The sequence below is a fragment of the Coffea arabica genome, chromosome 5e, assembly GCF_036785885.1.
Source record: "Coffea arabica cultivar ET-39 chromosome 5e, Coffea Arabica ET-39 HiFi, whole genome shotgun sequence".
NCBI lineage: Eukaryota > Viridiplantae > Streptophyta > Magnoliopsida > Gentianales > Rubiaceae > Coffea > Coffea arabica.
In genome coordinates, this window is record NC_092318.1 from 16,056,172 (window position 1) to 16,128,260 (window position 72,089).

General features: G+C 37.5%; 2 protein-coding genes across 4 annotated transcripts; both read left to right on the forward strand.

The window, feature by feature from the left end:
- The first annotated feature begins 4,272 nt into the window (after positions 1 to 4,272).
- Positions 4,273 to 19,108, forward strand: LOC140006481 (uncharacterized). 3 transcript variants are annotated; one of them, XR_011814120.1, is made up of 7 exons: positions 4,273 to 4,841; positions 13,352 to 13,663; positions 13,749 to 13,797; positions 13,872 to 14,166; positions 15,540 to 15,615; positions 18,538 to 18,905; positions 19,039 to 19,108. XR_011814120.1 is itself a non-coding variant. In XM_072048436.1 (7 exons), exons 1-7 carry the CDS (start codon positions 4,497 to 4,499, stop codon positions 19,050 to 19,052), a joined length of 1,305 nt encoding a protein of 434 aa, XP_071904537.1. In that variant the 5' UTR covers positions 4,273 to 4,496; the 3' UTR covers positions 19,053 to 19,108. The 3 variants fall into 3 exon arrangements, 2 of the variants coding, with proteins under 2 accessions (XP_071904537.1, XP_071904538.1); XM_072048436.1 differs by having other exon boundaries at positions 18,538 to 18,751; XM_072048437.1 differs by having other exon boundaries at positions 18,538 to 18,730.
- A 2,301-nt stretch (positions 19,109 to 21,409) lies between these two features.
- On the forward strand, positions 21,410 to 23,502 carry LOC113743868 (uncharacterized). The gene is made up of 7 exons (XM_027271954.2): positions 21,410 to 21,949; positions 22,067 to 22,242; positions 22,328 to 22,370; positions 22,436 to 22,923; positions 23,038 to 23,107; positions 23,203 to 23,328; positions 23,407 to 23,502. Exons 1-7 carry the CDS (start codon positions 21,410 to 21,412, stop codon positions 23,500 to 23,502), a joined length of 1,539 nt encoding a protein of 512 aa, XP_027127755.2.
- The last annotated feature ends 48,587 nt before the right edge of the window (positions 23,503 to 72,089 follow it).

Sequence of the window (72,089 nt, forward strand, 5' to 3'; positions counted from 1 at the left end):
TCAAGTATTTAGCTTGGATACTTGTGGTGTTCAAGGCAAGATGATCACATCATCTTGTTCTTTCAATCCAATAACCAATCCATTAGGTTTCTAAAGACAGATTCTCTTTAGATCTAGCAAGGTAGTTATTGTTCCATATCCTGATCAAGATAGATCCTTCCGCTGCCTGATCGATTCGGTTCTTCAAGACAGGTTCTTGTTGGGTCGAGTTCGTATCACGTGCTCCTAGCTAAGGTTGGCCAAATGGGCTTCCAAAAAGCCTTCTACTCGGTCCAAGGCTCAACATGAGCTTTATTGTTCTAAACTAACACTACTAACAAAATATGAAAAAACTCTAATAACTATGATTAATCACGATACTCCAAGGGGTGCCGTGACCTTCAAGCAAGGCCATCTTCATCGTTCAAGGCCTCCACCAAGGTGATTTGTCTTTCATCCTCACATGCAAGGCTTTCTATGGTTCGAGGCCTCCCAACTTAGGCTTGGACGGCTTGAACTAGAAGGTGGAGTGCTTCCTTCATTTTCTTGGCACGTGCTCGAGTGACTAGGCTGAGGGGAACCTTCACTTGTTCGACTTGCATGGTTTGCTCGATGTTCTCCTTCGCATCACATTTATTAAATGAGTATTATTGGGTAACCCATCAAATCCAATTAACCTATTTAGAATTGTCTTCTCTTAAACCTCCTCTCTTCCCCCACCCTTTTTTTTTTCAGATTCTTCATTTTCTCATGATGTTAACTACTTTTGTTTCTTTATTAGTATTATTTGTTGGTTTTATCTTATTATTTTAATTTCTCTTTTCTTGTTGACTTATTCATTTTTCAGCATTACCAATTTATGACAAGTTATAGCTTTTTTTCCTATCTTTTCAAAATGAAAATTTAAATTTACGCACGAAAAAAATACTAGGAGTTCAAAATTTTTTGATTAAGTTTTTATGTTAACTTTTATAGTACTTAGTTCAAATTTTTATATTCTTATTGTTCAATTATATAATAGTATGTAATTTTACGACATAGAATATAGATGGAAAAAAAATAATAATTAGGTTTATTGAACATTATAAGTAAATATTTAAAACTAATGATGGGTGTAAAGGGTGGTATAAATTGATAACTTGGTTTGCAAAAATGAATTTAAATGAGTTTACAAAAAATTAAAATAATGGGTTATAAATAGGTAATTGGGTTACCCAATTCCTTTTTTGACTTTTTTATTTATACCCATCTAATTAAATGGGTATAAATGGATTGACTCACTTATACCCATTACCTATTTTAACCAATTCAAATCCGTCCAAATTACCCATTCTGACTGTGATGACCCTACCTTCCCCTAGAGCGTACCCAAGGGTTTGACGGATCGTCTGCCCAACTCTCGCTAGGATTCACTCACTTACATTGTGGAAATAGTCTTTCATGCCTCTAGATTAACGTAGAAGGTTCTCAAATCAACCATAATTCAATTTCATTTACAAGCCAAAAATGAAACGTAGTTTTACATTGTCAAATATCCCAAATACATTCAATCCATAAAAGTACATGTACAAGAAACTTATACACACTAGTTCACGCTTACTTGCTCCAACATCCACTCCTATAAGAAAAACAAACTAATGGAATGAGGTAAAAATCCAGTGAGGCTCACAAACAAATATTCAAGTAGGCAAAACACGAAAACATTTACATTTAACACTTTGCACACTTGGTACGGTAATAAGTAGTCATTCAAGAATCAATTATTCATTCATTGAAAGGATACGTACTCACTTGGAGCTATTCATTCAAGTCATTTATTCATTCATTCGCCAACCATTTTTCTTATTCCTCCGACATTAGAAAACATATGCAAGTGAAAATTCCTTCAGTGTTCTTGTCATTCATTCATTGATTTCATTGCATTGAATTCACTAGCCAATTCTCTACCAGATTTCATGGTAATACTCGAGTATATCAAACATTATCCTAGGGTAACCAGCAGCCCGACCGAGTCCTCTTCTGACTCGAGTCGACTGGCAACGAAGGGCAAGGGTCCAATTCAAGGAACACTCGCCGATATTAGTAGAGTAAATGTCAAAAGTTCGTCCTCGAGTTATGCTCATGTTCACTAACAAACCCTAAGAATAACTAAAATAAAGATATTATGGTCCAACCATCCAAAGTTTAAGTGAACAAAGTTCGCATATTAGACTCAACTATGAACCACAAGCTTATACAAGATGGCATCTCAACACGTAAGATTCAAGGGCAAATTTGAAAGTGCAAATCAAGGAAAAGTCTAAATGTATTCTAAAAGTGAGGAGAGCAATTTAAAACTCCAAAATCTCACCAAAATAAGGTTTAAAATCCAGAAAATGTTTTCCAAAGTTTCCCAAATCCCACTCAATCATTTTGATAAAATTTCCAGCATTGGTAATATTTTTTGAAAAAGTATAACTTGAGTCCTGTGAGTCAAAAAATCATAAATCTTATATCGTTAGAAAATAGACCCAAAATTTTGCAACTCTCTAGAAGATACCTTCATAAAATTCAGCCCATAAATTAGTCAAATCTCAGTCTCAATTCACTGCTCAACTAAGTGCAAAAACAGGACAGTTTTGGATTTGTCAACCTCACTTTTGCTGGTATTTTTTAGAAAGTGAACCAAACCATGAATTTTACACGGTTAAAAAAGCTATGAGTCTAGTTTCAAACGCAATAAACGGAACTCAATTCCAACTTTTCTACACAAAATTATAGCAAATTTTCCAAATCTGTGCAGGGCTTTCTGCGAAAATTTTCTAGCAAGCAATGACTTTGGAAAACTAGTTTTATTCCCTACTTAAACCTTTTTGTTTTGATTCGAAACTAACACACATGCAAAGAAATAGACTGTAACAAGTGTTTTAAGTAAAATCATATGCAAGAGGAAAACAAAATTGCTCTAAATTTACACCTCAACCATCACTCATATCACAAGAAAAGAGAAACAAAATTTCAGCAGCATTTTCTATTATTTTTCCCTAATTTCCAGCCATTTTCAAGGCTTCATTCTCACCACAAGACAGCCTCAAATCAAGCATATACATACCAAGCCAGCAACTCACTAAATCAAGCATATACATAGCATATAACCATCACATACTCAAGTTGGAAAAATTAAACCCTTGGCTTGAAATTCACAACTAAAGTTGAAAAATCCTATTTTGAAACTAGAATTTCATACCAAAGCTAGAAATCTTCGTATCCAAACTTTCATATCCAAATCAAAACTAGAAACTCCCAATTCATGGCTGGAAAAATATAAATAAAAGTTGAAAAATTCCAACAACATCACAAATCCATGAAACCAGCCACAAAATTCCCATATTCAAGTCATATGCAAATAAATTGCAAGAATTGAAAGAGAAGCAAGTTCCTTAGTTTCATACCTTCAAACCTCCAACAAAAAATACAAAACAAGGGCTTTTTTCCTCAAGTTACTCCACTAAAGGCTCACCTCCAAACTTAACTCAAGATTTATCGGAGTGGATTAAGGTTGATCTTTGGATTCTTCACATATCTAGCTAGGAAATCAAGATAAAATTTGAAAGTTTTCTCCCTTCTCTCTCTCCCTTAAGTTTGGCCACAAAGAAGAGAAAAGTGAAGGTTTTGAGTTAATTTTGGAAGATAAACAAAGTTTTCTCTTGGTCCAAGTCTTGGTCAAGATTTCATGGATGCGCGACACTTGTCAAGGCATGGTTAATGCCTATCTCTTTGCCTCTTGATATGTCTATCTTGTGTTTTTCTAATAAACTCTTAACACTTTTAATTACATAATCTCTCTAGTACTACACTTGTTTCTTCCACCAAATAATGCACACATCTTACAAATCGGTCAAACTACCATAATACTCTACGAAACTTAACATGTACCAAAATATAAAAAGGGAAATGATAAAAATCTTAACCTATCATTTAAAATTATTGTCAAATTAAGACTAGCAAATAAATAAGTAAAATAAAATTAAAAAAAATATAAATTAATTTTCAAAAATAGAGAAAATTTAAAATAATTTTTCAGATCCTCACACGGACATCTCTAGTCATAGTCATAGGATTAGAAAAATTAACCAAAAAGAGGTAAAAATAAAAATAAATATTTCATAAACTGAGGAGTTGGCATGAAAGCAATCGGTTCTCTGTAGAGACCGGTACAAGTTCAATACATGTCAATTGATCGTCCGTCGGATGTGTGTTTTTAAAGTCTTGTGACAACTCGTCAAAATGCAGTAGCTTATGGAGGACCGTACAAGCAAATACTACCAGTCTACCACCATTTACGTCGGTTGTACACCTGCCTGAGACAATCAAAACCGAAAAATTGTTTTCAAACTTAAAATCCTCTCAGTCCAGTGTCGCCGGAAACTTCTGGAACTCTTTTTCCCGTCCCCGGAGATGCCTCCTCCGTGAACCCTTACCTTCTTCAGACTCACATTTTTAGCTTACTCTCTTGCTATAGTACTATTACTATTTCCATGGCGGATGTGATGCATGAGGGCCATAATACGACCGGGGATTATGACATAGAATACCGATCCAAAGACGATGACGCCTGGTACAGTGCGAGGGTGATCTTGGACAATGACGAGAAAAGTTTAGTGGTAAAATTGGAAGGGTTTTCAGAGGCTTCTGACCTGAAATTTAGAGCCGACGAATTTGAAAACCAGGCTGCAGTCGAGGAGTTCGTGAAGAGGTTCCGGTCGGTGTCGGAGCAGCTCCAGGACAGAGATTGCTACCAGCTTGTTAAAGGCAAGAAGGTTTGTGCGGCGCTTAGCTTTGGACTCGATGATCTCCGATATTACGACGCTGTTGTGGACGATGTAAGTGCACTATAGATTCTGATTGTGGCTGTGTTATAGAAAATTAGTGAAAATGGCCCCACTGAAATTCTTAATTAGTATAAAAGGTGACGAGATTTGGTGTTGTTTAAATTATAAAGAGCATCTCTTACTAGAATTTCCAAGCATTGTTTGGTGTATTTTTTAGTTTTTTAATACATTGTTTGGTGTATGTAGAATTCCCTGAACAACAATTGGTTACTAATAAAAGTTCGGCAAATTTTTTGTTTGGTATATGTAGAGTACTCTGAACAACAATTGGTAACTAATAAGGGTTTGGCAAATGTTTTTTAGCAAAAGTGAAACTAAATTGGGAAAGTGTCTAAACGGCGGGTGCAACAAAAGAGGGTATATTCATATGTTAAGTTAGGTGTAATTTAGGCGTGTAATCGTAAATCTTGCTATGTCGACTTGCACATCCAAAAGCACTTTTTACTAATTTTCTTTCAGGATTGACTTGTGGGAATTGTTATTGAAATTTCCATGGTTATTAATGGAACGCCTTTTTTATTTTAATTACAACTTCATATATAAATGGACTGACTGTAGAAGTGTTAATGTTTGTCTAATTTACACTGCTAAACAGTTAAGGGAGTCCCAATAACAGTTCCTAGTAATTTTATATCTTCACAGAGATATGTATAGTTTTATCGGTTTAGTGTCTAGTGGAGGAAGGCTCCTTTATGCTGTGTAAGGTATAATTACAAGTGCCTTAAGTTGTTATTGGTGCATTATTTGTAAACTTTTCTAGAATAATTGGCATCTTTAGGTAAGAATTAAAGTATATCCTTTTTTGGTTCCTTTTTAAAGATGTTTGAACAATTTGATAAGATTCTTCTTTTAAGATTAACCATTTTTTTTGGGCTTTTGAACTTTAGAGTAAAATGGATGTCATCGGGAGACGAAAAATGCTAAACTTAGTAGAAGGAAAAAGGAACAAAATTTCTGCTATGAGAATTGCTCTATGGGGAATGGTGACAGAATCAGGGCATCTTAAAGGTTTTGATGTTTTAGTTTTCCATAGATAATGCCATAAATTGATTGATGAACATTTGATTGGTAATGTTCCTGAAGAAAGGATAGAAGTCTTTTGAGTTCTTATCCAAGTTGGATTTTCCTCAGAAAGTTGGACATTTCAGGCCTTTACCTCTGTGCAACGTGGTTTACAAATTGCTGGTGGAGGTTGCTGTTCATAGAATTAAATCCTTGCCGATTCACTTAATTGGTCCTCAGCGAAGTAGTTTCATGCCTAAGATCATGCTAGTGATGGGGGCATGTTTATGACAATCGACTCAGAAAAGGCTTAAGTATGTAAAATTGGGGGTCTTGTAGACATTGTCCTGTTCTAATGCGTTTCCTACTCCCTACATACGCTAATGACAGCATGGAGGCTACTTATCTTGCCATCATTTGGAATGGTGCATTGACACCTTTCTTTAAAACTAGGACAGGAAGTTAGGCAGGGCAATCCTTGTTAACCGTGTCCATCTGTCTTTTACATTGAATGGTAGGGACTCAAAATTGTCCACATGCATCACTTACTTCATTTTTTTGTTTTGGGATGATCTTATTTTATTTTCTAGAGCTACAACTCAAGGTGCATAAAAGTTGAAGAAGGTTATTCATGAGCTTAGTCCGCATACTGGACAAAAAAGATTAGCCACAGCAAGTCAAAAATTTTTCTTTACCTAGAATAAGAATGATTCTAAAAGAGAAAATAACTAAAATCTTTGGTATTCTGGGCTTCCCTTGATTCTTGGGATAATTAGTGCCCAGGCTTGTAATTGTATAGGGGAGAAAGTACAAATCTGAGATGCAGGGCTGGAAACTTAAATATCTATGTACCATTGGCAGGTTTATTTTGTTACTTCTGTTCTTCCATTTATATTGGTGAACAACTTGGTTACTATGAAACAGTCCTGATAAAATTGACAGGCTTCAATGATAATATCTTTGTGGTAACAATACTAGTCAAACTATTCACCTTTCCAATTGGGATATAGTTACTTGAACCAAGCTTGAAGGAGCTCTTGGCATCAAAACCACGTGGCCATGCTGGTTGAGATTGGATGGGACCTTACTCAAGGGAAACAAGTTTTATGAGCTGATGTTTTTCTTTCAAATTGGTTAAGGGGCTTAAGTTTAGATGCTGAGTTGGAAACTGATTCTTATACTTGGAAATGCTTCATGTTCCAGAATGTCAGACATTCATGCAGTTGTTTTGTAGCTTGTGAATTGTGGGAACATACCTTTCTGTTTCATTGATCTGCAATGTCCTTTTGGCTGGGCTCGTTGATGATGATACTGTTTGAGTTCAATTGGACTGTTAAAGGCAATAAAGGACTGAATGTTACAGACATTAAGAATTTATCAGAGACATCATGTTATAAAGTGCTGTTATTGTTCAAGAAAATGGTGATTCTTTGAAAAAAATTGGGAAGTTGGAATGTCCTTATTGACTGATTGTAGTTATCTAGACTCGACAGAAAATGGCTTATTGAAAGATTCTTAATTGTGCTCTTAGAAAGGAAAGACATATGGCCAAGTCTGATTGTACTTATCTAGATTTGACTGAATGTGATTATTCGAGCATTATGCGGTCTAGATAAGCTTCTATACTTGATTGTGCCACTTTCTTCAGTTTCAACCATTGTTATATGTGCCTTTTATGCGTGTCTGAGTGAGTTGTTTTGGTATGTTGCTTTGTAAGCTTTTCCTTAGCAAGAGGCAAATGTAAGAACTGAAGTCCATGTTTTTGGTTGTTGAAGATATGTAATCTGATATTATGGAAAGATTTGATATTGTAAATATTAGGAAAGATTAGATTTGATTGATTATAGTATCATATGATTATAATATCATGTGATTATAGTATCATATATTAATTAGGTAATAGTATGATTATAGTATCATATGATTATGGTATCCACTTGTGTATATATATTTGTATATTGTGTAGTCCAAGAATGAGATGAAGAAGAGTATTTTTCTCTCCCTTTTGTCTTCGTTTACATGGTATCAGAGCTTCAAGCTCTGTTATTAGCATGTCTTTTGACGTGACCCTATTGAGTCACTTTTAGGTCGTGACTCTATTGAGTCACTTTTGGATTTTTCTTGTGTGAATCTCTGTTATCAGTTTGTCTTTTGACGTGACCCTATTGAGTCACTTTTAGGTCGTGACCCTATTGAGTCACTTTTGGGTTTTGTGTGAATCTCTGTTATCAGTTTGTCTTTTGACGTGACCCTATCGAGTCACTTTTAGGTCGTGACCCTATTGAGTCACTTTTAGGTCTTTCTTGTGTGAATTATAATGGCAGATATGAAAGGTAGTAGTAGAGAGATGAAACCAGCAATTTCTGATGTTATTCCTACAACATCAAAAAATTACTGAACACAAATTGAGTGAAAAAAAATTTTTGGATTGGATTGGAGTAAAACTATTCGGATATTTCTGCGCAGCATCGATAGAGATGATCATCTCACTGATGACCCACCCGTTGATGGGGAAGAGAAGACGGTTTGGCTAAGGGAAGATACAAAATTATTTTTGCACCAGTCATGTGAGAACTGGAGAACAGTTAGCTGATATCTTCACTAAGCCTCTAAATGGTCCGAGAATTTATTACATTTATGGCAAGATGGGCATGATTAACATCTATGCTCCATCTTGAGGGGGAGTGTTGAAGATATATAATCTGATATTATGGAAAGATTTGATATTGTAAATATTAGGAAAGATTAGATTTGATTGATTATAGTATCATATGATTATAGTATCATGTGATTATAGTATCATATATTAATTAGGTAATAGTATGATTATAGTATCATATGATTATGGTATCCACTTGTGTATATATATTTGTATATTGTGTAGTCCAAGAATGAGATGAAGAAGAGTATTTTTCTCTCCCTTTTTTCTTCGTTTACATTGGTCAATCTTGAAAAGCATTTGGTTAAAGAACTTGATAAGATGCTCCTTTTAAGACTAACATTTTCTTGGTTTTAAAGAAATAGAGTAAATTGGGTGTCCTTTGGAGATGAAAATGCTAAATTCTTTAGAAAGAAAATAGAATGAAATTTCAGTTTTGGGAATTGCTACTGGGGAATGGTAGCAGGATTGGGACATGTTAAAGGTTTTCATGCTTATAGTTTTATATTGATAGTCGCATAAATTGATCAATGAAATATAACTTGATTTGTAATATCCTTGAGGAGACTATGAGAGCAGGTTTTTGACTTCTAATCCCCAAGTTGGATTCTCATGAGAAAGTCAGAAAATTTATGACATACCTCTTTTCAACGCGGTCTACAAATTGCTCGTGAAAGTTATCATAAACAGAATTAAGTCTTTGCTGAGCTGTATTGGTCCACTGCAAATTAGTTTTGTCTCTACGAGGCATGCTGAAGATGCAATATGTTTAGGAAAATTGATGCATAAAATGACTTAAATATTTAAGTTTAATTGGGCTTCTCTTAGACAATACCATATTGTATTCGGGCTCTCTACAGCATTGGTAAACACTGTAATGGCATTGTGGAGTGTTCTGCTCTTGCTATCTTTTGGAAAGTTGCGATAATCGCTTTCTTTAAACCTTAGACAGGGAGGGCAGTACTTTTTGTCCCTAAAATTGTGTTGTTTACATATAATAATCATCTGGTACAATGAAAGGATTGGCACCTTGTAAGTCTTCTCAAAATGGTGCACGTCTCACATTTGTTTTGCAGATGATATCATTTTGTTTTCTAATTTTACAAGCATTAACTTCACTGTGTCTGTTTTGCCCCCCTTCCCCCTCCCCTCCAGTGCGAAATCTAAGCCTCTCAGAATTGTGGCTAGCAGAATTATGTGCTAGTGTAAAACAAAATGTAACCAATGACTTTGGAAAGTATCTTAGGGTTCCCATAATACATGGAAAGTTAATGCCCAGACTAATAATTGCATAGCGGAGTGAGTGCAAATGTAGAATGCAGGGCTGGAAACTAAGGCTAAAAGGTTGACTTTTGTCAATTTTGTTACTTCTGCCCTTCCATTTATATTCTGTAAATTTTCCTTGAAAAGTGTGATAGTTTTGATGGGCTTCAATTAGATTAATAACACTAATCACATCATCCACCTTGTCAATTGGGACATGGTTACGAGAACCAAGGTCAAAGAGGATCTTGGCATCAAAACCTTGAGGGAGATAAACTCTGCCATTATGGCTGAAAATGGATTGAACTTTAGTCAAGGGAAATAAGCTATTTGGGCTGATTTTTTTTAATGCTTGAGCAAAATTATTGATTAATTATACTTGGAAAGGCTTTGCTTGTAGTTTTCAGAATGTCAATCATGGTTACGGTTGGATTGTGTAGCTTTTGAATGGGAAAATAACACTGTTCTGATTTGATCCTTGGACCTGAAATGTCCTTTGGCCAATGTTATTGATTGTAATACTAAGTTCTCTTGGACTGGTAAAACACATTCTTAAAAAAGTGCTGAGAATGTTTGAGAAAATGATGATCTTTTGGTTTAAAAAGCTTGGAAGTTGAAATGTCCTCATTGGCTGATTGTAGTCTATGGGCTAAATACAGAATTATTTGAAAAATGGACTAAAATGGTTTGGGAAGGATTTTGAATGGTGCTTTTAGAAAGGAAAGATGGGACCAAGTCTGATATTTGCTAAACACGTGGTTGTGCAGCAGAGACTTCCTTGCGTGCTCTGCAAGACACTGGTTGTTCAAGCATTGTGTGGTCTTAGATATGCTTGTAGTCTCGCTTATGCTACTTTCTTCAGATCCATAAATTATGACTTTCTGAAGCAAGACCTTATTGATGAAACTGTAGGTCTGTTAGGCAGACCCAGGATTATTTTTAATTGGGAGCACAAGTAACAGCAAATTCATTTCAATTTTCTATGTGGTTGTTTGTAGTAATTCTGTTTACATAGCAAGTAAAGCATCATACTTGTTTAACAAGCGCATACGATGTGCTATTTATCGATATCACTTGACAATGGGACTTTTGGAAAAATACTGCTCTGTATATTTAAAGATTGCTCTGAAATAGTATAGTACATTAGTTTCAATAAGTAACCTAAGAAAGCACAAGAACCCAATAACCTTCAACTTATCAAAAGAACAGTAATTTTTTGGGGAATAAATTTAGGATTGTAGTAGTTAATGTAGTGGATGATGCTGATATCTGGTTACTACAATGAATACTTCATATATGCATAGATTTTTTTACAAATTAGTGGGGCAAAATAAATGTTTTTCCAAATCATTATGTCCATAATGCACATTTTTCTCGTGTTAGTGGGGCAAGTGCTCCCGCTGGACATAAGGTACTGCTGCTAGTGTCTAATCCACTTTTTCAGTTTCAACTGCCCCTGGAATATTTTATTTGTTGCTACTTTAGGAGTTCTTTGGCAGAGGATTGGTGTTATTTCTACCTAAGCTACTTTCTTCATAGTTGTTTTAGGGTAAAGAAGATCCATGGACTTCTTTTCATCTGTGGAACATCTATTGGGAGGGGATAGCAGCTGTTCAGATGGTTATCTCCAATACTCCATTGCCAGGTTGGTTTAACTTGCACATGGATGGTAGTGTCATCATCGTAAATCTGTGGCCATGGATGGATTATTCGTAGATGATTGTGGACAAGGATGGTATATGCAGGAAATTTTGGCTACTGGTCCAGGGCCGTAAGACTAGGGTTCATCTTGGCTTGGGATTTGCAGATTGATAAGTTAGAATTAGAGGTTGACTGTACATCTACTGTGCAAAGAAAATGGCAAGTTAGGATTAACCAGTGTTATATGGAATGTAATAGAAATTGATCAGAGGCAATCTTGGACGTAATTTTCTTTTGTGACGCGGCGCGCTTCTTTTTTTTTTTAACAAATCACCCTAGGAATGCTTCTGATATCATTTTTTACAGGACTTCAAGGGGGTTACTAGCATATCATCTTAGGCTTTCTTAAGGCCTCCAGGTAACTCACTTTCCTGCAACCCTGCAAGACAAAAAATTAAAAATTAAAAAAAAAAGGAAAAAAAAATCCTTTGTTTATTTTGGCTCAACATATTTTCCTCACATTTGGTGACCTGTTAAATATTTCCCTCCATCCCAGTGATACTATCATACTTTCTTTTCGGATCTGTCCCAAAATATTTGTCACATTCATTTCGTCATTTGGCAAGTCTACAACTTACTTGATTGATTGGAAATAATGAATGAGGCGACTAAAGTAATTTGAATTTGGCAAAGGAGATAAGGAGAGTGAAAAGTCAACAACTTAACATGTGGCCTACCCGTGCTTCTAACTCCCTCCAATGAATGTGAACTTCTATTTGCTGGCTTATATGGGCCTGCAATACTTTCTATTAGTGCATTTTTTTGTTGAGATAAGGATAAACCTGGAACAAAAGCTCATTATGGGCAATGAAATCACTGTACAAAAAGTTGAAGTCCCGAAAAGCATCAATCTTTTCAGGATGGAGGAGGTATCATTTTCTTTTTTCGAAAGCTCGTATTCAGCATCCAAATGTGTTTGTCAAAGGCAGATTGCTGTGTGGAATTTTTTCCCTTTTAAAGTGAACTGGTGGATTTGGAAATTCCCTGATTTCCGTGCTACTAAGGAAGTAATCCAAGGAAAGTGAAGTTCCAATAGTAAATTTCTTCTTTGCTCTGTGTACTCTAGAGCTTGCTTCTAGTGTGTCCCAATCATGCAGTTGGTGCAGGAGGAAGTGAAGGATTTGAGATGAGAGCATCTTTGGAGTAATGCTATTATTCTTATAGCTGAACATAGGTTGTTTTTCAGGAAATATGTTTTTTCTGGCATAAAATTAAATGGCTCGGACAATGAGGAGGTCATTTATGTGTCCGGATGTGTGTGTATCCCGTGGATAGTTTAAAACTAGGAAATCTCTTTCTGTAGTGAATAAATATAAGGTTCAGAGCTTTGTATATCGCTTCAAAAGTCTAGTTGCTTTGTATGTAAAAGACCTTTAGTGAATTCCTTCAATATTTGTCACGGTATTTGGGCCTTTATTTAGTACAGTTTGTTGCAGATTGAATTCTGAGAATGAAGAAATTATCATGTCTCAGAGATGGTAAGGTCTGGAGAATTATGCTGTTCTATGGATTTGTCAGACTTAGTAAAAGGAGCCTGATAGTAACAGGAATATAAATAATTGCCTTCCGTTTTTTCTGTCACAAATTCTTCTCTAGCTCCTCCACCTATTCTTTCTTTTACTTTGCTTATAAAGACCACTTGACACCCGATCTATAAAGGTCAAATGAAAAGTATTTGGAAATGGCAAATAGACTTTTTTCTTTTAAGTTGGAAATGGCAAATAGACTTAGTTTATTTTATTTGATATGTGCACTGCATAACATGTCATTTTAAACTTCAAAGAAAGTGAAACAATTATATAACTGCTCAGAAAATAATTTTATTTTGCTTTAGGTTATTCATTCTACTTATTGTTGTTTGCTTTTGATTTGTAAGGTTCGCCATCAAGGACATGTACTAAGAGATGGAGAAGATGAATGTCGGTGCACTTTTATTCTATGCTGGCTGCATGGTCCAAGATCTGGCAAATTGACAATTGTTAATATTGCAAACATATGCACCATCCAAGTTGCTGCTCCAGCTGACCTTAGTATAGTTTCCTTTGCAAAATTTGCAAAGCAGAATGTGCAAATAGCTTGCTCCAAATCCTGCATAGTCTCTACTTCAACAGTTGGAGGTCCATCAAAACATAAAGAAGTCATTTGCTTGTCTTCCAGTGTGAAGTCTTCAGCCAAAAGCAGATCGCAGGCAAGTAGCTTGCTATGCTTTCATGCAAACTGTGTGTCTGCATAGGAGCTTGAAGCGTTCGCTGACAAGTTTACTTGGGTTGTAGGATGATGATGCGGTTGAGAGTTTCTGTGGCAATAGAGCGAAAGATGAAGGTGTGTTTAACTTGAATCAGATAATAATGTTTACCTATTTGAAGTTTATTTACTCTTTTATGTTTGGGCATCAGAAAGAGTCAGCCTCGGTGCCGATGTTGATGAAGATAAGGGAGGATATGACACTGCTGAATCTGGTCGTCTCCATTACATATTGATTGACAATTTGGAGAATGATCTATCAGCATCATCAATTAGGCGATTCATTCATGAAAATACCTCTGTTTCACCTCAAGCATACCTGTTTCCAAGTCGATTATCAGTGCCTTCTGCTAGTGGAGCTATTGCTTCAACTTCCAAAAAGAGTCTTGATCAGATTTATGAGTTTTTAATCAATCCTAACCACTTGATTGTTTCTGCTAGGGGAAGGTATAGTGCATATTGTCTGCTCAAAGCTTTAATTGAAAACTGGTTTCTTCTTTTCTTTCAACACTGGAAATGTTTCCATCATTCTGTTCTTTTCCATATTCATTTAGATTCTTATGATTGATATTAGTCTGGTTCCATACATACATAGATTTGTTTTGGCTTCTTTATGCAGTCAGATATTCGGATAGAGACTTGTGTCTTACAATGTATTATTCCTGTTTCTATTAACTTTTATGTTACAAGTCATCTACCTTCAAAAGGTAAGTGGGTTGGACACAAGATTTAGGGCCAATTTTATGTACATGCATAATGGTACCTTACACCATGGTAATTTGTTTTGCTTGCAGTTTCTCAAAAGTAAGAAGGTAATTACTAAAACTTTTCTGGAAATAAAGCTAAACGGCAGAAAGTATTATGTCGGCTCTGTTTGGATTGTTGTTTTTGGATGTTTTCAGAAAATTTGTAATGTAGCATCTTTACTGATAAATGTTTGTGCGAGACAAAGAAAATGTGGTTGTAAACGTGTTTGAAGTGTTCCTAAAACATGTTTCTGAAGAAAATCCTAAACAAACAGAGCTGTGATTTTCATGATTAATTTAGCCCCAAAGTCCGAAAGCAACAGCTACCCTCGTCCTATTTGGCAATTTGTGGACATTACCTCAAACTAAATATCTTAATCATGTTGGTATGTATTAGGTTAGGACATGTGTTGTACATGAGACGTTATCTTTTGTGGATAAGTTTTTGCTGTTTCAAAGTAGAACTCAATGGGTTTAAGTTTGAAAGAAAATGTGGTTGATTTGCAGTCTTTTGGATAAGACCTCAGGAAAGAATATTCATGCCTTTCAGCAGCATTTGAGAAAATTCAGATATCGCTTTCTAAAAACTGAAGCTTAAGACATGAGTATTTGCCAACTGACAGGCTAGACGATTATTATCTGGCTAAGCCTGTACTTAAATGAATTAACTTGTGTGTGTACTATGCTTCAAATTCCAATCTGTTCATTCTTCTTTTCCTTATTCGGGCTATTGGATGACTTAACAAGATTTATGCTGCTTATGGAGGGCAGGTTGCACAGAATGCTAGAGAAGCCTAAAAAAGACAGCTTGAAATAGAAATTTCAGAAAGGTTGAAATTAGATGCTTGTGGGTCCTGTCCCTTAATAAACTTGGCATGAATACCATTAGGTTCCGTTGACTTTGCTAGGAAAGATTGTAAAGGATATAACTAGGGGGTACAGAGTCATGTGACATTTTGTGGTTTATAAATATATTGTGGATATCCTGTTGTTGGTTTGTACATACATTTCACTGGCTGAGTATGTGATTCCTGCACTAGTGTATTGAATGGCAAAGCCATTATCTTTTTCCAGGCCATGGGTTATAGGAAAGATGGTGTTGAGTGGAGCATTTCAAGCAACTCTAGGCAGCTTGCCTGATGAATCCCAGGTATGATTGCTACCGATTTACATTTTGAAATTTGGAAGGAAAAGACAATCGAAAGTACGTAACAATTCACCTGTCATCAGTTGTATATTTGCTCTTTGAAAAATCAGAGTTAGAAGGCATTTTGAACTGTTAATCTAAGAAGCAATGAGATAATTCTGAAGAGTATTTAGGAGAATGACATGTTGGAGAATCATGGTAGTGTGGTATAGCTAGAATGACTTTGAGGTAAGACACCACCAAAAACTGACGAAGATATAACTTCTGTCATCCTGTTCTCTCCTCCATAGTGTATTGGGAAATAGCAAGATATCTCTTGGCTTGTGAGGCCATAAAGGTCTTCCTACACTATTCATCTTTTTAATGGTCATCCAAGGCTCTTTCTGTAAGCTTCTAGTGTACTCAGGTCTCCTCACATGTTTACGTATTATGTAATAAATAATATAAGCAAATACAGTTTCAACAGAAATTGATTGAAAAATTGGTCCGACATTGTGATGCCTGTGGTAGTAATGCTACCTACGAAAGAGGAGATGGTTTCCTCCACTGAGGTGTCCCTCTCGTGGGAGCTTGATTGTGATTAGAAAAGGGCTGTTGTAACTTTATAACACTGTACTTATGTCCTATTCTGAGGACCTTCCCATTTGTATGTGGTTTTTCTGTATATGTATGGTTTCCGAAGAATGCAGCACATATTTTCTCAGCAGGGTAGAGGCACAAGACCCTGATATGTCTACAGTTACAAATATGCCTATCTGTGAGAAAACAGAATTCTGAGGCTGTATTACTTGGTACTCTCGTGATGTAAGATGACTCATGAAAAACTTTATCCTGTCTTTTTATTTGAAGGACATATTCTTCCATTCTTCTTGGCCCCTTGCTAGCCCCCCCCAACACCAAAAAAAAAATTGCCCAAACTTCATGCAGTGATCAGATGATTTCAGACAGTACAGGGTTCATGTATTTTTCAAGTAACAACCTTCATGGTAAACAATTCACACAGTAAACAAGTAGATCTCACCTATATTGTTAAAACATATAATTCACCTCCATGAGAGGAACTTAGGAACTAATAAACTATCTCATTATAGAGTGAATGACTTAAATTTTGAATTTTTATCAGCTTGAAGCATTAGTAGGGCGATGATGGTTTTTGATGATCGACGGCATGTTTGGTGGAAACCCATTCTTATTAAATACACTGTCAGGAATGGTGAGTGAAAGAGGGAGCAGATGAGATGAGATTGAAATCAATCAATCACCCCCAAAATCAAGCTATCATAATTAGGCTATCTAATTACTATAAATTAAGCTAATGTATCTAGATATATTCAACAAGCTAGAGCTAAGATTACTTCTTTATTCGACTTGGTGACGGCTTTATCCCATATCACTTTAAGACATTGTGATGTAACCAACTCAACCTTCTGGTCTGACTTGCCTTACGAACTTTTGTATCTTCTACCACCAGATCTTGTTTGATATTGCTTGGTTCCTATCAGCATCTCTGAATCATTGCTTTCTGAGACAATATTGCATGTTTATTGAATTTTCCTTTTCCATTGTGATAAGTATTTTAGTGGAACTTTTGCAAAAGAGTTGATAGAATTTCCTATTTGGAGGTCTTCTTTGAGATTATGGGTATAGGAAAAATTCAGGAATGGTTTAATTCTGCTTGAGGTTAAATGTTTGGATCATTAGGGGTTAAACTCTTAAAGAACATTCCTGCTATTTGTGCAAAGGGAGTTGCTCTTGGTAGTTCAACATGTCTTCTTTTGTCCATTGGTAGGATACTCGTCTTCTATTCTCATTTTTATTGTGTAAAGATTATTTGTGAAATGTTGTGTGTCTTAGGGTATCGAAAGCTGAATTAGGTCAGAAAGCAGAATACGATTTCTTTTGGAGTCAAATTTTGATTTGTACGTCCATATAAAACAGCAACCGGTACTTCCCCTTTCCTAGACCTATAGCATCCTTAACCATTATGTTTCCTTAGCCATTGAATTTGTCCGTTCCCCAGAAGTGGCCAAGTCATGGTTCTAGGGAAAATTTGGGTGGTAATAGTTGTCTAGATGTCAGAGCAGATTGGATAATGTTGTTTACTTTGATTGCTATAAGAGAATTACAGAAATCCACTCTTGCTCTTACTTTCTTGCTTTGCTCTTTCATTGCTCTTTCTGCTGTTTTTTCCTACCGTCAAATTTTTCACGACTGACTAGTTTTAAATGGTCTGTATCCAAAGTAATGCCCAACATCCAGTAGGAAACTGATCCTGAAGCTACGATTTTGACAATCAATGGATATAGAGGAAATAAAGGTTTTCTTAGGTCCCAGAATCATTAACATGAAAATGTTACTCTTGTATACAATAGAAGCAGAAATTCAGCCTTGGGAAAGGAATTAATCAGAGTGAAGGAGAATTCCCTGAGTAGACCCAAAATTGAAAGTGGTCGATTGCTGTACAGTGTTCTCCTCATCCTCAAAACTTATTTTGGATGCCCAAGTGGAAACTTTCCCACAAACTGCATAAACCTATAGATCATGTGGCAGTCGACCGTATCTGACATGCATCAAAGTTTGCTGCATCTCTTAAAAACAAAGAAAAGAAATGAGACTTAAAAACGAAGCTTTACAATTTCTATCAAACACATTCTAATTCTTTTCATTAGCTTTGAGTAGAATTATCTGAACCAGCCTCTATTCATCTTGGTGCATGTTTCTGTGTGTGTGGTGTGTTTTATAAATTGGATGTATGAAAAGGAGACCCGATAAGTGCCAAATTCAGCATGTGCTGAATAGTGTTCTTACTGTATTTGTGCAACTTCCCCTATTACCAGAGTACTATTCACCATGCTTTGATTCAGCACTGGAAAATTTCCTTTGTGAAGAAATAGATTTATTGTGAAGAAGAGTTTTGCCTTGTAGGATGAGTTCAAGAAGGAAAGGTTGATAAAAGAATTACAAGTGGTCCCTTCAGGAACTGAAGCATACAAGACAGCAATGCAACTAAGGGATCTATATATTGACTTTGTGAATCACGAGAAGCTGCTTTACAAGAGACTTGCTTTTGAAGAGTCAAGGATTCTGAAGTCATCTTCATCTGTAGAGACTCGTAATGGTGATAAACGTGCCAATGCGTGCAAGTATCTGAACTTGTGTAATTTATTTGCAGTTGATTGATGGAAAAAAATAAAATAAGAAATAAGAGAAATGTTCTATTTATGTCAAGATATTAGCATCGATAAAGTTAGTAGTATTTGTCATGAGAGAATAGGCCTTAGGATCTCACTCAGGTAATTCATTCACGATATCATTCTGAAATCTTAATTATTATTTGATGTGTCACAGATATGTTGATTTGTTTCTGTGCTGAGTCAAAATTAGCCAGTTGCCATCCTTGATTCACGTTGAAAATGTTGATTACAGGTGAAGGATGCTAATTGCTGCTGCAGATTCACCTAGAGATTTATGAAATTGACTTTGCAGTTAATCAAAATGTGGCTGCAATCTTCAAAGCTGGAGATGCCAATTACACGCTAAACAAGTTCAGTTTGCGGATTTCTGAAACAGAATGTGGATGACTAACTTGCTGCAGATTTACACTAACTATTTGCTTTTTAATTCCTTGCTAAAAACTGTAGTAAATCATGGCAGCAACTGTTTTGATTGAAAGATGACATTAGAGATCTTCTGATGTGTATAGCTTGTGCTTAGTATGTTGTTTATGATGCTCATTTGAAGATCTAAAAGCCTGGGTTCGGTTTGTCATGAGCACCTCTTCTAGACTACGCGCCTTGTAGAGGATCAATCTTAACGCTCTCTAATACTGATCTTGTGTATAAAGGGGGTAATATTCGTTTTCAATCGATTTAGCCCCTAAAATCTAATTTAAAACAGTAGACATAGGCTGCTTAAAAGTCTTACAAGCTTTGAGGGATGACCGTTTAACGCTCTTTAAACGAGGCTAATGAAAACCTATCAAAAACTAAAGGGCTAATAACACATTTCCTTGTGAACTCGACTCATGGTAAAATTTAGCCCTTGAAATATATATATATATATATATATATATATATATATATATATATGGGATAATTTCAGAAACCTTCCATGAGGTTAGGTCTAATCTCACCCTGCACTCCTGTTATTTCAAAATTAGCACTTAACTCCCTTGTCAAATTGAGTGGACAAAACGTCTCCATCAATCAGAGTTAAATGATGAAATTACCTTGCAAATTATCATGATAAAATGAATTGGAATAATGGAAAAAAAACTATGAAGCAAAGTGTGTAAAAGTCACAAGAAATTGGTGATTGGCATCAATTTCTGGTACTGTACAATCATACGAGCGGGAAATTTTAGAGTCATAAGAATGACACATCAAAAGGGAAGTGCAAAGGTCTTGGAGTTGAAACTTCATTTATTGCTTCTTGCTCTTTGTTCAAACAAAGAGATCAGGGATAAGAACTAGGAACACTAAAATCTTGCACATAGTGATTGAATCCCTTTATATCATGCATGATCAACCCGTGAGGTTGTTCAAACATTTGCTTGTTGTATAGACCCATCTTCCAGTTGGAAAATCAGGTAGCTGGTGTAATTTGTGTTATCAATAGGAGTAAGCTTCCTGATTGCAGACTGGTCCAAATGTTAGTCTTTTGCTTAAGATGATGTATGCTATTAGTAGTTTGGTTACTGGGATGTTATTTGTCTAAAAACTCCAGAAAAATATCAGACAAAGTTATGTTTACTGTTGTATATGTAATCTCTATAATGTTATGTTTATGTGCTAAAGTCAATGCAGTACTTGTTTATAATATGCGTGGCTTATTGTATATGCTTGCATTTCACAAAATCTAAATATTTACATTAAATATAAGATGAGATTTATCGTCGCACATGATATTGTTATCCATAATATGGGGAGAAAATGCAAAATTCCTAATGTTGACCCTGATAAATAATCTTATATTGAACTGCTTAATGATGTTGATGAAAAGGTATAAAATCAGTTTCCTAGAAATCTAAACATGCTACTGCATATACGGTGTGTAATCCCTAAAGGTTTGGGTTCTTGGACGTCATTGATGATAAGTCAGTGTTGGAAATGTTCAAACCACATGAAAATGACCTTGTTATTAACTTTCACTTGTTGGACATAGACATAGTTGCCCCTCCAGAAGTTAACATAGAAGGAAATAATCATGGGGCTGACCACGAGAACTTAGGAATACAAGATAATGCAGTGGTACATTTGAATGACATGGTTAGCCAATAGGGATGAATATGGGGACTACGTTTCAGGTTCTGATGACTCTTAGACATATGATTTGAAGAATGAGTCATATGACATTCAAGGTGATGATGATGCTTCACTTTCTTTTGAAGACAATAGTGATGCAGACTTTTCAGATTTCAAAGAAAATGAAGATGGAGGTGTTGTGGTCGATACTGAATCTAATGAAGAACTAGATTATATGAAAGCTGTAATGAAGTCCAAAATGTGGACTTATAATCCTAGAGATGAAATTGAATTTCAGAAGGGGATGCTTTTTATTGATGTTGATGCCTTTAGGGCTGCTCTAAAAGATTACGTCATACAAAAAGGCTTTCCATTAGTGAGATTGAAGAATGAAATAACCAGAGTGATTGCCAAATGTGGTGCACAAGGCTACAATTGGAGAATACATGCATCTCCAATTGCTGACTCTATCACATTCATGGTGAAATCTTACAATCCTGAGCACACGTGTAATGAATAAAAAGAATTATGAAGCAACCTCTGGCTGGATTACAATGAAATTAGTTGATGTGTTGAGAGAGCATCCTAATATCACAACTAAGGGAGTAATTTCTGAGATGCTGAAATTTGGTGTTGAACCAAGTAAGAACCAAGTATATAGAGCTAATAAGAGAGCTTTAGAGATTGTTCAAGGATCACATGCAAAATCCTATAGCAAGCTGTCAAAATATGCTGAGTTAGTTAGGCAAAACAACCCTGAGACTATTGTGAAAATCCACTATGATAGGCCTAATTTATTAATGGAACCAAGGTTTCTTAGAATGTTCATCAGTTTCAAGGCACAAAAAGATGGCTTCTTGGTTGGTTGTAGGCCTTTTGTAAGCTTTGATGGTTATCATCTGAAAGGAATGTTTGGTGGTGTTCTCTTGATAGCTGTGACATTAGATGGAAACAACAGCATCCTTTCAATTGTTTATGCAGTTGTTGAATGTGAGAACAAAGACAGTTGGAGCTGGTTTTTCTTGTACTTTCATGAGCATTTTGGACCTTTTGGCAATGATATCCCATTGACTTTCATAAGCGATAGGCAGAAGGTACATTGAGTATTTTTTCCATCATATTCTGCCTTTGCTTCATTGCTTACATTAATAAACAGCATGTAATAACTCATTGATGTCTTTGTTGGCAGAGATTAAACATTGCTTATGAAGAATAAGTACCATCTAAAGAAGCAAGATATTGTTGCTGGCACACATAATAATTTCAAGATTCAGTTCCCTGGTTTACTTCTCAGAACCTATTTTTGGCAAGCAGCAAAAAGTTTTGATGTAATGGGGCACAATGAGGCCATGGAGAGGATTAAAGACCTGAACATTAAAGCTTGGAGGTACTTGAACTAGATTCCAAAGTCAACTTGACCATGTCACAAACAACTTCACTGAATCATTTAATTCTTGGGTCGGAAAGCTCAGAGGAGCACCTATATTGACACTTATTGATGGGTTGAGGAGCAAGGTAATGAGAAACTTCACAAGAGGTATGAAGGAGCTTGCACATTGTCTACAAATGTTACCCCAAAGGTGCTGAAGAAGCTAAAAGACATTGCTGAAAAAGCTCGAAAATGTCAATTGATGATGGCTAATGAGTTCATCTTTGAAGTGTCTAATCTGGACAGGATATACACAGTTAAACTACAAAAGAGAACATGTGATTGTGGGGCCTTTCAAATCACTGGAATGCCACGCAAGCATGCTACACTGGGAATAATGTATAGGAGGGATAACCTAAACAACTACTGTGATGCAGCATTTGGCTTTGAGAAGTACAAGAACGCATACTCATCAATGATCATGCCTATTCCTCATGAGAAAAATTGGCCTCCAATTGAAGAAGTTACGCCTGCAACAGTTGAGCCACCAATCATTAAAAGGGCACCAAGTAGACCAAGAAGAAATCGAAGAAGGTGCCCTAATGAAGCTGCTCTTCACTCTTTAACAAGGAGATCAACTACTCTTAAATGTTCTAAGTGTCTGCAATTTGGTCATAACAAAAGGACATGCAAAGGAGGGCATGTGATTGCAAATTCTAGCAACTCTACATATCGGAATCATGCATAACATATTAATATAATATGCACTTTGACATGTATAAATGATAAATAAGACACTAACCTTCATTGCAGACTGCTACTAGAAGAGGAAAAACCAAGCAGAGGCACAGCTAACACAGGCTTATCAGGAGCTAGAGTTTGGGTAATAAATGTTGCAACTGCCATTCAATATGTTTAAATCTTTGCATGCCTCATCTGAATGTTAAGCAATTTGTCTATGACATGTTTCAATAAGAGCTTGCACAAGGAAGTGTGCCAATTGTTGTATCAAGTCAAGGAAGTAATCGTAGTCCTCCTAGTCAACCAACTTCACTGAATATACAAGTCAATGTAGAGGCTAGTTCAAGTGGTGCAACAAAAAAGGTAAGCACAGCTTTGATTCTAAAATTTGAGTGTTTTACAATATGCATAACATCTAAATGGTTTGACTATTCATTTCAGAGAGGAAGACTTGTAAAGAAAAATATGACTACTGCATTGAATAACAATGGAAAAGGCGTGCAAATGTACCATGTCCATCAGAAAATTAAGCTGTGATAGGTTTTAGAGCTATTCCCATTGGAGGCTTACAATTTGAAACTTTCGTGAACATTAACACTGCTATAGTTGTGGCCTTTCAGAGCATAAGTAGTAGCTTTAGTTTGAGGTTCTAAGTAGTGTTGTTTCCTTTTCCTATTAATAGAGGAAAGTAGTAGTAAATATATGGTAAATTCAGGTTTTGGCTTTTTGAATCTAATAGTAATGCTTTTGCCTTAGTGCTGGACTATGATATTGCTGTAAATTTCTTGCACCACTTGTATCTTTTGTGCATGCAAATACACCCAACTATGTGGCTTGTTGACATTGCAATTTTCACTATCTAAACAATTAGTTGTAGATGGTGTTATAGACTAAATTGGATTGCAATGTGGCCTAACATTGCTATAATGTTTAGTAAATATCTGCAATCCTATCCATCATTTAAGTGGTCATTTGCTTTTGTCATGGATTGTTGCTTATTAGACTATGTAATATATCTTTGATATTTTGAAAACAAGGCTATAATAACAAGGTTATCCTTAATAGTATTCTTCTCCTATAGTTGGCTCTTATCTGATTATTTGTGGCATTTGGGTTTGCACTTTGTTTTCTATTAGCTAATTGAACAAAGAGGTTGGTTTGTGCTATTGGACAACAAAATTGATCTTTTTATTGCTTCTGTAATGGTCATATTGTATGTACTGCTTTTTGGCTCATTAAATTGATATATGATAGATATGTGAGGAAACATATATGCATTACTTCATTACCACCTATAAACATTGATAGGCCATAGGTATGCAGTTCTTCACATAATGAGTCACTTAACATTCTTGGGCATTAGAATCTAACTGATTACACCCTGCTACTGCATTTTTGTCCTACACATAGAGTTAGGATAATCCTACATTGCATAGGCCTATCCAATTGTTTGAACAATTAGAATGTTGAACAATGAGAATGAAAACATATATAGTTAGGAGAATAAGATTTATCATTAGTAACATGGTGAACCATATATTTGGTAGCTCTAGCCTTTCATTCTACACACATCTTCCATTATTGATTGTAGAATTGACTCATCGGCGTTGGCTAGAAATCTCATCAGCTTCATTGCCTTCATACCACTGAAAATAATTGCATCTAGAGCAGCAAAAATATAGCTTGTTTGGATTTCTTTCACTTTCCAAAATCCTTGTTGTCGCCTTCCTATTGCAACCACAATATCGATTCTTGTTGGTAAAAGATGTTGGAGAATTGTATGACGGCCCTCTTGTGGTGCAACTTGCCATGAAACATGCATCAATTTCTTTTCCCAATTCCCTATTTCAATCTTCAAGAATGCTGATAGACCTGTGTGGTTTTTTTGCTCCTCTATTCTTGCCTTTATATTACAATTTGATAAAGGAAAATAGCTGTTGCACTGTTGCAGTAACAGTTTTTACGCAACCTGAAGCTAAAATTTTGCCTTATTTCACTTACACCTCCTCATTTTTCATTCGTTGTATTTTTTATTAATTGTGATAATTTTTTTCATATAAGGGACATCATAAGGGTACATATGGAAGTAAATTCTTCTCTCTCATGAAAACTGCATTATTTATTGATAAATTTTATACCTCAAGGGCTGACAAATTTACATAAAATGTTAATTAAAGGGAGTTAAGTGCTAATTTTGAAACCACAAGGATGCTAGGTGAGATTAAGCCTAACCTCAGGGAGGTTTCTGAAATTATCCCATATATATGTATATATATATGGAGTTAAAAAGATAAAACAATAATTAAATTCAAACTGAAAATCCACTTGTGAAAATAAAAAGAATAAGGAAAAAGATAACAAATGCAAGTGATTTATAGTGGTTCGATCACCTCCTTGGTGCATACGTCTACTTCTAAAATTGTTCCAAGTTTTGGCATTTCTCCATAAACTGTCTTTTCACAAATTGGGTGAGACAATGACCCATGTATATTGGAGGCTCAACCTAGCTCACAATATATTCACTAACCCTAGTTGAATTTAGATTTTTACTCTTAGTCAAGATACCCCTCAACTACTTACTCATTTCTCTCAATTTTGAAGACCACAAACTAGTGAATAAATGTGTCTCACCTTCTCAAGGTTTTACTTCTTATCAATGAGAAACCTCACATAAATATACCCAAATAATTTGGGTTACAACAAGAACCAACACTCTAATTGATACACATCTCGATCCTCCAAGAAGAATCAAGTACGAGAAAGTCACAAGCCTGGGATCTAAAGTTAGGATCAATGTTTGGGATGGAGATTCGTAACCACTCTTGGACCGCTCAAAAATGATTCGAATGATAGAACGATGCCACAATCAAGTGTGTTGTTTGATTGATAAGTCAGAGATCACCTTCGGTCAGCTCTAAGATGTTCAAGATAGCTTTGGCAAGCCAAAGGAACTCTTTCTCCCAAGAAAGATTGTTTGAAAATTGTTAATAATGATCTTCTCTATTGAAAATTGCATAAGTTTGGATATTTATAGCCTACAAGGTTTGAAAAACCGAACTAACAAGTCTTGGTAAAGAAAATAACTCAAAAATCCCAAAAATCATCTAAAATTGGAAATTTGATCCGATGAACACTGGTCCGGGACGTGAAACTGAACATTGCACCGAACATGGCCAGAAGTTCTGATCAAAAGTAGGAAAAAGAACAGAACAAAGGATCTGTGGCTCAGATCTACAGGGTTGAAGGTTGCAGATCTAGGCACAGATCCACTTTTTGCTTCTTTTCCTCGTGTTTTTTCTTCGCCACTCAACTTAACCCTCATCTATGTCTTCAACATATATGAGAGTCTTCATAGCACCTTCCAACATGGCCCCTTTAATGACTTTATAAGTGCCTTCTTGGTCTTGAACCCAACGAACTAAAGCCATCAAAGAATCTTTAAACTTTTTGGCACGTGAACGAGCGACCGGACCAACTAAAACTTTAATAGGATCATTACTCGTAGTAACTGAAGTTCCTTGGACAACTTGCGATCCATCATGATTCCCCTCCTCATCAGAAGGATTTGTCCTCAAATCAATATCGTCATCTGCAAGAAAGGGTCTCAGATCAGCTACATTAAAAGTAGAACTGACTTTATACTCACCTAGAAGGTCGAGGTGATATGCATTATCATTAATCCTCTCCAATATTTGAAAAAGGACCATCTCCATGAGAAGACAACTTGTTTTGACATTTAGCTAGGAATCTTTCCTTACAAAAGTGTATCCATACCCTGTCGCTAGGTTAAAAAATAACCTTTCTACTACCTTTGTTAACTTGTTGCACGTACTGGGTTGTTCTCCTCTCAATGTTGGCGTGAACTTTTCATGCAAGGTGCAAAGATTCTCAGCTTCCTTTTTCCATCTAAGTTCACATGCTCAGACATAGGTAATGGTAACAAATCCAATGGAGTTAAAGGGTTAAAACCATACACATTTTCGAAAGGTAAAAATTGTGTAGCATTATGCACTACGCTATTGTATGCAAACTCTTTGTGTAGTAAACGTTCTTCCCAAGTATGAAAATTCTTTTTAATTATTGCATGTAAAAGAGTGGACAATGTTCTATTGACTACTTCCGTTTGACCATCAGTTTGGGGATGACTTTCAGTAGAAAATAGTAATTTAGTTCCTAATTTTTCCCATAAAGACTTCTAAAAGTAGCTTAAAAACTTGACCTCTCTGTCAGACACAATTGTCCTAGGCATATCATGTAAATGAACAATTTCTTTAAAGAAAAGATCAGCAACATGCAACGCATCATCCATTTTACGACATGGTATAAAATGAGCCATTTTATAGAACCTATCTACCACTACAAAGATAGAATCATGACCATGTTCAGAACAAGGCAAAACTAGAATGAAATCCATTGAAATATCAACCCAAGGTTGTGTAGGTATAGGTAGTGGGGTGTACAAACTGAATGGATTGACCTTTGATTTGGCATGATGACAAACTTCACAATGTTCTACCATGCGTTCGACATCCTTTCTCATATGTGGCCAATAGAAATGTTACTACAAAAACAACTAAAGTCTTGGCGACACCAAAGTGTCCCATTAGTCCATATTTATGTGACTGCTTAATTAGTAAGTCATGTATTGATCCATAAGGGATGCATAATATATGAAGGTAAAACAAATAACTATCATGAACATAAAACTTACCTTGACCCGCCTTGGCACACGTTTTATATATCTCTTCAAAATCGACATCTATAGGATATAATTCTTTCATTTGTTCAAAACCAAGTAACTTAGCATCTAAAACTGCTAGTAAGGAATGTTTATGGGATAAAGCATCAGCAACAACATTAGAGCCCCATTTGGCAAATGAGTTTTTTGGGTGTTTGTTTAAAACTTTACTATAACTTACTGTAGAAGTTGTAGGAAAAAAATTTTTGAAGTGTGTAAATTTTTTGATATTTTGAAATGTATAGTTTAAAAACTTTGAGAAGTATTTTGAGATTACTATAGCTAAAGTTATTAAAAAAAAACTTCTACCAGACAAACTTGGCAAAAAGTTTTCTTGCCAAATAGGCTCTAGATTTACTTGACTTGTATTTTATGACATACGGGAATGTCTCGATAAAAGCAACCCAACAAGCATGCCTTTTATTCAACTTAACTTGGCCTTTTTGGTGCTTGAGGGATTCATGATCAGTATTAATGATGAACTCCTTAGCTCTCAAATAGTGTTGCCAAGTTTCTAGTGCTCTAACTTAGGTGTATAACTCCTTATCATACGTGGAGTAGTTTAGAGCAGCACCGTTTAACTTTTCACTGAAATAGGCAATTGACCGTCCACCTTGCATCAATACGACTTCAATCCCCACAACTAATGCATCACATTCAATTTAGAAAGTTAAATCAAAGTTAGGTAAAGCTAAGAGTGGTGCATGTGTGAATTTGTGTTTAATCAATTGAAAAGCCTTGTCTTGTTCTTCTCAACAAGTAAACTTTCCTTCCTTCTTAAGCACAGCCGTCCAGGGTGTGACGATGGTACTAAAGTTCTTGACAAATCTTCTATAGAAACTTGTTAAGCCATGGAAACTTTGCACATCCCCTATAGACTTAGGAGTCAACCAACTTTCTATAACTTTGATCTTGTCTTCATCGACATGTATATGCTGTTCGCTAATGACATATCCTAGGAACACAAGATAGTTAGTACAAAAAATGCACCTTTTAAGATTAGCAAACAATCTTTCCAGCGTTTGTACTTCAGAAATGGCCTTGAGATGCTCAGCATGTTCCTCTTGACTCTTGCTATAGATCAAAATGTCATTGAAATAGACCACAACGAATTTACCCAAGAAAGGTCTTAAAACATGGTTCATCAACCTCATAAATGTGCTTGGTGCATTAGTTAGTCTGAATGGTATAACTAACCACTCGTATAGACCATGTTTAGTCTTAAAAGCGATTTTCCACTCATCTCCTAATTTCATGCGATCTGGTGGTATCCACTTTTAAGGTCAATTTTAGTGAAAATAATGGCACTATGCAATTGATCTAGCATATCATCTAACCTAGGAGTAGAATGATGATACTTTACCATTATTGCATTGATTGCTCGACAATCAGTGCACATTCTCCATCCACCATTTTTCTTAAATACAAGGGTAACTGGTACGGTATATGGACTAAGGCTTTCTTGCACCCATCATTTCCTTAGCAATTCATCCACTTGCCTCTGCATCTCCTTGGTCTCTTCAGGTCCCATCCGACAAGCAGCTTTGTTTGGTATAGGTGCTCTTGGAACCAAGTCTATCTGATGTTCAATACCCTGCAAAGGTGGTAGTCCATCTGGTATCTCATCAGGGAAGATGTTTTTAAATTCTTGCAAAAGAGATGAAACACTTTAAGGTAAAGTATTAGTAAGATCATTAGAATGATCCAACACTTCTTTGTCTGTTAATACAAATAAAGGTTGGTTACACACTAAAGCTCTCCTAACACCAATAGCCTTTACAATTAAATTTTGTTTCCTCTCTTTTTTTTCTCCTCTAGCTGAGATTACTATAGCCTTTTTCACTTCCTTCTTCTCGAGTTCACTCTTTTTTTTCTTTCTCACATTTCTCTTTGTTTTTCTTCTCACAATCAATCTCATACTCTTTTTGTAACATCATTTGATCCTCATAAACCTACCTACGGGTAAGGGAAATAAGAGTAATTTTCCTATTACAATGCATAAAAGAGTATTTATTGGTGCGTTCTTCTAAGTTGACAACTTTGTCGAATTGCCATGGACGTCCCAAAATCATATGACTAGCTTGCATCGGTAATACGTCACAAATCACTTTATCTTCATATCTCTCAATGCAGAATGATACCTTTACTTGTCTATAGACACGAACATCTCCTCCTTCATTGAGCCATTGTAGACACTACGGCTTCGAATGTTTGGTAGTAGGAAGTTCCAACCTCTCAAACATGAGCAATCTAGAAATGTTAGTACAACTTTCACTATTGATAATTAAACTACACACTTTATTTTTTATATGATAGCGTGTGTAGAATATGTTACTCCTTTGCATGTCCTCTTCATCCTTAGCTCGGGCAATTAGTACCTTGGGAACAACCAAGCAACCAACTTCCTCGTTAATTGCTATCTCTTCTTCTTCATCCTCTTCAACCAATAGTGGCATGTCTTTGTATTCAGCATCATCATCCGTCACTACCTCCCCGCTGAATGTTATGATCATGGCACATTGGTTGGCACATTGAGATACTATATGACCAACTCCATGATATTTGAAACATTTGGTGTCCCAATTGTGCGATTTAAGAGCTTCTTGACCAGCTTTAATCTCAGCCTTAGGGGATGGTTTAATAGGACTTGATTTCGGCCTTTGAGGTCGTGAAGAGGTCGCCAATTTGTCCTCCCTCCTTGGTAAGAGGTGTTTGGACGAGAATTACCCCTCACCTTGAGGCACCTTTCCACTTTTACAGCTTTATCCAACATCTCATTAATGTCCATATAGTGTTGGAGTTCAACCACTTTAGCGATTCCAGGCCTCATTCCATTAGAAAACCTTGACATTGCCGCTTCCGGATCTTCTTGTACATCGGCCCTCATCATGGCCATTTCTATCTCTTTATAATAGTCTTTCACGAACATGTTTCCTTGAGTGAATGTTTGTAGCTGATGATGTAGATCACAATGATAATAGTTAGGTAAGAATCTTTTTCTCATCAACCTTCACAATTCATCTCAAGTCTCCACTACACATTCATGGTTTCTTCTCCTTCTTGTTCACAAATGATCCTACCAAATCATGGCGTAGTCAGTGAATTCAATTGCTGCAAGTTTTATTTTTTGCTCTTCTGTGTAGTTATTGTATTCAAAATCATTTCGATTTTTCTCTCCCCTTCCAAGTAGGCTTCTAAATCGGATTTTCCTTGGAATGAAGGAATCTTCTGCTTTATACCCTTAATAGGATCATCGCCTCTCTTATTGTTGTTTCGGGTAGCCCTTGGGGTTCTTTCTTCCTTCTTATATTCATCATTGGAAGCTTCATTTTTGTCCCTATTGCTCCTTCCTTGACTTGATCTACTTCTATTTTGGGAGTTCTCAAGTTGATCTATCCATTCATGTAATGGCTCAAGTTCTAATCTCATCAGCCGTTGAAACTCGCTCATCATAGCCTCCATGGAAAGTTTAGGGTCAGCGGTAGATGATCCCTCTCTGTTCGACATGTTAAAGTAACCTGTCAAAAGAGTATGCAAAGAAACAAGTATATATATATTGTGTCGACCCCACTTCCCCCTAAGGCGAACCAGAGGGTTGGCGGGCCGTCTGCCCAACTCTCGCCAGGACTCACGCAAGCACACTAACCCAAATCCTTCCGAATATTAACCTAAGCTATTACAATAGCGATTCTTCCAAAATAAATCAATTGCTAACACCACATTAACTTCAAAGATAACAGCATCTGAAGATAGCCAATCGACGGCTCCTAACACCTCACGCGTTGCATTCAAGAGGTAAAGTCTTACATTTTCCAAAACATATAATCCCATACAGCACAAATACATACACATACCAGCCAAACATCGTAATCAGGGTTTACACTTTTCCAGCTTCAAGTGGCAACCCCAAAACAAAACTATATCGTCTTATCCGAATACATTATAAATCACAAAATGAAGTAATAAAGTTCCAATACATTCATAAGAAAATCTAAGTAGTTCAGATTTCTCAATCTTCAAGACCTGTCAAGGAAAACAAATAAACGTGGGGTGATTCAAAGCTCAGTGGTGCCCCAAAACATGCAATTAAATAAAACACCTAACACGTATTGATTTCAACTGAAGTAAACAATTAGGAAAGCGCATAACAGCACAAAGTAGGATACGGGGGCTCTCAGGAGCCATTTTCTGCGCTTGATCAGAATTTTACCGTAGTTGACCCTCCGTCAACTCTCACTACTTACGGTCCATGTAGATCTTTTTCTTTTTCTTAACCCGTCACCAATCATACCCCTGTCCCGGGCCCGCACACCAAATAAATGAGAGCGGTAGTACTCGAGTATACCCCCTGGATAACTAGTCGAGGGATTCACCCAACGACGTCACGAAATAAGAAAGCAGTAATATTCGAATATACCCTTTGGATAATTAGTCGAGGGATCCACCCAACGACTTCACGACACTTGAGATATTCACGAAAACTTTTCACACAAGTCACCACTCGAACGGCTAGTGTGATAAAGTACACACTGCTCACTTCGATGGATCAAAACCACTTTGCAATTATCATATATCGAGTCAAGAAAGCACTTTAATCAAATAGTCATAGAGCAGGCAGGGACACTCACCAAGAGTGAAGTTACAGATCAAGCTGGGAATCGAAATCCGCGTCCTCGCTAAACCCTAAAATTTCAAATTTAGAAACTATAAGCTGGCTATACCATTTCTAGGGTTGCGTAGAAAAGTCACTCGTATGTATAACTAATTTATTTTCTTGAAATGAGTCGACAAACCATTTAACATTAGAACTAGAAAAATACTTTGTAAAGTTTCCTTGAAGTTACCTTTTCTTGTAAAAATGTTACTAGAATTATTTTACGTGAAAAAAGGTTTCTTGCTGAACAAGTCTTAAAGAAAGAAAAGGAAGTAATACAAGATTTAGGGTTTTAAAAACTAGAAAAATCATTTTCTATAAATATTAAGGCTAGTTTAAGCTAAAGGGAAAAGTGTCGAGTTGGCAGTGTTTAAAGCGAATATACTCAATACTAAACTTTATCGTTCAATACTAGGGCCAAAAATATCTTTAATTGGCTTGATCAAAAGTTACTTAAGATCTCAGGGTCGGAACGAATTTCTCGATTCCAATTTCTCAAGCGCATTATAACTCGGGTTTGCCGTCATGGCCAAAATCACATTTCGGATAGCAAATTACTAGGGATTCGTCAATCATTAGCCCTTGGTTTTGGCACGCTCATATCAAATCACGATTTAATCAAAATAGATGTAATAACTAGCAGTTAGTTATCAAAACCTTAACACTTGTGAAAATCACTCAAATGGCCAAGAGCTTCATCAATCATTAGCTCTTGGTATCAAGCTACCATCCCTTGCTACGAACAGCGGAAATTTAAACTCAAGTATATAAAAAAAATAAGTCACGGCTAGTTTACAATCAATTAACTCAAGAAGTTCATGAATTTCTCTCTTGCTTTGAAAGTCAGGAAAATTCCAGCAAGTGTCAATTCAAAATATCTAATAACTCACCATCTTTTACTTGCTAGATACACTAAACATATAGCTCATAACCTGCTCAACTTAAACTAAAGCAAATAATACATGAGTCCAGAAAATAAACTCATTAAAAGGTTGAGCTAGTACGGCTAGCAACTACGTGCAATTTCCAGCAATGATACTTCAAAATTTTCAACAAGATTTCCATCCTTATCTTGCTTTAAACACTAAACACTTAACATGCATTTTGTTTGACATGAAATGAGTCAAGTGACAGACAGTTCCAGCAAATTATTCCACCAAAAGTCCCAACCAATTTGGCCAAAGAAAACTGGAAAATTCTTTTCTTCCATACTCGGCTACTCTGGAAAAATTTCCAGCAGCTTAGACCATCACTGATCCGGATTTTACTCGGCCAAACCAGTGTTTTAAGTCCTCCATTTTGACATGCAAACACGTAGTTAGCTAATTAACATTTCCAGTTCAAGGTTAAATTCAAGTGACAGCAATAATCATCAAATTTTCCAGAAAATTGTTCCATTCTTCTCGGCTAAGCTGGCATGCAAGCAGATTTCATTTCATTTTCTTTTTCTGATTTAACCCAATTAATTAGCTAGGTGCAGAGCTTAATTATCTTGTTTGATCACCACTAATTAATATTGTGCAAAGCTTAAATAATCAGATTTAATCCAAAGTTCAGTTCGGTCATCATCAAGAAAGAAAACATTAACCAGGATTCTATTTCTTTCCCCTCGGATGACTTGCATGCTACCGATCCTACTCTACTAATTTTTCTGGCTTCATCAGAGCTATGCAGCCTCATGCAAGGCATAAACATCCCATCTATAATTAGCTAATCATACCTCTAAGCTCAGATTGCATCGAATTAGCAGATTGAAGCTACAGATTTCCAATTGGCCTCAGGTGATCTTGCATGCAACTGATGTCATTTCAATTTTTATTTTTCTTGCCTAACCGATCTAGCTATCCCCATGCAGGACTTAATCACTTAGTTTTTAGGTGATTAATCATAACTATAAGCTCAGATTATTCAGAGTTACACAGATTAGCTCGGCATTAGTCCAAAACAGTCTCAACAAACCCATATTCAGCGCACATCAGGTTTCTTTTCTTTTCTAGATCATCATCCAACGCATAAATTCAACATGCATGCTCCTAATTAGCTCAATCAACCTCTAATCAGGTGTTCTAGATCCGAAATTTACCTTAATAGCAGGCTTAGCTTACGCACAAGGGAACTGAAATTTTCGCCCTCGGCTCGTGCGCGACTAGGGTGTTGGTTCGCTTGGCTATGGCAGACGGTGTAGCTGGTGGTTGTTGCGGCTGGAAAATTGATTGCAGCTGGTAGAAATGGAAGTGCAGAATGGGTGGGACTTACGCACAGCTTTTCCTTTCCTTCCTCAGACTTACGGACAGCAGCAGAGTCGCTGCAGCTCACGGATTGCAGCTCTCGGATGAAGCTGCTGCTCACCCTCCCGCTCACTCTCTCTCTCTCTGTCGATACTCACGGGTGAAGGTGGAATGCGGTGGTGGTTTGTGATACAGAAATGAAGAGGAAGAAGGATGGATGCCGCGGTTTTGAGAGGGAGGTTGAGTGTTTGTGAGGGTTGAGTGTTTAGATGGTGAAGTTGTGCATTGGCCAAAAGAGTGGTGAGGAATGATGTTGTCCAGAAATTGGTTCTTGTTTTGCATGGTAGTTTTTGTGAGGTTGTGAGGGTAGTTTAGTCTTTGCACTACTCTTCCTGATACCCACTTAAGTCCTTAATTCTAACTTAACTCCAAAAATTTATTTCGAATATAAATTAAACTCCTAATGATACACTAATCTTGCAAGGCTTCAATTATCATAATTTTATGTCTTAAGTATGTTTAGTATACTTGTGTCATGTTTATTTATAATTTGTTGATTGCATCTTAATACTAAGGTTTCTATTAACCTTTAACATTATTAACGGTTAAAGTTTAGCTATCGGAATTTAAAGAAATTAATTGTTAAATCAATGAAATAATTTACCTTCGAAGTATTAATTTTAGCATAACAAGACCAAGTAGTTTATTAGTTTAGCGGAATTGTATTATTTTTCACTTAACATTACGGTCACGCACTTATTTGAGAGCAAATAGATGAATGAATAAAGTAAAAAGAAATGGTGCTAAAATTTATTAAAGAATAAGAAATGCAAATAAAATATGCAATGATATTTGTATATATATTTTCAGGGTGCTCACATCTATATATTTTCCTCACACACTCCCTTAGTATTTACTTTCAACACTTGTGTTTTCACTCAATCGCTCTAATGCGCTCACGATTAGGTTCCAATGGTTGTTATTTGCTTGCCTTGAATAAACCAGAGCTTTCCTCTAGGTAAAGTCAACCCACCAATCGCTAACATAAGATGGTAGCAATTTAAGTTTCGGACTTAGTAGCAAGAAAAGGACCATGATGCGGTCAAAATGGATTGGAAAATTTCAGAATTTTGAGCACTAATATGATGGGAATTTTCGTGAGAAATTCAGAAATTATGACTCAAGAATTCAAGCAAGCAAGACACGAATTTCCTATATTGCAAAGCCGATTTTGTTGCGAACTTGGAAGCACAATTTTTTTTCATTTGCTGTCCATTTCTTGGTGGAATATGGATTTGATAAGGTGCTTAGCTTGTTTCCAAAAAGAATTGGGACAAACAAGAACCAGATATGATAGCTATAATGGAATTTGATTTGGACTTGGAAAAAGTATAGTAATGCACGTGGCTTTTCTTTCTTGTTTACACTTGTGCGTTGCCTTTTTCTTTGTTTCCCGAACTTAATTTCCAAGTAGGCACTAACGGATTCAAGAACAAATCAAGGTTATCACTAACGGATTCAAGAACAAATCAAGGTTATCTGGAAATTTTTTTTAAGAAATTCAAGAACTTCACAAGTTTGGTTCAAGAACTTCAAGAGACTTGCTGGAAAATTTTAGATAGCAAAGGTGTTCTTCAAGAACTTCCAAGAATCAATGCAAAAAAATAACTTTACAAGTCAAGACTTAACCCTAGACTTAAAGAAATCCTAACGACTCCAAGAAACAAGAAACCCTAGTTATGAACTTTTTGGATTCCTCAAGAAAATCACATGGAGAGATCCCTTTTTTTTTTGAATGAGAATCAAAACTAGAAGATGACACATGAATCAAGAAACACAAAACAAAATTTAACAAGAATTTACTAACGACTCAAGAAAAGAGATAAATCACCAATTCAACACAAATTAAGGATATAATAAGGAAATAAAGAACCTTAGAAACCCTAGAAGATAACGAACACAAGAAACCCTAGAAAACTTAAAGAAAAGCAAGGATATAAGATTGATACCTTATAACCAATGCTATGAATACCAACTGATACGCGTCTCGATCCTCCAAGAAGAATCAAGAACGAGAAAGTCACAAGCTCGGGATCTAAAGTTAGGATCAATGTTTGGGATAGAGATTTGTAAATACTCTTGGACCACTCAAGAATGATTTGAATGGTAGAACGATTTGATAATCAAGTGTGTTGCTTGATTGATAAGTCAGAGATCACCTTAGGTCAGCTCTAAGATGTTCAAGATAGCTTTTGCAAGCCAAAGAGCTCTTTCTCTCAAGAAAGAATGTTTGGAAACTGTTAATAATGATCTTCTCTATTGAAAACTACATAATTTGGCTATTTATAGCCTATAAGGTCTAAACAACCGAACTAACAAGTCTTGGTAAAGAAAATAACTCAAAAATCACAAAAATTATCTAAAATTGAAAAACTGAACTGATGAAGACCGGCCCAGGACATGAAACCAGATATTGCACTGGACATGGCCAAAAGTTCTGATCAAAAGTAGGAAAAAGAACAAAACAAAGGATCCACAGGGTTGAAGATCGTGGATCCGCTTCTTGCTTCTTTTCCTTACGTTTTTGCTTCACCACTCAAACTCAACCCTCCTCTATGTCTTTAACATATATGAGAGTCTTCATAGCACCTTCCAACGTGACCCCTTCAATGACTTTAAAAGTGCCTTCTTGGTCTTGAACCTCACGAACTAAAGTCATCAAAGAATCTTTAAATTTTTTGGCACACAAGCGAGTGACTGGACCAACTAGAACTTTAATGGGATCATTACTCAGAGTACCTGGAGTTCCTTGGACAACTTGCGATCCGTCATCACTAATAGGGTGGTTTTACAAATGAAAGACAAATAACATCCTCTATAGTGTGGTTTTACAAATGAAATACAAATAACATCCTCTATAGTGTGGATTTACAAAGTTAAACTTAGGAATTAGTGGTAAGAATGAAAGGATTTAACTTGTATGCACTTGGATATGTTCCTCCACTTGTTGAGTCTGAATGTTGAAGTTGTGGTCTTTTGTAGGCATTCACAAAGTGTAACAGTCAATGTGAGGACTCAAAAATTCATTTATATATTCTTATAATTCTCTTTTATTTTGAATAAGTTAATTTATAATTTCTTTAATACTAATTGACTTCCCTTAATAGTTGTAATAAATAATAGAGTCGAGAGTTTTACTTTTACTTTTATAGTTAGTTCATGCTAGGGTTTTTGGTACATTGGGATAGTGTGATCAATTGGTGAGTTGTGTGTACTAAATTTGATGGATAAGAGCGAGTAATCAGCAAGAGGAAGTATGTGATTAATAGTGCTAAGAGTAAATTAGTGAATCATAAGTTAAAAATACAAGAGAGGCAAAGAAATAGGCTTGAATTGACTCACGCCGCTTGTTACTGGTCAAAGACACTACTTGACAAAGATTTTCTTTCTTTAATCTTCTTATTTTCCTTTTGTTTTCCATCCCTATTTTTTCTTAGCACGTTGGCCGAAATTTTTGACTAAAAAAGAGAGGAAATGAAGAAAAAAAAAGAGGAAAAATGGTTGAGTGCCAAGTGTTGGTAATCAAAGCCATCTTTGACCAAAACCTTTCTTCCATTCTTATCTTTTATTTCACCAAAATTCCCTTCATTTTCCACCCTTCTTGGCCAACTCTTGAAGACAAAAAAAGAGAGAAGAAAACTTCATTTTCACCTTGCTTTTGCCTTGATTAAGTGAGGAATCAACAAAAACCACTAATCTAATCCGAAGAAAGTTGCAACAAGGTGACAAGGAGGCTTGTAATGGAGTAATTTGGAGAGGAAAGCTTTGGTTTTTCATTTTCTCCTAAAGGTTTGAAGGTATTAAGTTGGAAAACTCTCATTCTCTTTCTTATCTTGCATTTTATTGGGTAGATGACTTGAATATAGAAGTTTTACGGAAGAGATCATGGATTTGTGAAGATTGGTGAATTTTCCAGCCTTGTTTTATATTTTTCAGCCAAGATATGATGATATCTAGCCTTGTTATGGATTTGAGAGTGTTAATATGAAGATTTCTAACTTTAATATGACTTTTTAATTTCGAAATAAGAATTTCCAGCTTTAGTTCCAAATTTCCATCTTTGGTAGAGAATTTCCAACTTAGGTATATGATGAGTATATGCTAGGTATATGTTTAATATAGCTAGTTTTGTGGCTAAAGTAAGCACCTTATGTATCTTATAACTTATAGACTCGATTGGGACTGTTTTGCTATGGAATGTTAGCTTTGCAATTTGAGGAAAAGTTAAGGCAAAATAGGAAAGGTGCTGCTTGTTTTTCTTCTTCTGGGGTAAGTGAGTGAAAGTGGAAGTAGACGTGAGATTTATGATCGCTTTGGACTTAATTTGCTTAGGAATGTTTGAGTTGACCTTGGTAGTGATATGTAAGCTGAAATTTTGCCAAAACTATATATTTTGCAAGGAGAAAGTAATGGCCACTTTAAACAAGATTTTCTAGATGCATATATCACGCTATAAACCTAAAGGTTTCAATCGTTTCTTTACCAAAACCAAAAGAGCGGGCATGTATTTTCTAGGGTTTATTAAACATTATGATTACTATTTAGATGAGTTCTATTTACTTGGTTTTTCTTTGATATTAATAAGCAAAGGTCGTATATTTTGAAACCCTATTTGATTACTTGTTGCTATACGACATTTTATCACAGATTTTGACTCTGGCTAGGGTGCTGGACCTGAGTTTGATTTTGATAACCAGTGAATCAATGGTGAGTGTCTCCAATTGCATGGCCTAACTTGATACTTGAATACAATGCTTTCTCAATATGAATGGATAGTACTTGACTTGCTTGGTCGGGCAATGGTGTACTTTATCGCACTTGCCCTAATTTGATTAATTACAGTACACTGGTTACGAATGGTTTGATGTAAATGTGTACGACTTGAATACTGTTTGGGATCCCTACCCTATTGGTTAGTTGGTCGAATCGAGCCAGCAAGGGTTTGGTCGAGGAGACTGGCGAAGCATAGGTACTGTTTATTGTTTATTGTGTAATCCACTGGATGTGGTCTACTAGATTCGGTATACTCGTGTATTACCATCACTATTGATACTTGAATACAATGCTTTCTCAATGTGAATGGATAATGCTTGACTTGCTTGGTCGGGCAAGGGTGTACTTTATCGCACTTGCCCTAATTTGATTAATTACAGTACACTGGTTACGAATGGTTTGATGTATATGTGTATGACTTGAATACTATTTGGGATCCCTACCCTATTGGTTAGTTGGTCGAATCGAGCCAGCAAGGGTTTGGTCGAGGAGACTGGCGAAGCATAGGCACTGTTTATTGTTTAGTGTAATCCACTGGATGTGGTCTACTAGATTCGGTATACTCATGTATTACCACCACTATTGATACTTGAATGCAATGCTTTCTCAATGTGAATGGATAGTACTTGACTTGCTTGGTCGGGCAAGGGTGTATTTTATCGCACTTGCCCTAATTTGATTAATTACAGTACACTGGTTACGAATGGTTTGATGTATATGTGTATGACTTGAATACTATTTGGGATCCCTACCCTATTGGTTAGTTGGTCGAATCGAGCCAACAAGGGTTTGGTCGAGGAGACTGGCGAAGCATAGGTACTGTTTATTGTTTATTGTGTAATCCACTGGATGTGGTCTACTAGATTCGGTATACTCGTGTATTACCACCACTATTAATATTGGAGTTCGGGCCCGGTAGGGGGTTTGATTGGTGGATGGTGTTGGAGTTAAGTGGCGCTCTACCAGACTTGCTACAGTTCTTTGAGAGTTGACGGAGTGTCAACTGCTTCTCGACAAGTTGTGGCAGAATTAGCTCGCAAGAGCGAACTGTATCCTTATATCTGAAATTGTCAAATGCCTAATTAACTTGTTGTTTGAAGTGTTATTGTTTACTTTCATGAACTTTTATGCTCGCTCACTTTGAGGTTTCAAGTTTTATTTAAGGGCGAACTTGCTACTTGTTTTTACATGATGTTTTGAAACCTCACTGAGGTTTAACTCACCCCATTAGTTTTATTTTCCTTACAGGGGGACACGACCATGGACGTGAGGTTGGGACAAGCTGGTTTTGTCTAGACCTTTTGACTTTTATATTTGTACTAGAGCTACCGCTCAATTTGGGTTAGTAATTTAACTAGAACTTGAATATTTTGTTAAATTTGGGTATGTATAGATATTTGAGATAGCCACATGTATAAATCTAAATTTTAAGTTTTGTGAGGATCCGAAAATTTTCTTATTTTATCTTATTTTACTGGCTTATTTAAATATTTATTCACCCATTTTCTCCAAATTATTTATTTCAACCATTTTAAATCCACTTACATGGAACAATGTCTCCCTTATGTTTTTAAAACGTTTCGTCAGCAAAATTAATTTTTTTTGCGGCTTGTTTAGCGAGGAATAACGAGTACACATTTTTCGAGATAATATTCGATTCGAGAGTGCAATAATCTTGGAGAATTAAGAATGATTAATAGTAGACTAAGAAAAGTTAAATGAGAGATTAGAGGTGAGTGAGTTCCAATTAAGCTTTTATCGCGTGCGAGTCGGAAGTTCACGTAAATCGAGCCGGAACAACTAAGTGGGAATTTAATAAATTTACATTAGACTAGTAAGAGTGAGTAATTGTAGTGTTAAAGGAATTATATTTAAGGATTAGTGCACAAGTGAAACAAACAAGAGAGAAAAGTGGTAGTTCGGGGCACTATTCGCGCACTATTCGTAGTTGACTTTTACATAGCTTTTGGCCACAAATTCTTAAAGCTTCCAAGAGAAGCTTCACACAACAAACCCTTCTCTTCTCTCTCCTTGGAGTCGGCCGAAATTAGAAGAAAAGAAGAGAAGAAAGCTCCACTTCACTTGCTCAATTCTTGCTTCCATTTCACTTCCAAATTTGCACCCAACTTCAAAACTACTTGGACATTAACTTTAGCTTGGAGGAAGACAACATCTAGTGGAAATTATTGGAGGTTTTTGTGGTGAAAATTTCTGGTTTCTACAAGGGTTAGAGGTAAACCCATCAACTCTTCTAATCTTTCCATTTAATCAAAATTTAGTGGTTGGATTTGCATGGGTTTGAACCTAAGCATGAAATAGGCTAGCGGACTTGAGGTGTTTCATTTCTTACTTTAATCTTTAAGCTAGCGGTCTTGAGGTGGATTATAGGTAGCTAGCTTGAGGTGTAATTAGTTGATTGTGGTTGTTTATGTGTTATTTGAGGTGAATACGGTTAGAAAGTGAACGAAAAATCGAAGGAAAATTGGAAGTGCAAGATGGGCGAATTTCTGGTTGTGATGTTCTGTTTTGATTTTGAAATTTTGATGGTTATTTTACTGTGAAATTGAGTGATATATGTTGTATATTGTGTGTACAAAGTGCCTTGCGAAAATCGTTTCAAGTGGTTGCTCAAAACTAGAGTTTTTGAAAAAAGAAGGAAATCTGGAAATGGTATTCTGGGCAGCCGAACAGTACCTCTTTGTTTGAACGTATCTCTTTGTACAAAATTCAAAATTGAGTGCCATTTGCGGCATTCAAAACTAGACATCCATAGTTTTCTAACGGTATAAAAATCACTGCTAGTTCATTTTGAGTCATCCGTAGTGATTCGGCAAAGTTTGCTGTCCTGTTCTGATTGTCTGTCCGAGAGGAATGGAGGAGCTGCATCTTGTGGCTCTATTTTATCTCAGTTGTGAACTGATTTTGAAAATCATTTCTTCTGATTAAATGTAGTGTATTGAATCTTGTTTCCAACGCCACCAACCATTCCCAATTTGAACATGTATTGAGTGAGATGTGGTCTGATTTTGGAAGTGCAACAAAGCTGGAAAACTGGAAAATTTTTACCTTCTTGCTGGCCAAATGGCCAGGTTTGTTGTGAGATGTTTGGTTCAAAAATTTTAATGTCAATTGCTTGTCAATTGTTTATTAGATGTTTCTAGAACCTTGCTTTCAAAAGTGGATCAAATTGGGGCTGATTTCATTGTACAAAACGTTTGGAAAAGAAAGAAAAGCATGAAGGCAGATTGGCCTTGAAATATTTTTCGAATTTTGGTAGTTTTGTTAACTACCTTCCCATGTTAGTTTTTGTGTAAACTTTGATAGGGAGGTAGTCCACATATTTAAGTTTAAGTGTACTAAATTTGGTGTAATTACAAGGCCATTTCGATATCCAAATAACGCCATAAAGTTGCTGTACGAAAGTCAGCCAGCTTTAAGCTACTATATCTTGACACTCAAAACTCTGAATTTTGTTCCATTTATCATGTTTGAAACCTTGTATGGAACTCTTATGGTGTTACAAATTTCAAAGGCTGATTCACTTACTGTGAATTTTGCCAAATTTTCAAAGATTGCTGAAAAATCGAGAATGGTTTTGTCCTGTTTTCTAGAAACTGAAACTTTGAGCTAAATTTTGAATACTTTCCGTTTAGAATCTTGGAAAAGTGTCTTTTAGGAACTTTTAGTACTTTGAATCTATTTTCCAACGGTATAAAATTTTTCTATTTTTGGGTGTCCCAAACTCAAGATCTAATTTTTCATGTTTTGTCGCGTAAAGCTGAAATTTTCCGGTTTCATAAGAAATGAATTTTTAAGAACTTTCCATCCTCCTTTGCAATTGTTGGACTGTTTTAGGTGTAATTTCTGGGTGGAATACACGGTTCCATTAGAACTTTAAACTTTCATTTCAAATCTTGGTTTCCGAAGGTTAAACCTCTATTAATGCATTTTCTTGGTTGTCCCACTTTCTTGATTAATGACACCTTATTTTATACTCGAGGGATGAACTTCAAACCCTAGCTTTGTCTCGATTCCCATAATTTTTAAACCCCAAAAAGAAAGCGTTTTGGCTAAAGTAGTTCTTGGTAAATTTCACTAGTTTTACACTTGAATTTTAGAACCTTAGCTTTGATATTTTTCTGTGAAATGAGTAGAGTTTTGGATATGTTTAACTCCATTAGTTTGGAAGAATGTGAATGCCTTTTTCATCCTAAAGCTTGGACATGAGATTTAAAGTTTTGGGAAATGGAAACCATTTACTCCTTTTCTCGATTTTCGTGCCAAAAGTGAAGTTGGTACTTTCTTTTGGAATTGAGATGTACTTACCGTGACATGAGTCAAAAACGACTTTTGAGTCCTCTTCGAACATTATTCCAATGTTTTAATGAGAAAAGCCCCTTTAACTTGATTCTGTGAGATCCTGATTCGTTCTTAATTTTGAATAAGGATTATTAGTGCTAAAGTTTGCTATAAAATTTGATTTTAAGGATGACGGTAATTCTTTACATGTGATTTTGCATTTAGAATTAAAAAACAAAAAAAAACCTTAATTTGAGATTTTATTAAAACCCTAATTTTTGTTTATGACAAAAGGTTATTGTTTAATTGCTTTTATGTGGGATAAAGTATGTTTAAGTATAGGTGATTAATGTAGGAGGGTGATTAGTAAAGTAATTAAGTGTGGTCAAGTGTTTTGGATTAGATTAAGTTAGTAACCTATGGAGTTAATTGAAAGATTATAAATGTTTGAGGGGAAAAGGAGTAAGAAAGAGAAAATAACTGTTTAAGGGCTAGAGTTGATTTAGTGTAAAGTTGGAGTGCAAGGGGTTAAAAGGGCAATTGAGGAACTTTTATGTGATTGGTTAGGATGGAAAATATCCTCCATGGCTTTGACTTATATGTATCATCTTCTTATGCAAGATAATCATTAGAAACAAAACAAAATAAACTAAAGAGAAAGAGAGAGTGAGAGGCCGAGAGAGAGAGAGCAAGAGAGAAAGGGAAAGTTCTTCCAAGTTCAATTTCTTCTAGCTTCCATTTTGGTCTTGGAGTTGAAGACAACATCTTTGCTACTTGATTATTGTGGGTTAATCATCAACAAGGTTGGATTGAAGGTAAATCATTTGATTTGAAAGATAACTTTTGTGATTAAGTCTTGAAACCATGTGAAGTGATGGTTTTGTTGTAATTAGGAACTTGTGTGATTTATGTAGTGATTATTGAGTAATTGAATGGTTAATTTCAGTGATTTATTGCTGCCCAAATTTCGGTTAAGACTATGGAAGAATTAGGGTTTCTTGCTTCATGATTCACTAAGTTGATTTGGTTGGGTTTTGGTTTGTAAATGGAATCTTTGATGTGTTAATTTTACTTGTATGGTTGGTTTTAGCAAAAATCAGATTTGGTCTTGAAACCCTAGTTCAAGGGGAAGTTATTTTGGTTGAGTTAGGGTTTAATTGATTAGGGTTTGATTGGAGAGGTTGAAGGTTAATTAAACTTGTAGGATTAAAGGTATAGAATATGGTTAGAGTTGTTAGGTTTTGAGGTTAATTTGGGAGTGGAAATTCGGGTCTATTGAGGAGCTCTTAGGGGCTGGTACATGTGTGTTTATTTGGTAGGAATTGGGTTAGAAAGCTTGCAGAAGAACCATAGAACGGACCGTGCGGTTGCGGCGCGCAAAAACCGGCATATCTGGAAAAACAGGGCAGTCCACAAATCCGAACTTGAGTTCCGTTTTTCTTTATGCTGCGTGCTGATTCAGAAGTTTCTCAAAACACGAAAGTTGTAGCCTCTTAAGTCCTGAGTATGCCTACAAACTTTCAGGTCAAACGGATCAGTTTAGCCCGAGTTATAGCCAAAATACTTGCACCTGTTTTGTACATTGGATTGTGTTACGTTTTTGAATTTTGCTTCTGACCATGCTCTGTCCGTTTTGATAACATCCGAACTGGGTGTTGACCTCTTCATAATAAATGTAGATCTTGGTCTTAGCTTCGAAACGGTATAAAGTGTATCCAAATCCGAGTTCCGTAGCTTCAGTTATGACCAGAACAAGATTGGTTGTCAGAACTGCCTTCGAATTTGGACAGTTCTGACAGGAACTTTGAACCCTTTTTCCCTATGCTCCGTACTGATTCAGTTTTGGGTCAAAATACAAAAGTTATAGCCTTTTGGCTTATCTTTCCAACGCCTTTGGAATTTCTTGATTTGGATTTGTGAGTTGTGAGTTATGGTCCAGCAAACAAACCCTGTCCGTCACCCTAAAATGCAAATTTCTGGTACTGTTTTCCATAATTTCGACCAGCTTCCATTCAGATCTAGATTAAAGTGTCTTCATGAAAATTGTAGCCCTTCCTCTTAGCTTCGCAAAGGTACCTAATGCACTTTGATCCGACACTCGTAGATTCGATTGTGTTCAAAACAGTTTTTGACACCAAAACGGTTGTGCTGCCATTTCCGTTTCTGTATGCCATTTCCGCGCATGCATGTGTCGATTTTTCCGTTTTACTTGAGTTATGCATGTTAGTAGCCGTTTGTGATATATTGTGATGCAATCTTCTATTTCAGACGGTGGTGAGCTAGACGGAGCCGGTGGGGCCCACTAGCTGGCGACTTGAATTCATTTCCGTGCTTTCTCTTGTTATACTTGCTCTTTAGGTGAGTAATCAGGGTTTCTGTGTAATTCCATGCTAATATGAGTTTACTATGAAAAATGGGCACTTAGGCGAGGGTGTACTTTATTGCACTCGACCTAAACCCCATTAGTTGCTATTGATACCTGTGAAATATAATTTTGTGATTTATTATGGAGCATTTATTGCTTGAAAAACATTTGCGGAGCAATTATTGCTTGTGACGCAATTTGAGAGCATTTATTGCTTGAACCAGAGCATTTATTGCTTGAACTACGACTTTAGAGCATTTATTGCTTGAAAAATATTTTAGAGCATTTATTGCTCGTGACTTGAGTTGAGGCTCATAGTCTCTCTATGGGGGATCCTTTAAGAGAAGCGAGCTGTGTGGCTCAAAATCTCAAGGGTCAACCAGTGATCAAGCTCGACGAATGAGTTGGCTTTGGAGCCACTCATATCCTTACCATATGGTGTTACTTTTCTGCTTTTGCTTTGCTCTCACTGTGTAAATGTTGACATGTACAAATTACGTTTTTACCCTGGTTAGTCACTAAGCTTCTAGCTTACCCCCTTTTCTTTTGTTTTCCTTAGCAGAGGCTGACGCGGGGAAATTTTGGCACCATCACTAGTATAATTGGGTTTTATTTGTAATCACCGAATAGTTAATATGATTTTCCCTAATATAGTGATCCGTGTAAGGACCCTTCTTAGGGTCTACTTTTTGATTTTGGGTTACAATCGTAAGGATGTAATGGTATGGGTAGTCACTTTTGGGGATGTACATAGAACTCTTCTGCCGATGTATATGATGCGAATAGTACTCTTTTGCCGTGTGAATAGCTTTTATTTGTTTTTGCCTTCGAGTCCCGGCGAGAACTGGACAGGCGGTCCGCCGAACCCTCCGGTTCGCCTTAGGGTGAGGTGGGGCTGTCACAGTTGGTATCAGAGCTTAGGATTCAGATCTCTGTAGTGTATCCTAAACTTAAAGTTTAAGATGCCGGACTGTGGGGTACTTGGCTATTAAGGTAAATATTGAATGCTAGGATTTTGATATTGGACTTTTGCAATTTTTCCATAAGGCAAAGTGGGGATTGAGTTGTTTGCACTTGGAGATGGCCAGTCCCAGTGTGAATCGACTTGGTTCTTACTTAATGTTGAAGTTAGCTATTTGGACCTATTCTTTAGGTTTGCACCCTAGGGCCGCTGGGGCGGTGCTGGTGGATTTGGTGGGCTCCGCAGGGGAGTTACGTTAGGGCCGTTGACTTGAATTACTTTGTTGTCCTGTTGATTTGTTTTGAAATCGATGTGTTCAGTGTTTTGGTACTAACTGCATTTTGTCTAATTTGTGCATATCTTTGGCGTAAACCTGTATATGCATGTCCAAAAATTTTGATCATTTAATGTGTTTTATATGGTAAAGTTTTCAAAACAAATGGAAGCCGGTGGCCGAAGAGGAGGTAGGGGACGAGACCGGGGCCGAGGAAAAGGTAGGGGACGGAGACCAGAACCCGAAAGGGTAGAATATGAAAATGCGAACCACCAAGCTAATAACCAAGTAGCTACAGCCAAACAACGGATGGCAGATTTGCTGGCACAAATGGTGGACCAACAGGGTCAAGGTCATGGGAATAATGCTGGAAACCCTGGAAATAATTCGGGCAATCACGAGGGAATGGACCGTGCCTTAGAACGGTTCCAAAAATTTGTACCCCCAAAATTCATAGGTGGATCTAGCCCTGACTTAGCTGAGGGATGGATAGACCGCATGATGGATATATTCGCTGCGCTCGGGTATCCAGAGGAACGACAGGTATCTTTTGCTGTCTTCCAATTTGAGGGACCAGCCCGAGCATGGTGGAATGTAATAAAGGCTAAGTGGGAACGAGAGCAGACCCCCTGGACTTGGGTCAATTTCATCCGTGAGTTTAATGAGAAGTATTTGCCACCGATTGCTCAAGAAAGGCGGGAAGAGGACTTTATCCGCCTGCGTCAAGGGCCGTTAAGTGTGGCAGAGTACGAGACACAATTTACCAAACTCTCTCATTTTGCTCCAGAGTTAGTGCTAACAGACCGAAAGAGAATTCGTCGATTTGTCCAGGGGTTAAACGTGGAAATACAAGAGGCACTGGCGGCTGCCCAGTTGGATACATTCAGCCAGACCCTGGAAAAGGCACAGTGAATAGAGACGGCAAGGAGTCAGGTGAAAGCTTTTCGTGACAAGAAGAGAACACCATCTGACACCTATACATACACTGGTGGGCAAAGCTCGGGAAGCGAGCCACCTAATAAGAGGAGTAAGGAAGCCGATGGTACACGACCAGTGGGGACTTCGAATCAAGGTAAAACAAGGGAAGATCAAGTAGAAAAAAGGCCCCAAAGTGGTGTCTCACATGGGGAATCGATGTTCGGAACCAAAAGAGTATGTGATGTCTGTGGGACCACTAATCATACGAAAGATACCTGTTGGAAAGAAGAGAAAAATCGGCGATGTTTCCGATGTGGTAGCAATGAACACCTAGTTGCTCAGTGCCCTCAGAAGTCGAGGGGAGGAAATAAATCAAGGACGAAGGGAACCATTTCTAGGCCAATCAGGGACACCGAAGGTATGAATTTGGATGACGAAATTCTCCTAAGAGGGGAAGGTTGTGAGATCCCGATTCGTCCTTAATTTTGAATAAGGATTATTAGTGCTAAAGTTTGCTATAAAATTTGATTTTAGGGATGATGGTAATTCTTTACATGTGATTTTGCTTTTAGAATTAAAAAACAAAAAAAAAACCTTAATTTGAGATTTTATTAAAACCCTAATTTTTGTTTATGACAAAAGGTTATTGTTTAATTGCTTTTATGTGGGATAAAGTATGTTTAAGTATAGGTGATTAATGTAGGAGGGTGATTAGTAAAGTAATTAAGTGTGGTCAAGTGTTTTGGATTAGATTAAGTTAGTAACCTATGGAGTTAATTGAAAGATTATAAATGTTTGAGGGGAAAAGGAGTAAGAAAGAGAAAATAACTGTTTAAGGGCTAGAGTTGATTTAGTGTAAAGTTGGAGTGCAAGGGGTTAAAAGGGCAATTGAGGAACTTTTATGTGATTGGTTAGGATGGAAAATATCCTCCATGGCTTTGACTTATATGTATCATCTTCTTATGCAAGATAATCATTAGAAACAAAACAAAATAAACTAAAGAGAAAGAGAGAGTGAGAGGCCGAGAGAGAGAGAGCAAGAGAGAAAGGGAAAGTTCTTCCAAGTTCAATTTCTTCTAGCTTCCATTTTGGTCTTGGAGTTGAAGACAACATCTTTGCTACTTGATTATTGTGGGTTAATCATCAACAAGGTTGGATTGAAGGTAAATCATTTGATTTGAAAGATAACTTTTGTGATTAAGTCTTGAAACCATGTGAAGTGATGGTTTTGTTGTAATTAGGAACTTGTGTGAACTTGTGTGATTTATGTAGTGATTATTGAGTAATTGAATGGTTAATTTCAGTGATTTATTGCTGCCCAAATTTCGGTTAAAACTATGGAAGAATTAGGGTTTCTTGCTTCATGATTCACTAAGTTGATTTGGTTGGGTTTTGGTTTGTAAATGGAATCTTTGATGTGTTAATTTTACTTGTATGGTTGGTTTTAGCAAAAATCAGATTTGGTCTTGAAACCCTAGTTCAAGGGGAAGTTATTTTGGTTGAGTTAGGGTTTAATTGATTAGGGTTTGATTGGAGAGGTTGAAGGTTAATTAAACTTGTAGGATTAAAGGTATAGAATATGGTTAGAGTTGTTAGGTTTTGAGGTTAATTTGGGAGTGGAAATTCGGGTCTATTGAGGAGCTATTAGGGGCTGGTACATGTGTGTTTATTTGGTAGGAATTGGGTTAGAAAGCTTGCAGAAGAACCATAGAACGGACCGTGCGGTTGCGGCGCGCAAAAACCGGCATATCTGGAAAAACAGGGCAGTCCACAAATCCGAACTTGAGTTCCGTTTTTCTTTATGCTGCGTGCTGATTCAGAAGTTTCTCAAAACACGAAAGTTGTAGCCTCTTAAGTCCTGAGTATGCCTACAAACTTTCAGGTCAAACGGATCAGTGTAGCCCGAGTTATAGCCAAAACACTTGCACCTGTTTTGTACATTGGATTGTGTTACGTTTTTGAATTTTGCTTCTGACCATGCTCTGTCCGTTTTGATAACATGCGAACTGGGTGTTGACCTCTTCATAATAAATGTAGATCTTGGTCTTAGCTTCGAAAACGGTATAAAGTGCATCCAAATCCGAGTTCCGTAGCTTCAGTTATGACCAGAACAAGATTGGTTGTCAGAACTGCCTTCGAATTTGGACAGTTCTGACAGGAACTTTGAACCCTTTTTCCCTATGCTCCGTACTGATTCAGTTTTGGGTCAAAATACAAAAGTTATAGCCTTTTGGCTTATCTTTCCAACGCCTTTGGAATTTCTTGATTTGGATTTGTGAGTTGTGAGTTATGGTCCAGCAAACAAACCCTGTCCGTCACCCTAAAATGCAAATTTCTGGTACTGTTTTCCATAATTTCGACCAGCTTCCATTCAGATCTAGATTAAAGTGTCTTCATGAAAATTGTAGCCCTTCCTCTTAGCTTCGCAAAGGTACCTAATGCACTTTGATCCGACACTCGTAGATTCGATTGTGTTCAAAACAGTTTTTGACACCAAAACGGTTGTGCTGCCATTTCCGTTTCTGTATGCCATTTCCGCGCATGCATGTGTCGATTTTTCCGTTTTACTTGAGTTATGCATGTTAGTAGCCGTTTGTGATATATTGTGATGCAATCTTCTATTTCAGACGGTGGTGAGCTAGACGGAGCCGGTGGGGCCCACTAGCTGGCGACTTGAATTCATTTCCGTGCTTTCTCTTGTTATACTTGCTCTTTAGGTGAGTAATCAAGGTTTCTGTGTAATTCCAGGCTAATATGAGTTTACTATGAAAAATGGGCACTTAGGCGAGGGTGTACTTTATTGCACTCGACCTAAACCCCATTAGTTGCTATTGATACCTGTGAAATATAATTTTGTGATTTATTATGGAGCATTTATTGCTTGAAAAACATTTGCGGAGCAATTATTGCTTGTGACGCAATTTGAGAGCATTTATTGCTTGAACCAGAGCATTTATTGCTTGAACTACGACTTTAGAGCATTTATTGCTTGAAAAATATTTTAGAGCATTTATTGCTCGTGACTTGAGTTGAGGCTCATAGTCTCTCTATGGGGGATCCTTTAAGAGAAGCGAGCTGTGTGGCTCAAAATCTCAAGGGTCAACCAGTGATCAAGCTCGACGAATGAGTTGGCTTTGGAGCCACTCATATCCTTACCATATGGTGTTACTTTTCTGCTTTTGCTTTGCTCTCACTGTGTAAATGTTGACATGTACAAATTACGTTTTTACCCTGGTTAGTCACTAAGCTTCTAGCTTACCCCCTTTTCTTTTGTTTTCCTTAGCAGAGGCTGACGCGGGGAAATTTTGGCACCATCACTAGTATAGTTGGGTTTTATTTGTAATCACCGAATAGTTAATATGATTTTCCCTAATATAGTGATCCGTGTAAAGACCCTTCTTAGGGTCTACTTTTTGATTTTGGGTTACAATCGTAAGGATGTAATGGTATGGGTAGTCACTTTTGGGGATGTACATAGAACTCTTCTGCCGATGTATATGATGCGAATAGTACTCTTTTGCCGTGTGAATAGCTTTTATTTGTTTTTGCCTTCGAGTCCCGGCGAGAACTGGACAGGCGGTCCGCCGAACCCTCCGGTTCGCCTTAGGGTGAGGTGGGGCTGTCACAGTTGGTATCAGAGCTTAGGATTCAGATCTCTGTAGTGTATCCTAAACTTAAAGTTTAGGATGCCGGACTGTGGGGTACTTGGCTATTAAGGTAAATATTGAATGCTAGGATTTTGATATTGGACTTTTGCAATTTTTCCATAAGGCAAAGTGGGGATTGAGTTGTTTGCACTTGGAGATGGCCAGTCCCAGTGTGAATCGACTTGGTTCTTACTTAATGTTGAAGTTAGCTATTTGGACCTATTCTTTAGGTTTGCACCCTAGGGCCGCTGGGGCGGTGCTGGTGGATTTGGTGGGCTCCGCAGGGGAGTTACGTTAGGGCCGTTGACTTGAATTACTTTGTTGTCCTGTTGATTTGTTTTGAAATCGATGTGTTCAGTGTTTTGGTACTAACTGCATTTTGTCTAATTTGTGCATATCTTTGGCGTAAACCTGTATATGCATGTCCAAAAATTTTGATCATTTAATGTGTTTTATATGGTAAAGTTTTCAAAACAAATGGAAGCCGGTGGCCGAAGAGGAGGTAGGGGACGAGACCGGGGCCGAGGAAAAGGTAGGGGACGGAGACCAGAACCCGAAAGGGTAGAATATGAAAATGCGAACCACCAAGCTAATAACCAAGTAGCTACAGCCAAACAACGGATGGCAGATTTGCTGGCACAAATGGTGGACCAACAGGGTCAAGGTCATGGGAATAATGCTGGAAACCCTGGAAATAATTCGGGCAATCACGAGGGAATGGACCGTGCCTTAGAACGGTTCCAAAAATTTGTACCCCCAAAATTCATAGGTGGATCTAGCCCTGACTTAGATGAGGGATGGATAGACCGCATGATGGATATATTCGCTGCGCTCGGGTATCCAGAGGAACGACAGGTATCTTTTGCTGTCTTCCAATTTGAGGGACCAGCCCGAGCATGGTGGAATGTAATAAAGGCTAAGTGGGAACGAGAGCAGACCCCCTGGACTTGGGTCAATTTCATCCGTGAGTTTAATGAGAAGTATTTGCCACCGATTGCTCAAGAAAGGCGGGAAGAGGACTTTATCCGCCTGCGTCAAGGGCCGTTAAGTGTGGCAGAGTACGAGACACAATTTACCAAACTCTCTCATTTTGCTCCAGAGTTAGTGCTAACAGACCGAAAGAGAATTCGTCGATTTGTCCAGGGGTTAAACGTGGAAATACAAGAGGCACTGGCGGCTGCCCAGTTGGATACATTCAGCCAGACCCTGGAAAAGGCACAGTGAATAGAGACGGCAAGGAGTCAGGTGAAAGCTTTTCGTGACAAGAAGAGAACACCATCTGACACCTATACATACACTGGTGGGCAAAGCTCGGGAAGCGAGCCACCTAATAAGAGGAGTAAGGAAGCCGATGGTACACGACCAGTGGGGACTTCGAATCAAGGTAAAACAAGGGAAGATCAAGTAGAAAAAAGGCCCCAAAGTGGTGTCTCACATGGGGAATCGATGTTCGGAACCAAAAGAGTATGTGATGTCTGTGGGACCACTAATCATACGAAAGATACCTGTTGGAAAGAAGAGAAAAATCGGCGATGTTTCCGATGTGGTAGCAATGAACACCTAGTTGCTCAGTGCCCTCAGAAGTCGAGGGGAGGAAATAAATCAAGGACGAAGGGAACCATTTCTAGGCCAATCAGGGACACCGAAGGTATGAATTTGGATGACGAAATTCTCCTAAGAGGGGAAGGTTGTGAGATCCCGATTCGTCCTTAATTTTGAATAAGGATTATTAGTGCTAAAGTTTGCTATAAAATTTGATTTTAGGGATGATGGTAATTCTTTACATGTGATTTTGCTTTTAGAATTAAAAAACAAAAAAAAAACCTTAATTTGAGATTTTATTAAAACCCTAATTTTTGTTTATGACAAAAGGTTATTGTTTAATTGCTTTTATGTGGGATAAAGTATGTTTAAGTATAGGTGATTAATGTAGGAGGGTGATTAGTAAAGTAATTAAGTGTGGTCAAGTGTTTTGGATTAGATTAAGTTAGTAACCTATGGAGTTAATTGAAAGATTATAAATGTTTGAGGGGAAAAGGAGTAAGAAAGAGAAAATAACTGTTTAAGGGCTAGAGTTGATTTAGTGTAAAGTTGGAGTGCAAGGGGTTAAAAGGGCAATTGAGGAACTTTTATGTGATTGGTTAGGATGGAAAATATCCTCCATGGCTTTGACTTATATGTATCATCTTCTTATGCAAGATAATCATTAGAAACAAAACAAAATAAACTAAAGAGAAAGAGAGAGTGAGAGGCCGAGAGAGAGAGAGCAAGAGAGAAAGGGAAAGTTCTTCCAAGTTCAATTTCTTCTAGCTTCCATTTTGGTCTTGGAGTTGAAGACAACATCTTTGCTACTTGATTATTGTGGGTTAATCATCAACAAGGTTGGATTGAAGGTAAATCATTTGATTTGAAAGATAACTTTTGTGATTAAGTCTTGAAACCATGTGAAGTGATGGTTTTGTTGTAATTAGGAACTTGTGTGAACTTGTGTGATTTATGTAGTGATTATTGAGTAATTGAATGGTTAATTTCAGTGATTTATTGCTGCCCAAATTTCGGTTAAAACTATGGAAGAATTAGGGTTTCTTGCTTCATGATTCACTAAGTTGATTTGGTTGGGTTTTGGTTTGTAAATGGAATCTTTGATGTGTTAATTTTACTTGTATGGTTGGTTTTAGCAAAAATCAGATTTGGTCTTGAAACCCTAGTTCAAGGGGAAGTTATTTTGGTTGAGTTAGGGTTTAATTGATTAGGGTTTGATTGGAGAGGTTGAAGGTTAATTAAACTTGTAGGATTAAAGGTATAGAATATGGTTAGAGTTGTTAGGTTTTGAGGTTAATTTGGGAGTGGAAATTCGGGTCTATTGAGGAGCTATTAGGGGCTGGTACATGTGTGTTTATTTGGTAGGAATTGGGTTAGAAAGCTTGCAGAAGAACCATAGAACGGACCGTGCGGTTGCGGCGCGCAAAAACCGGCATATCTGGAAAAACAGGGCAGTCCACAAATCCGAACTTGAGTTCCGTTTTTCTTTATGCTGCGTGCTGATTCAGAAGTTTCTCAAAACACGAAAGTTGTAGCCTCTTAAGTCCTGAGTATGCCTACAAACTTTCAGGTCAAACGGATCAGTGTAGCCCGAGTTATAGCCAAAACACTTGCACCTGTTTTGTACATTGGATTGTGTTACGTTTTTGAATTTTGCTTCTGACCATGCTCTGTCCGTTTTGATAACATGCGAACTGGGTGTTGACCTCTTCATAATAAATGTAGATCTTGGTCTTAGCTTCGAAAACGGTATAAAGTGCATCCAAATCCGAGTTCCGTAGCTTCAGTTATGACCAGAACAAGATTGGTTGTCAGAACTGCCTTCGAATTTGGACAGTTCTGACAGGAACTTTGAACCCTTTTTCCCTATGCTCCGTACTGATTCAGTTTTGGGTCAAAATACAAAAGTTATAGCCTTTTGGCTTATCTTTCCAACGCCTTTGGAATTTCTTGATTTGGATTTGTGAGTTGTGAGTTATGGTCCAGCAAACAAACCCTGTCCGTCACCCTAAAATGCAAATTTCTGGTACTGTTTTCCATAATTTCGACCAGCTTCCATTCAGATCTAGATTAAAGTGTCTTCATGAAAATTGTAGCCCTTCCTCTTAGCTTCGCAAAGGTACCTAATGCACTTTGATCCGACACTCGTAGATTCGATTGTGTTCAAAACAGTTTTTGACACCAAAACGGTTGTGCTGCCATTTCCGTTTCTGTATGCCATTTCCGCGCATGCATGTGTCGATTTTTCCGTTTTACTTGAGTTATGCATGTTAGTAGCCGTTTGTGATATATTGTGATGCAATCTTCTATTTCAGACGGTGGTGAGCTAGACGGAGCCGGTGGGGCCCACTAGCTGGCGACTTGAATTCATTTCCGTGCTTTCTCTTGTTATACTTGCTCTTTAGGTGAGTAATCAAGGTTTCTGTGTAATTCCAGGCTAATATGAGTTTACTATGAAAAATGGGCACTTAGGCGAGGGTGTACTTTATTGCACTCGACCTAAACCCCATTAGTTGCTATTGATACCTGTGAAATATAATTTTGTGATTTATTATGGAGCATTTATTGCTTGAAAAACATTTGCGGAGCAATTATTGCTTGTGACGCAATTTGAGAGCATTTATTGCTTGAACCAGAGCATTTATTGCTTGAACTACGACTTTAGAGCATTTATTGCTTGAAAAATATTTTAGAGCATTTATTGCTCGTGACTTGAGTTGAGGCTCATAGTCTCTCTATGGGGGATCCTTTAAGAGAAGCGAGCTGTGTGGCTCAAAATCTCAAGGGTCAACCAGTGATCAAGCTCGACGAATGAGTTGGCTTTGGAGCCACTCATATCCTTACCATATGGTGTTACTTTTCTGCTTTTGCTTTGCTCTCACTGTGTAAATGTTGACATGTACAAATTACGTTTTTACCCTGGTTAGTCACTAAGCTTCTAGCTTACCCCCTTTTCTTTTGTTTTCCTTAGCAGAGGCTGACGCGGGGAAATTTTGGCACCATCACTAGTATAGTTGGGTTTTATTTGTAATCACCGAATAGTTAATATGATTTTCCCTAATATAGTGATCCGTGTAAAGACCCTTCTTAGGGTCTACTTTTTGATTTTGGGTTACAATCGTAAGGATGTAATGGTATGGGTAGTCACTTTTGGGGATGTACATAGAACTCTTCTGCCGATGTATATGATGCGAATAGTACTCTTTTGCCGTGTGAATAGCTTTTATTTGTTTTTGCCTTCGAGTCCCGGCGAGAACTGGACAGGCGGTCCGCCGAACCCTCCGGTTCGCCTTAGGGTGAGGTGGGGCTGTCACAGTTGGTATCAGAGCTTAGGATTCAGATCTCTGTAGTGTATCCTAAACTTAAAGTTTAGGATGCCGGACTGTGGGGTACTTGGCTATTAAGGTAAATATTGAATGCTAGGATTTTGATATTGGACTTTTGCAATTTTTCCATAAGGCAAAGTGGGGATTGAGTTGTTTGCACTTGGAGATGGCCAGTCCCAGTGTGAATCGACTTGGTTCTTACTTAATGTTGAAGTTAGCTATTTGGACCTATTCTTTAGGTTTGCACCCTAGGGCCGCTGGGGCGGTGCTGGTGGATTTGGTGGGCTCCGCAGGGGAGTTACGTTAGGGCCGTTGACTTGAATTACTTTGTTGTCCTGTTGATTTGTTTTGAAATCGATGTGTTCAGTGTTTTGGTACTAACTGCATTTTGTCTAATTTGTGCATATCTTTGGCGTAAACCTGTATATGCATGTCCAAAAATTTTGATCATTTAATGTGTTTTATATGGTAAAGTTTTCAAAACAAATGGAAGCCGGTGGCCGAAGAGGAGGTAGGGGACGAGACCGGGGCCGAGGAAAAGGTAGGGGACGGAGACCAGAACCCGAAAGGGTAGAATATGAAAATGCGAACCACCAAGCTAATAACCAAGTAGCTACAGCCAAACAACGGATGGCAGATTTGCTGGCACAAATGGTGGACCAACAGGGTCAAGGTCATGGGAATAATGCTGGAAACCCTGGAAATAATTCGGGCAATCACGAGGGAATGGACCGTGCCTTAGAACGGTTCCAAAAATTTGTACCCCCAAAATTCATAGGTGGATCTAGCCCTGACTTAGATGAGGGATGGATAGACCGCATGATGGATATATTCGCTGCGCTCGGGTATCCAGAGGAACGACAGGTATCTTTTGCTGTCTTCCAATTTGAGGGACCAGCCCGAGCATGGTGGAATGTAATAAAGGCTAAGTGGGAACGAGAGCAGACCCCCTGGACTTGGGTCAATTTCATCCGTGAGTTTAATGAGAAGTATTTGCCACCGATTGCTCAAGAAAGGCGGGAAGAGGACTTTATCCGCCTGCGTCAAGGGCCGTTAAGTGTGGCAGAGTACGAGACACAATTTACCAAACTCTCTCATTTTGCTCCAGAGTTAGTGCTAACAGACCGAAAGAGAATTCGTCGATTTGTCCAGGGGTTAAACGTGGAAATACAAGAGGCACTGGCGGCTGCCCAGTTGGATACATTCAGCCAGACCCTGGAAAAGGCACAGTGAATAGAGACGGCAAGGAGTCAGGTGAAAGCTTTTCGTGACAAGAAGAGAACACCATCTGACACCTATACATACACTGGTGGGCAAAGCTCGGGAAGCGAGCCACCTAATAAGAGGAGTAAGGAAGCCGATGGTACACGACCAGTGGGGACTTCGAATCAAGGTAAAACAAGGGAAGATCAAGTAGAAAAAAGGCCCCAAAGTGGTGTCTCACATGGGGAATCGATGTTCGGAACCAAAAGAGTATGTGATGTCTGTGGGACCACTAATCATACGAAAGATACCTGTTGGAAAGAAGAGAAAAATCGGCGATGTTTCCGATGTGGTAGCAATGAACACCTAGTTGCTCAGTGCCCTCAGAAGTCGAGGGGAGGAAATAAATCAAGGACGAAGGGAACCATTTCTAGGCCAATCAGGGACACCGAAGGTATGAATTTGGATGACGAAATTCTCCTAAGAGGGGAAGGTTGTGAGATCCCGATTCGTCCTTAATTTTGAATAAGGATTATTAGTGCTAAAGTTTGCTATAAAATTTGATTTTAGGGATGATGGTAATTCTTTACATGTGATTTTGCTTTTAGAATTAAAAAACAAAAAAAAAACCTTAATTTGAGATTTTATTAAAACCCTAATTTTTGTTTATGACAAAAGGTTATTGTTTAATTGCTTTTATGTGGGATAAAGTATGTTTAAGTATAGGTGATTAATGTAGGAGGGTGATTAGTAAAGTAATTAAGTGTGGTCAAGTGTTTTGGATTAGATTAAGTTAGTAACCTATGGAGTTAATTGAAAGATTATAAATGTTTGAGGGGAAAAGGAGTAAGAAAGAGAAAATAACTGTTTAAGGGCTAGAGTTGATTTAGTGTAAAGTTGGAGTGCAAGGGGTTAAAAGGGCAATTGAGGAACTTTTATGTGATTGGTTAGGATGGAAAATATCCTCCATGGCTTTGACTTATATGTATCATCTTCTTATGCAAGATAATCATTAGAAACAAAACAAAATAAACTAAAGAGAAAGAGAGAGTGAGAGGCCGAGAGAGAGAGAGCAAGAGAGAAAGGGAAAGTTCTTCCAAGTTCAATTTCTTCTAGCTTCCATTTTGGTCTTGGAGTTGAAGACAACATCTTTGCTACTTGATTATTGTGGGTTAATCATCAACAAGGTTGGATTGAAGGTAAATCATTTGATTTGAAAGATAACTTTTGTGATTAAGTCTTGAAACCATGTGAAGTGATGGTTTTGTTGTAATTAGGAACTTGTGTGAACTTGTGTGATTTATGTAGTGATTATTGAGTAATTGAATGGTTAATTTCAGTGATTTATTGCTGCCCAAATTTCGGTTAAGACTATGGAAGAATTAGGGTTTCTTGCTTCATGATTCACTAAGTTGATTTGGTTGGGTTTTGGTTTGTAAATGGAATCTTTGATGTGTTAATTTTACTTGTATGGTTGGTTTTAGCAAAAATCAGATTTGGTCTTGAAACCCTAGTTCAAGGGGAAGTTATTTTGGTTGAGTTAGGGTTTAATTGATTAGGGTTTGATTGGAGAGGTTGAAGGTTAATTAAACTTGTAGGATTAAAGGTATAGAATATGGTTAGAGTTGTTAGGTTTTGAGGTTAATTTGGGAGTGGAAATTCGGGTCTATTGAGGAGCTATTAGGGGCTGGTACATGTGTGTTTATTTGGTAGGAATTGGGTTAGAAAGCTTGCATAAGAACCATAGAACGGACCGTGCGGTTGCGGCGCGCAAAAACCGGCAAATCTGGAAAAACAGGGCAGTCCACAAATCCGAACTTGAGTTCCGTTTTTCTTTATGCTGCGTGCTGATTCAGAAGTTTCTCAAAACACGAAAGTTGTAGCCTCTTAAGTCCTGAGTATGCATGCAAACTTTCAGGTCAAACGGATCAGTGTAGCCCGAGTTATAGCCAAAACACTTGCACCTGTTTTGTACATTGGATTGTGTTACGTTTTTGAATTTTGCTTCTGACCATGCTCTGTCCGTTTTGATAACATGCGAACTGGGTGTTGACCTCTTCATAATAAATGTAGATCTTGGTCTTAGCTTCGAAAACGGTATAAAGTGCATCCAAATCCGAGTTCCGTAGCTTCAGTTATGACCAGAACAAGATTGGTTGTCAGAACTGCCTTCGAATTTGGACAGTTCTGACAGGAACTTTGAACCCTTTTTCCCTATGCTCCGTACTGATTCAGTTTTGGGTCAAAATACAAAAGTTATAGCCTTTTGGCTTATCTTTCCAACGCCTTTGGAATTTCTTGATTTGGATTTGTGAGTTGTGAGTTATGGTCCAGCAAACAAACCCTGTCCGTCACCCTAAAATGCAAATTTCTGGTACTGTTTTCCATAATTTCGACCAGCTTCCATTCAGATCTAGATTAAAGTGTCTTCATGAAAATTGTAGCCCTTCCTCTTAGCTTCGCAAAGGTACCTAATGCACTTTGATCCGACACTCGTATATTCGATTGTGTTCAAAACAGTTTTTGACACCAAAACGGTTGTGCTGCCATTTCCGTTTCTGTATGCCATTTCCGCGCATGCATGTGTCGATTTTTCCGTTTTACTTGAGTTATGCATGTTAGTAGCCGTTTGTGATATATTGTGATGCAATCTTCTATTTCAGACGGTGGTGAGCTAGACGGAGCCGGTGGGGCCCACTAGCTGGCGACTTGAATTCATTTCCGTGCTTTCTCTTGTTATACTTGCTCTTTAGGTGAGTAATCAAGGTTTCTGTGTAATTCCAGGCTAATATGAGTTTACTATGAAAAATGGGCACTTAGGCGAGGGTGTACTTTATTGCACTCGACCTAAACCCCATTAGTTGCTATTGATACCTGTGAAATATAATTTTGTGATTTATTATGGAGCATTTATTGCTTCAAAAACATTTGCGGAGCAATTATTGCTTGTGACGCAATTTGAGAGCATTTATTGCTTGAACCAGAGCATTTATTGCTTGAACTACGACTTTAGAGCATTTATTGCTTGAAAAATATTTTAGAGCATTTATTGCTCGTGACTTGAGTTGAGGCTCATAGTCTCTCTATGGGGGATCCTTTAAGAGAAGCGAGCTGTGTGGCTCAAAATCTCAAGGGTCAACCAGTGATCAAGCTCGACGAATGAGTTGGCTTTGGAGCCACTCATATCCTTACCATATGGTGTTACTTTTCTGCTTTTGCTTTGCTCTCACTGTGTAAATGTTGACATGTACAAATTACGTTTTTACCCTGGTTAGTCACTAAGCTTCTAGCTTACCCCCTTTTCTTTTGTTTTCCTTAGCAGAGGCTGACGCGGGGAAATTTTGGCACCATCACTAGTATAGTTGGGTTTTATTTGTAATCACCGAATAGTTAATATGATTTTCCCTAATATAGTGATCCGTGTAAGGACCCTTCTTAGGGTCTACTTTTTGATTTTGGGTTACAATCATAAGGATGTAATGGTATGGGTAGTCACTTTTGGGGATGTACATAGAACTCTTTTGCCGATGTATATGATGCGAATAGTACTCTTTTGCCGTGTGAATAGCTTTTATTTGCTTTTGCCTTCGAGTCCCGGCGAGAACTGGGCAGGTGGTCCGCCGAACCCTCCGGTTCGCCTTAGGGTGAGGTGGGGCTGTCACAGTTGGTATCAGAGCTTAGGATTCAGATCTCTGTAGTGTATCTTAAACTTAAAGTTTAGGATGCCGGACTGTGGGGTACTTGGCTATTAAGGTAAATATTGAATGCTAGGATTTTGATATTGGACTTTTGCAATTTTTCCATAAGGCAAAGTGGGGATTGAGTTGTTTGCACTTGGAGATGGCCAGTCCCAGTGTGAATCGACTTGGTTCTTACTTAATGTTGAAGTTAGCTATTTGGACCTATTCTTTAGGTTTGCACCCTAGGGCCGCTGGGGCGGTGCTGGTGGATTTGGTGGGCTCCGCAGGGGAGTTACGTTAGGGCCGTTGACTTGAACTACTTTGTTGTCTTGTTGATTTGTTTTGAAATCGATGTGTTCAGTGTTTTGGTACTAACTGCATTTTGGCTAATTTGTGCATATCTTTGGCGTAAACCTGTATATGCATGTCCAAAAATTTTGATCATTTAGTGTGCTTTATATGGTAAAGTTTTCAAAACAAATGGAAGCCGGTGGCCGAAGAGGAGGTAGGGGACGAGACCGGGGCCGAGGAAAAGGTAGGGGACGGAGACCAGAACCCGAAAGGGTAGAATATGAAAATGCGAACCACCAAGCTAATAACCAAGTAGCTACAGCCAAACAACGGATGGCAGATTTGCTGGCACAAATGGTGGACCAACAGGGTCAAGGTCATGGGAATAATGCTGGAAACCCTGGAAATAATTCGGGCAATCACGAGGGAATGGACCGTGCCTTAGAACGGTTCCAAAAATTTGTACCCCCAAAATTCATAGGTGGATCTAGCCCTGACTTAGCTGAGGGATGGATAGACCGCATGATGGATATATTCGCTGCGCTCGGGTATCCAGAGGAACGACAGGTATCTTTTGCTGTCTTCCAATTTGAGGGACCAGCCCGAGCATGGTGGAATGTAATATAGGCTAAGTGGGAACGAGAGCAGACCCCCTGGACTTGGGTCAATTTCATCCGTGAGCTTAACGAGAAGTATTTGCCACCGATTGCTCAAGAAAGGCGGGAAGAGGACTTTATCCGCCTGCGTCAAGGGCCGTTAAGTGTGGCAGAGTACGAGACACAATTTACCAAACTCTCTCATTTTGCTACAGAGTTAGTGCTAACAGACCGAAAGAGAATTCGTCGATTTGTCCAGGGGTTAAACGTGGAAATACAAGAGGCACTGGCGGCTGCCCAGTTGGATACATTCAGCCAGACCCTGGAAAAGGCACAGTGAATAGAGACGGCAAGGAGTCAGGTGAAAGCTTTTCGTGACAAGAAGAGAACACCATCTGACACCTATACATACACTGGTGGGAAAAGCTCGGGAAGCGAGCCACCTAATAAGAGGAGTAAGGAAGCCGATGGTACACGACCAGTGGGGACTTCGAATCAAGGTAAAACAAGGGAAGATCAAGTAGGAAAAAGGCCCCAAAGTGGTGTCTCACATGGGGAATCGATATTCGGAACCAAAAGAGTATGTGATGTCTGTGGGGCCACTAATCATACGAAAGATACCTGTTGGAAAGAAGAGAAAAATCGGCGATGTTTCCGATGTGGTAGCAATGAACACCTAGTTGCTCAGTGCCCTCAGAAGTCGAGGGGAGGAAATAAATCAAGGACGAAGGGAACCATTTCTAGGCCGATCAGGGACACCGAAGGTATGAATTTGGATGACGAAATTCTCCTAAGAGGGGAAGGTTGTGAGATCCCGATTCGTCCTTAATTTTGAATAAGGATTATTAGTGCTAAAGTTTGCTATAAAATTTGATTTTAGGGATGATGGTAATTCTTTACATGTGATTTTGCTTTTAGAATTAAAAAACAAAAAAAAAACCTTAATTTGAGATTTTATTAAAACCCTAATTTTTGTTTATGACAAAAGGTTATTGTTTAATTGCTTTTATGTGGGATAAAGTATGTTTAAGTATAGGTGATTAATGTAGGAGGGTGATTAGTAAAGTAATTAAGTGTGGTCAAGTGTTTTGGATTAGATTAAGTTAGTAACCTATGGAGTTAATTGAAAGATTATAAATGTTTGAGGGGAAAAGGAGTAAGAAAGAGAAAATAAATGTTTAAGGGCTAGAGTTGATTTAATGTAAAGTTGGAGCGCAAGGGGTTAAAAGGGCAATTGAGGAACTTTTATGTGATTGGTTAGGATGGAAAATATCCTCCATGGCTTTGACTTATATGTATCATCTTCTTATGCAAGATAATCATTAGAAACAAAACAAAATAAACTAAAGAGAAAGAGAGAGTGAGAGGCCGAGAGAGAGAGAGCAAGAGAGAAAGGGAAAGTTCTTCCAAGTTCAATTTCTTCTAGCTTCCATTTTGGTCTTGGAGTTGAAGACAACATCTTTGCTACTTGATTATTGTGGGTTAATCATCAACAAGGTTGGATTGAAGGTAAATCAGTTGATTTGAAAGATAACTTTTGTGATTAAGTCTTGAAACCATGTGAAGTGATGGTTTTGTTGTAATTATGAACTTGTGTGATTTATGTAGTGATTATTGAGTAATTGAATGGTTAATTTCAGTGATTTATTGCTGCCCAAATTTCGGTTAAGACTATGGAAGAATTAGGGTTTCTTGCTTCATGATTCACTAAGTTGATTTGGTTGGGTTTTGGTTTGTAAATGGAATCTTTGATGTGTTAATTTCACTTGTATGGTTGGTTTTTGCAAAAATCAGATTTGGTCTTAAAACCCTAGTTCTAGGATGACAACTATTCATTTTTTTGACTTAATTGACCCATTGATTAAATATCTCAAAATTACCACAAAAATCACCATTTCTTCACCATTGTGGCCGGCCCTCTCTAGCAAGGAAGAAAGAAAAACTCTTCAAAGAAAAACTCTCCATCTAGTGCAAATCATCCAAACCAAGTGCTTAAATTTGTTTCTACTCCATAAAATCCCTCCATTTGGTGCTAGTAAGTGATTTTGTGGAAGTGTCCAAGGAAGCTAAGGTGTCCTACAACTCTCCCTCTCTTGTGTTCTAGGTAAGTGGTGTTTGAACTTCCTCCTACACTAAATGAAGCTTAAGTTGTGCTTAGTGGTAGCTAAAGTGCTGAAATTTGTGGTTTATTTCTTGGTTTGAGATGAATTGGTGAAGTTTTCAATTTATTGATGAATTTTCTGGTTTAATGTGATCATGATGTTGTGGCTATCTATGATGGTTGGTAATGATGGTTAATGACTCTAGTAGGTGTATATGATAGATAATTGTAACCAATTTCTGGTTTGGAAGGAATTTGAGAAAGTTAGGGTTTTATATCCCCAATTCTGTCTGGTTTTGTATCTCATGGTTAGAGACCGAATTGGCCTTTTCTTAAAACATGAAAGTTGTAGGTATTGATGTTTTTGAGGTGCCTGTAAAATTTCAGGTCATTTGGAGTAGTTTAGAGTGATAAATGTCGAAATTACTATTGCTGTTCTGGGTTCATCAGGATGGCCGAACTGCGCATGTAATCGGCTGTTTTGACTGGAATTGCTTTGGATTTGGTTGTTGAGGTCTTCTGATGAAATGTATCTTGATGTCTTAGCTACCGTATGCCTTTGGAATCAATGAATTTGGACTTGTACATACTGAGTTGGACTAATTACAGCATAGTGTAATTTGTAAACCTGCAATTAAGGTTCTGGTTTGGTATTTTGCATATTTGACCTAGTTGTGCTAGGATTTGGACTGAGTGACCTTCTACATTGTTGTATCCCTGTTTCTTAGCTTCGAAACGGTGGTTCTTTCACCCTCATCCGATAATCGTAGTGAAATCGGTGCCATTACCGCAAAATGAGGACAAAACTGTTTTTTTTTCAGGGCCAAAGTTAATTGCATTTCCGGATTTTCTGGTTGCCTATGATGCTTGTATATGTTTATAAAACCCTATTGGGGTTGTGATTGGCATTGCTTTATGACTCGTTATCGAGTCTTATTGTACTTGTTTGCGTGTTCTAGGGCGTGACGGTGGTTCACGAAATACTTTTGACGGACGTGCATGAAACAACACTTACTTGATTGGTGAGTATACTACTCACTTGAATGTTACAATGTGGATTTGCTATATGTGATTTTGATGCCTTGAAGGCTTATTTGGCTATTGGAATGGATTGAGGTGAGGGTGTACTTGACCGCCCTCACCCCTTGTGATACCGTTAATGACTGTTTACCGCTTCACTGATATACTGCACTTGCTATATGAGATATTGAATTCACTTCATGAAAAACTGATTTGGTGTCGTTTGGACGAGTATCCAACGGCCTTACTGTACTACTGAGCTCAACCCCGTTGGTAGTCAATTGAATCGAGCCGGCGAGGGTTTGGTCGTGAAAATTGACATGCCACGGGGACTGTACTGGGGAATCTTGTAGTAATGAGACTCTTGATTCCGGTAAACTCGAGTATTACCAAAAGCTACTGATTGGAGTGCGGGCCCGGTTGGGGTATGTTTGGTGGAAGGGATGGGAGTGAAGTGGGTTCTACGGTTGGTACTCATAAACGTTGACGGAGAGTCAATGAGATTGGATCAAGAATGTAAGCGTGGAAATGGGCTCTTGAGAGCCGTCCGTATCCATTTACCGACTTGTTTTATTTCTTAATTTCGTACTTGAGATGAAGGTTTATGGTTAAGTGATCTTTGTTGATTATGTGATAGTTGCTCACTGAGCTTTAGCTCACTCCGTTCCATTTGTTTTCCTTACAGGAAAAATGACTATTTTGGGAAAGGTTGTGCTAGTTGGTTGTCAAGTTGAGCTCATGTAAATGTATATTTTGAATAGCTCCTTGAGGGTGAAAACCCTAAGTGTTTTGTTTCAACCAATGGTTGGTTTGTAATTGGCTAATTGCACATGTATGAATTTGTTGGATATTTTGGTATACCGCTTTGGCTTGTAAATGTTAAATTTCGATGTATATATGTTGGATTGATGTTTGGTTGAACTCCGGATTCTGACATGGCCGGTACTGTTCATCATCGGCTTCGATTTTCATTTTTTTCTTTTGTGATTTTGACTTGTTTGCGCGCGTTGGTGTGTTCCGTAACGTAGTAGATCGACGTAAACTGATCCATTAGTCATGGCGAGAGCTGGGCAGGCAGTCCGCTAACCCCTTTGGTTCGCCTTAGGGGAAGGTGGGGCTGTTACATATTGTTCACCCCTATTGTAGACTTTGGGTTTGTTTCTGGTTTGAGGTTGTTGTCGAAAGGCTTGCCGCATAATAATTGTTGATTTCTCAAAGCTTTAAGAGGTTGCAGACGGTATCTGTTGGGTTTCCTCTGTTAGATTTTAGCAAGCTTTGCATTAGATTTTGGTATGTTAGTTGTGGTGTCTTGCGACATAGTTGTTGATAAGTTTATGGTAGTCGCCTTTTATCTTGTTTTGGTTAAAGTTCATACAATGAATAAGTTGCAAAGTTGCAGCAAGGAACCGGTAAAGAAGAAGATTGCAAGGTTGGATTGCAGAGCGATGTTGCAGCAGTTTTCTTCGAAAGCTTGCATGGCAACTTTTAAAAATCATGTTTTGACCCCTCAAGTCCCCCTTTGTTTTATTATGACCCAACCAATTGAATAATGTCCTCAATTTGGTCCTTGGCAGCTTAAATTTTTTCAGCTCAATTGCTTGTTTGCTTCAATTAATTACCATGCTTTGTTTAATTGCACTTAATTCGTGATTTCAAGAGCTTTATGACCAAGTGAGCTTGTGTTTGGCATATTTTCTTTAACGTTCTTAATTAAATTGGTACCCTGACCATTTTATTGTTTTGGAGGGTAAATTAGTGATTTCACTTCGTTAGGGCATCAACTCAAGGGAGGTATAACTTCTTTTATCTTTTTGTCTCTCCCCTATGTGATCCAACGTGCTAAGTGAGAATTGCATGTCTACTTTGCTTTCCTTGCTTTTCCTTAATTCATTTAATTCATTTCATTTACTCTTGCTTTTATTAAGTCATTCTTTTATTTATGGGGTATGTGTGCACCTCTTGGCTTGTAATAGATAGGGCTCGGAGAGCATTTTTATTCACTTTTCCCCTTCCCCATTTGTTTTAGTTAGCCAATGTAATAGATTCATTAGTGTGATTTGCATGCTTACGTGCTACGTGTTACTTGCTTTCTTAGGGTCTTGCATCTAGATACCATGCTTATGTGTTAAGTGAATTACGTGCTCACATGTCTACTTGCTTTAATTATGTACATTACTTATATATGTGTATGATGGATGCAAATGCACGTAATCGTGGCTAGTCCAATGCTAGTCATGGTTGTCCCCTTGAGCTCTTACAAGTCCAATGCTTGTGAGAGAGCGCTAGAAAAGGGCTAGTCCAATGCTAGACCCAATAGGCCGTCCCCTTTCGTTAGTACATACTTGCATGTTTCACTACATTTCATACATTTTTCCTTAGTTTTCTAGCATTTGGCATGATCCTCCAATCATTTCCCCTTCATTTTAGGTTTTTGCATCCTCATGCTAGTTATAGGATACATTTGCTTGAGAGTCCCCTTTCGGTAAGGGAAACGAGCGAGTGTGGCTATAAAATAACCTTAGCACGCTAGTTCTTCCTTCTAATCAAAGGGAAAATTAAAGTCATGAAGATAGAAGTCATTCCTGTACCCGACTTGATGCATTCCTCTAGGTTCGTGCACCTCCATTTTACCATATCATTTTTTCATCTACATTTTCTCACTACTTATATTTTTCTCACTCCACATGTCATGTTCACACACTTCTCTTCTTTCCCTATCACTTATTTATTTTCTACCTCACAAATTGCACCCAATTGTACTTAGAGGCATTTACTCCTATTATACCATATTTTCATCCACTTGCACACAAACACCTTTATTTTCTCAATTGGCACACAAACACCTTTATTTTCTCAATTGGCACACATGCACTTTTCTTACATTTGCACACTTGCACTTACATTTGTTTTTGTTTTGCATTCTTCTCACATTTTCATACTTGCACTCATATTTGGGTCTTCATTTGCATTACCCGTAACCTCTATGAGAGTTTTCCTTATTGGCCATCACAACTCATGTGATTGGGACCAAAAAGCCTCATAAGAGACATTTTAGATTTAGGATTGCATTTTTCATATCCATTAGTCACATCCAACATGCAACACATATTTTGGGTAGAAGCATTAGGAAAAGTGGGGTTAAGTCACGCAACTAGCTTTGGCTAGGGTAAGGGAGTGCCTTAGGCTTTGCCTTTGCCTTCTCCCTTATCAAATGTGACCCCCGATCCCTTTCTTTGGTTACGTAGACCTAAAATTATTTAAAAAGGGTTTGTTTACTTCTCTTTCCAAGAAATCACTTTTTGGGTGACTTGGTACACCCTAACTCTATACCAAGTGGCGACTCCATTTTTCCATCCAAAAAACCCTTTTTGAACTATACTTTGGCCAAACCGTCGCATTTCACAATCCCACGGCCTTTTATTTTCATCTTCACACACGTTCACATACACACTACCTTCACACTTTCAAAAAGTTGGGCGCGACAGTTGGCGACTCCACTGGGGACTTCCTAAGTGGGTCCAAGCATTTGATTTAGCTATTCTTTTCCTTTTTTCTACCCTTTTTATGTATAGCATTTGGATATTAGGGTTGCATTTTCCATTTTAGGGCCTTTTGCCTCGCGCGTGTATCAAACTATTCCCTCACTTGCGTATGTATGATTGGTTGTTTGGATGTATGTTGTACTTGTTTTATCTCGCGCTTTGCATTGCATTTGGGTGGGGGACATACCCTAGAACCTCGCGTTGGTTCTTGATCCCTCCCCTCCAAACGAGCACTAGCATACGTGCATACGCTTTAATTTTTACCCCTCATTTATTTTCTTTTAGTGGCTTGTCACGCCACTCCACCTTATTAGGATTTTAGGCGACCCACTTGGACATGTGACCGTGACACGACGTGTGCGTAGCATGGTTCGAGGGGTCACTCAATCTTCTGCTTTAAGCTTTGGGTTAATAGCCTTTAGCTTTTAGTTGAAGGTTGAGGGGTTTGATAGATTCACTCAGACATGTGGCCGTGACACGACGTGTGCGTAGCAGTGTCTGGGGAATCGCTCGAGCCACCGACAAAGAACCTTGGGATTGATGACCTTTGGTTTCTAAGTCTGAAGGCTCGGGGACCTAAAACCTATCGAGTCTAAATGCATTAGTGAGCCCCAACCTCATGCATCCATGATAGTTTTACCTAGGATAGCGTCTGTCTTACCCTATTAGGGACACTATTCACGAGGGGAGGGGTCCAACCCCTTTCTCCCTTTTATTGCTTTATTTCTTTGTGTTGATTTCGTTGCTACAATGTGTTATGTGTATTTATCTGGCTGAACTAACTTTTCTTGGTTTTGTGTCCCCATTGCATTCACAAACCCTAGCAAATAAGAGGTCTGGCATGACCTTCTTTTAGAACCTACCCGTGTAGATAGGATATTGCACGTTTAAGAAGTTTTGGTATATTTCGTTCATAAATTAATAATGTCATATCATTTTAGGCTTACCCTGGCAAATGAAGGGTCCCTTAGGTCATGTTTCATTTCAAATTGCATATTTACTGCTTTAATAAACTGGCATCATGCATAAACCCTAGAAAGGGAATGCCATTTAGGCGATCCCGTGTTGGGAATAAGCCACCTTGTGTCTCGGATACTTAATCCAAGGAGACTTGCACGTTTACATTTTGTACCATCCAAAGGGGTAGTGCACAAGGTAAGGTAGGATCCGATCATTTTCATAGAGCACATTAGAATATGGGCATCTAACAATCATCTTTTAGCCATTTTAAGCAAAATTGGTAAAAATTCCCTGGCATAAAGGACATTAATTTGAAGAAATTCATAAATAATTCCTCACTATTGAGATGATAAATAAATTGAGGTCAGATCTTGATTTTAGAAGGCTCATAGACTAGTGCATCGCAATAAATTTTTGAAACTACCAAAGGGGAGATAATTCCATCGATTTTTGAATAAATCATCAATTCCATTCAATTCATTTGATCAAATTATTTATCAATTTCGTTTTGTCAATTCTTTCATTTTAGGACAATTTAGTCAATAAATCATCAATTCTATTCAATCCATTGGACGATTTTATTCATCAGTCTCATCCAGTCCATTTTGTCAAGTTGTTCATTTTTAGGGCAATCTAGTCGATTTTGAATAGATCACTAATTTCATTCAATTCATTTGATTAGTTTACCCATTCTTTGGGCAATCTTATCGATTTCGAATAAATCATCAATTTCGTCCGATCCATTTGACCAATTTGCCTATTTTTAGGGCAATTCGGTCGATTTTAAATAAATCATCCTTTCACTCGATCGGTTTGGTCAATTGATTTCATTCAATTCATTTGATTAGTTTAATTCATTTTTAGGGTAATCCATTCAATTTTCAATAAATAATCAAATTTCATTCAATGAATTTGACCATTTTATCCCTTTTGACACATCATGCGTCGATCAAAATAAGCAATTCATTCGGACTTTGTCCTCAATTTCATTCAATTCATTTGATTAGTTTAATTCATTTTTAGGGTTATCCATTCAATTTTCAATAAATAATCAAGTTTCATTCAATGAATTTGACCATTTTATCCCTTTTGACACATCATGCGTCGATCAAAATAAGCAATTCATTCGGACTTTGTCCTCATTTTTTAGGATGAATGTTTCTTCTCACTCCAAATTGGCCAAATTTTTCAAATCATTTTTCATTCAATCAATTGATCGGATTCATCAGGTATGGTATAGTGCCTACCCTAGAGGATTGCATTTTCATGCTAGGCCTACCCTTGGCATAAAAGGGCTCCCCCATAGGACATGCATACCGATTTTACAATTTTGCTTACTAACTCTGGGTATTTTTCTTTTTTCCCCCTGCATTCATAAAAATATTTCAATAAGGTGAAAATATCTTTCTATATCTGATAACAATTTTGATCTGATAAAGTTTGAAAATTACAAGTATTACTTGGTTCTCAGGCAGGCCTTACAATGTGAATTCAAAATTCATCTGAAAGCGCTCGTGCAAAACATCTAAGGAATTTCATTGCTCAAAGAAAAAGGGGATATTAAGAGAGAAAATGTGTATGCATGTGCAAAGGAATTTTGTAGAAGTTTTCTCATATGTATTGCTTTTAAAATTTTCAAACATTGGCATTAATGAAGCTTTTATTCAGACAATTATTGTTTTGTATGTATATTCATGTACATTTCATTGTTTATTTTTGCTCATTGGAGATTTCATGACGAATTTTGAGAAATAAGACTAAATTGAGATTTTTTCAACCTCTCGCCTGAAAACTCACAAATGTATACACTAGATCGGTGATTCGAGCTATGCAATAAGAGTGCTCAGAATTAAAAGAGGTCACTCAAAAAACCCAATACGATACCTTTTTCACCTTCATTGTACAATTCATATTTTGCCTACTTCTATTGGCCCCCCAATAAATCA

What these genes read in the sequence shown, in the direction of transcription:
- LOC140006481 (XM_072048436.1), top strand. Translation starts at nt 4,497, where the DNA reads ATGGCGGATGTGATGCATGAGGGCCATAATACGACCGGGGATTATGAC. An exon ending in CAGCCAAAAGCAGATCGCAG is followed by an intron (nt 13,664 to 13,748) that starts GCAAGTAGCTTG and finishes CTTGGGTTGTAG; the next exon opens with GATGATGATGCGGTTGAGAG. An exon ending in CAATAGAGCGAAAGATGAAG is followed by an intron (nt 13,798 to 13,871) that starts GTGTGTTTAACT and finishes TTTGGGCATCAG; the next exon opens with AAAGAGTCAGCCTCGGTGCC.
- LOC113743868 (XM_027271954.2), top strand. Translation starts at nt 21,410, where the DNA reads ATGAAATTAGTTGATGTGTTGAGAGAGCATCCTAATATCACAACTAAG. An exon ending in TTGATGGGTTGAGGAGCAAG is followed by an intron (nt 22,371 to 22,435) that starts GTAATGAGAAAC and finishes GTTACCCCAAAG; the next exon opens with GTGCTGAAGAAGCTAAAAGA. An exon ending in AAAAGGACATGCAAAGGAGG is followed by an intron (nt 22,924 to 23,037) that starts GCATGTGATTGC and finishes CCTTCATTGCAG; the next exon opens with ACTGCTACTAGAAGAGGAAA.